The following is a 72,089-nucleotide window of genomic DNA, read 5'->3' on the forward strand; positions in this document are numbered from 1 at the left end:
CCATCCATCCATCCATCCATCCATCCATCCATCCATCCATCCATCCATCCATCCATCCATCCATCCATCCATCCATCCATCCATCCATCCATCCATCCATCCATCCATCCATCCATCCATCCATCCATCCATCCATCCATCCATCCATCCATCCATCCATCCATCCATCCATCCATCCATCCATCCATCCATCCATCCATCCATCCATCCATCCATCCAGGACTGTGAGAGAGAGGGAGCTCTGTCCTGTACAGCTCAGGACAGGAAACGGAGGCTGTGGTGAGAGAGGAGCAGGGAGACACATCTGTAGGCTGTGACTGGATGGAACCACAGACACCAGTCCACTTTCAACACGCAGGGCGACGACTGGAGAAGATAAATAATGGGCCCCACTGAAGACGGAGTCGTGACCTCTCAGTGACAGTGTCACAGTTTCCGTGACAGTGACAGTTGCTTTCAGTGTTGAGAATGCAAGATGGTTATCACGTCTTAAGATTTTGCTTAGTTTGTAAAAGTGTTCCATGTGTGTGCATTTATTTAGCCAATCATGCGATGCTATAGGCAGAGAGAAGACTTTCGGTGTTACATTTTTCATTCTAGCTTTTACATGTACCATCTTTAAGGCTAAACAATGAATTATTGTTTATCTTTTTAATATCTTTGATTAAACTCCAAAAGGCTAGTATGAGGCGATACAGGGTCCACATAACCAATGGACTTGGGGGATGACTGTACTTCATTTTGTACTTTAGTTTGTATATTGTATATTTTGTATAGTGTGTTTGGACTTTATTCTTTTTACTTTTTTACTGTATGAAGCACATTCGCAGGGGGCTCATACAGAACCAAGCATTTCACTGTAATGTACATGCAGGCACGTGCACACATAGAGGCCAAGGGGTGCCTGAGCACCTGCCTTTTTGAGCCTCATCAAAAAAGTGCCCTTTTTGAAAAAAACTTTATTTTTTATTTTTTTTCTTTCTTTTTTACCGTTATGCATATAATATAGACTGCCCTTCCAACTGAAAAATGTCAGGATAGAATTAAAATATTAGGTAAAGAGAGAGAGATGCCCCATATTCCATTGCAGTTTGCACGGCCGCCTCAGCGTGCCTCTCCGCGGACCTATATATTTTATGCATAGCATGGGTGGTGATGATGATGATGATAGAAACCGCTGTGGCGCATACAGTTGAATGCTGGTATTACACTCATTGAGGGACACGAAGAAGTCAAGTCCGATGGGATTTGGGAATCTCAAATACAAATCGGGATTGGAATAAAAAATGCATTTATATTAAACAATACAGAATATACAGCACTTCTTGGGGTCTGTAGGGTAAGCACTTATTCCCTCCCCCCTGAACATTTATGGAGATATATGGGCCTTTTAAGTCAGTGATAAAAGTGTCTTTCAAGGATAAGTGAGCTCCTGCACTGATAATTTTTTTTTGATCAAATTTTTTATTATTATTCACATGAAACAAGACAACACATTAACCACAATCACAATACACAGAACTTCACAGAAAAATAACAAAAACAATAATAGTACAGAAATAGCAATTCATAAATTATAAAGACAAAAAGAAAAGAAAATATAGTTCAACCTTTTTAAATTTCAAATTTCAAAATTTGCACTGATTATTATAGTTCAATATTCAATATTTGATCACCAAAACCCCCCAAAAAGCATAAAAAGGTGGCCCTTAAAAATCGCGCTCGCTGAAGGGATGGAAAAGGATCGACAGGCACGAATCATAACCGCGGGGGCAGTTTGACGCACTTGGGTCTAGAACTTTGTTTGGATCGATGGTTCGGGCATCTTGTGCATTGCGCCGATGTCCCTTCATAGTCATCCATTGATATCTTTTTTATAATCTAGTTAGAGAAACAGAAAGAAATTCATTGCAGTCTCTAAGGGATGATTCCTCGAGTGTTCTTTAGAGCCTTTGTGTCATTCTGTAACAGCCTGCGGTGAGACTATGCCTCTCCTCTCCACACTTGTCCCAAAGGCTTAGGGTTAGTTGGGTTAGTTAGTAGGGTTGTGTCTATGCATGGCAGTATTGACAAGATATGTTAGCAAGATGAGACGATGCTTATCAATAACCAAATAAAGGGCCATTTAACACTGATGTTCAAATAACAGTGGCTCAGGAGGTTAACGTCTAGTAGTCGGAAGGTTCCCGGTTCGATTGAAGCTCCTCCTGGGAAGCGTATATCAAAGTGTCCTTGAGCAAGACACTTTTTGCTCCCGATGAGCAGGTCGCCTCCGCTGTCGGTGTGTGAATGTATGAGTGTATGGGTGAATGTGAGGCAAAAGAATTGTAAAGCGCTTTGGATAAAAGCTGCTATATAAATGCACCATTTACCATTTACCAAATAAGAAGGTAGCCTAGGAGTGTCTCGGCGCTCTCGTAAGGCCTAGCCTCAGATTCAGCGTCTTCCCCCAGAACACTGAACACTGAAGAGAACAAAACGGAAGTCTGGGTACACTTTACGAAAGTCGATGCTGACAACCCACGTTGCCACAAGTGCAATAAAACATTTGCAAGTATGGGTGGCAATACAAGCAATTTGTCAAAACATCTGTTGTCAAAACATAACATTAGTCTCCAGAAATGCACCGTTTTCGACTGCTTTGCTCGCAGTGTTCCATCTCCATGCACGTCCACTGCAGGTAAGCCAAGATAATACGGAGTTAGCTAGGCTAATAACGAATTATTAAGAATAGGCTAATAAATTAAATATAATTGTTTAGCTACAAATATATTTGAAAGATGACAGCCCACCCCACGCCTCCTCCCTCTCCCTCCACCACCAGCCTCCCAGCCAAGCCAAGTCCCTTCACCCTAGCAGCTAGGAGGGGGGCGTACTAGCGTAGGTCAGTGGCCAATCAGAGCGCAAAACGGGAACCCGGAAACACGAACACGTTGGTAAAAGCATAGACGCGACAGGGACAGTCCACCAAAAAAAGGGGAGGGGGCTGCACTGGGGGGGGGGTCCCACATTGTCCCTCACAAACATACCCTTTGTCCCACATTTGGTTTATTGGGATCTGGTCACCCTAACGCACACACACACACACACACAAATACTACAAAAAGGTCACTTTAAAAACCTAACTGTATATGTATGTTTGTATGCTTAGCATTGTATTTTATTCGTATTACTTTTTATCATGTCAACTCTATTATCTATTCCATTTTGTTATTCTATTTTATTTGTATTTTTGCCCAATCGAGGCGGGCATGGCCACCTTCATTTCACTACATGTCTCTCGTGTGTATGTGACAAAGAAAAACTCTTGAATCTTGAATCCTGAATCCTATACCTGACGTCATTTAAAGAGAGCCTCACCAGTGGTGGTAATATACTGTTATATGATATATGATGAGTGACGGCCAGGGCATAGATACAGGGGTCTCATCGGGGAGAAGAGGGAGTGTCTGCTCTGATGGCTTGGGACATGTCTTAACACGCGTCCTCATTACGGACATCATTAAGGCATTATAAAGTGGATTAAAAGTTAATGGCATGTGACTTTAAATAAATTGAAAAGGCATGTTCACACGCTCCTGGTCACTCTGGTGTACGAGGGCTAAGAGGAAGGTGGTCACCACCACACATTCTGCCGGTGGGAAACGGTCCGCGACGACTTGCAGCTATAGGGCTCAGCCCGGGGGGGGTCCATCTTTTAGGGCTCAGCCCGGGGGGGGGGGTCCATCTTTTAGGGCTCAGCCGGGGGGGGTGTCCATCTTTTAGGGCTCAGCCCGGGGGGGGGTCCATCTTTTAGGGCTCAGCCCGGGGGGTGTCCATCTTTTAGGGCTCAGCCGGGGGGTCTCCATCTTTTAGGGCTCAGCCCGGGGGGTGTCCATCTTTTAGGGCTCAGCCCGGGGGGGTCCATCTTTTAGGGCTCAGCCGGGGGGGGGGTGTCCATCTTTTATGGCTCAGCCCGGGGGGGGGGGTCCATCTTTTAGGGCTCAGCCCGGGGGGTGTCCATCTTTTAGGGCTCAGCCCGGGGGGGGGGTCCATCTTTTAGGGCTCAGCCCGGGGGGTCTCCATCTTTTAGGGCTCAGCCGGGGGGTCTCCATCTTTTAGGGCTCAGCCGGGGGGGGGGTGTCCATCTTTTAGGGCTCAGCCCGGGGGGGGGTCCATCTTTTAGGGCTCAGCCCGGGGGGTGTCCATCTTTTAGGGCTCAGCCCGGGGGGGGGTCCATCTTTTAGGGCTCAGCCCGGGGGGGGTCCATCTTTTAGGGCTCAGCCCGGGGGGGTCCATCTTTTAGGGCTCAGCCCGGGGTCTGCATCTTTTAGGGCTCAGCCCGGGGGGGGTCCATCTTTTAAGGCTCAGCCCGGGGGGGTCCATCTTTTAGGGCTCAGCCGGGGGGTGTCCATCATAGTCCATTAACCTCGGTCGGTTTGGTCGACTTTGTTACTCGGTTAGTCTGTTTTTATGCTTTTTTGATACAAAGCACTAGGGATGTCCGATATTATCGGCTGATATTGCCATTAAAATTTGATATCGGAAAATATTTTTCAAAACAAAAAAAAAAAATATATATATATATATATATATATATATATTTCTTTTTACATTTATTTAACCTTTATTTAACCAGGCAAGCAAGTAAGAACAAATTCTGATTTTATTTATTGTCAAAAGTATGCATAATGTTGTGTTCATTCCACAACAAGAGATATATAATGTTAATTACGTGAAATTATTCTGTTTCTTGGGGGAAACACTGCATATATCGGTATCGGTTGGTATCGGTTGATATCGTTTTTCTTTTTTTTTAATCTTTATTTCGAACATGCAATGAATACAAACAAACAATAACAAAAGCAAGGTATCGGAAATTAAGAGTTGGACAATATCGGTATATCGGTATCGGTAAAAAAGCCAATATCGAGCATCCCTACAAAGCACCTCTATGACAGGCAGCAGTATCACTAACTCACCAACAGTCACTGTCGGTCACTCACACTTAGCCACTCTGCCCCTAGTGGCGGCTCACCGGCATGGCACTTTTGAAAGGACCGGTTCGATCTATACACACGAGGATGCTTCGCATCAATGACACCCTGTGTCCTCGTTTCCGTTCTGAATGAGTTATTTCCTTAAAAGAAAGAGGTCCTTTCCGTGTTTATCATGGCACGTGCACGTGGGGAAAACTCCCATTTTCACAGATCTGTCGACTAACCGATCGGTGGAAAGATCCTATGATTATTAAGTTGACTAAGACTGTCTTTAGTGGAGGAGCGGCCCTACACTCCACTCACAGAGACAACTGCTCTCTCCACGGGAGACCTCTGTCATTCTCTGTAGATTGGGTGTCCCAGGGTGATTAACTATTAATGTGGAGCTCGGGTAACGCACCTGATATCAGGTGGGCAGGAGAGAGAGAGAGAGAGAGAGGGAGAGAGGGAGGGAGATATAAAGAGAGAGAGAGGGAGGGAGATAGAGAGAGAGAGAGAGGGAGATGGGGGGAGAGAGAGAGAGAGAAGGGGGCTGCTTGAGAGGAGAAAAATAGAAGTGAGAGAGAGTGAAATGGAGAGAGAGGGTGTTCAAGAGGGTGGGGGGAGGAGCGGGTAATGAGGGAGGGAGGGAGGGACAGGAACATTGAGGGGAGAGAGAGAGAGAGTGACACTGACCATTGGAACATGTTGGATAAAAGCGTCAGCCATCACAAAATGTAAAAATGTCAAATGTAAAAGTTGCACGGCACACATTCCTGCTCAACACCCACACCCACACGCACACACACACGCACACACGCACACACACACACACACACGCACATACACACACAGGCCGTTGGATTGGACGTCGCATTTCATATCAAAGTCCAGCGACCAATGCTGCTGTGGGATATAATGATGACTCGTATACATGACTACGGGGATGGGAGAGATGGAGCACTGAACAAAATGAGGGAGAGAGAGAAAGAAGGAGAGAGAGGGGGGGAGAGAGAAGGAAATAGAATGAGAAAGAGGTAGAGAGAGAGAGAGAGAGAGAGAGAGAGAGAGAGAGAGAGAGAGAGAGAGAGAGAGAGAGAGAGAGAGAGAGAGAGAGAGAGAGAGAGAGAGAGAGAGAGAGGCAGATGCATGCAAGAACAATTGGGGCTGTGTTGCAGAAAGAAATGTCCATTTGTGTTTAACCACACCCATCATGGCGCTACCCTCCCACCTCATCCAAATTACTTTGCATTGTGTGTGTGTGTGTGTTTGTGTGTGTGTGTGTGTGTGTGTGTGTTTGTTGTGTAAACAGGCTTACCCCTTTGTGTGATTGTAAAGTCCTTAGTGTCAGCATTGTCAGAGAGACCTCGCTCATAATCTCTCCCCCTCCTCTCCTCTGTCTTCCTTCAAAGCATTTCTCCTCTCTGGGTGGTAGAGGAGGGTGGACATCTCTATTCTCTCTGGGTGGTGAACATCTCTATTCTCATCGATTTCACGAAGGCCTTCGACAGAGTTGAACATACAATATTGATGAGAACAATGGAAGAATTCAAAATACCAGTTTCTGACCGAAGAATAATTGCCAACTTATACTGTCCTGTCCCAGAGGCAGAAGGCTAATGTTAGAATAGGAAAGGAGAAATCAAGAGACTTCCCGGTGGAGAAGGGTGTAAGACAAGGATGCATCTTGTCCCCTGTACTCTTTAATATGTACAGTGAATCACTGATGAAAAAAGGTCTGAGAGGAGGGAAAGGAGTAAAACTTGGCGAAGAGAACATCACCAATATACGATACGCGGATGACACTGCTATAGTCTGTAACTGTCAAGAAGATCTACAGGACATGATGAATAAGCTGAATGTCGAATGCAAAAACTATGGAATGTCACTAAACACAAAGAAAACTAAAGTAATGATCATTGAAAAAACACCAGGAACTGTTTGTAAAATACAGGTGGATGGAGAAAAACTTGAACAAGTGAAGGAGTACATGTACCTTGGAAGCTGGATCAGTGAAGGTGGAAGAGCTAACATGGACATTAAGAGAAGAACCGGAATTGCAAAGGGCGCATTCTGGAACCATAAAGAATTATTGAGAAGAAACATAAGTTGGAAAACGAAGACCAGGATTTTGGAAACGTATGTTATGTCAGTCTTTTCATACGGAGCAGAAGCATGGACGCTGAATGAAGAGGCAAAGAGGATGATAGACTCTTTTGAAATGTGGACACTGAGGAAGATGCTGAAGATAACATGGAAGGATAAGATCAAGAATGAGGAGGTACTGAGAAGAGCGGATATGCAAGGAGGACAGCTGCTGGAGAGGTTGAAAAAGAGAAAGATGGAGTTGTGCGGGCATGTTCTGAGAGGATCCAGCGGGGAGATGTTCAAGAAGGTGGTGATGGGGAAGGTGGATGGAAAGAGAGGAAGTGGAAGACCAAGAAGAGGCTGGGTAGACGATGTCTGTGATTGGAGTGGAGTGAGAGGCGGAGTCACGGAGTTGGAGAGAAGAAGTGGGGACAGAATGGGTTGGAGAGTGATAGGCAACCTTCGGAACGAAGAAGCCACCTAATGATGATGGTAGAGGAGGGTGGACATCTCTATTCTCTCTGGGTGGTAGAGGAGGGTGAACATCTCTATTCTCTCTGGGTGGTAGAGGAGGGTGGACATCTCTATTATCTCTGGGTGGTAGAGGAGGGTGAACGTCTCTATTCTCTCTGGGTGGTAGAGGAGGGTGAACGTCTCTATTCTCTCTGGGTGGTAGAGGAGGGTGGACATCTCTATTCTCTCTGGGTGGTAGAGGAGGGTGATATTCCTTGACCTAACCTTTGTTCTCCATGTGCCCAGGACCTCCGCTCCAGTACACCTCCTACCTGGACATCCCGTGCTGCACAAGGAGTGCTCCTGCTCTCACCCACGACACAGCCCTGTGTCTACCTGCCTCATGCTGCACAAGGAGTGCACCTGTCCTAACCTCAAGAACATTCTCCCGTACTGCACAAGGAGTGCACCTGTACTAACCCCAAGAACATTCCTGTACCTGTCTGTCGCACATTCCAAATTGTCAAACTGTCTGCTTGGGGAAACTATATTAAAACACCCCTAAAACGCTCCATTCTCTCTCCTCCTGTGTTCTGCTATTGGGCTCCGCCAAATCCCATCCTCACATGTGCAAGGGCGTAAGTTTGGTTTCAACATTTGGGGGGACAATTTAAGTGAGGGGTCTCAAGGTCCTCCCCCTGAAAATGTTGAGCATCAAACATTTCATTTCCTGCAGTCTGCTGTACATTTATCCACCAATTTGTGCCTTTTCTGCATCGATTTATGGTGGAAATGTCCACTTTTATACAGTATAAATATAAATATATATATATTTTTACCTCCTTTGGGGAGGGGGTTGTCTTTCATATTAGCTACAGTATACTTTTTGAGGGTGACAAATGTACCTCTTCTCATATTGCAATACTGCAACCCCCTCTAAAGCTATGCGTGTGTGTGTGTGTGTGTGTGTGTGTGTGTGTGTGTGTGTGTGTGTGTGTGTGTGTGTGTGTGTGTGTGTGTGTGTGTGTGTGTGTGTGTGTGTGTGTGTGTGTGTGTGTGTGTGTGTGTGTGTGTGTGTGTGTGTGTGTGTGTGTGTGTGTGTGTGTGTGTGTGTGTGTGTGTGTGCGTGCGTGCGTGCGTGCGTGCGTGCGTGCGTGCGTGCGTGCGTGCGTGCGTGCGTGCGTGCGTGTGATACAGGCTGACTCACAACAGAATGCTGTAATTTACCCCCACAATTAAATCAACTAATTACTATGGCGATTAGACATAGTATGCGGTCACAAGTTGTCATGGTCGCAAACAACATGGTGATTGTAATCAGATTTGAGGAAAGCTCTAGTACACTCCCCTCCTCTCCATGTTGAACCTACCAGCTCAGCTATATGTAGCCAAGGAGCCCATTGAACAAGTGGAGACGGTAAAGTTACTGGTTTGGTCCTTGATAACCATCTGTCATGGTCAGGGCACATTGATGGAATCATCCAAAAAATGGGTGTAGGTATTCATATCACAAGACAATGTGCACCTTATGTACCATCTCATATCCTGGAACAAGTCTAGCTAGAGATCATTCATTGTATCGCACCTGGATTACTGTCCAGTGGTTTCTCAGAACAGGGCTGCAAAAGGCTTGTTCTAGGTCGCTCTACTAAACGAGCATTCACTATTCCTATTGTGGCTTGATGTGGTGAAGAGGCTAACCTCAAGCACACTGCCAACACATAAACCTCAGTTCTTGCAAGATCAAATAGTGTTTTGTAATACTGTTTATAACACCAGAAAGGCTGACAATGGTGATATTATGCGAGCCAAACCAAGAACTAACTTCCTGGAAAGAACAGTGCTTTATAGAGCCAGTATACTTTGGAATCATTTACCTCTTGATATCCGTACGTGTTTGATGACTTGTTTGAGGTTGTTTGATTTTCTTTTGTTTGTTTAGTTTTGTTGATTGAACGCTTATAGAGATGTTTGCTTTTGGTTCATGTTTGTATAGGATGACAATGACTCGTTGGGTTAAACTGGATTTGTTTTTATATTTTTACTGTATCTATAATTGTATGTTCTTCTGTTCATTTTACTTATTTATAAAAAAGAAAAGTGTTAAATATATTTGATTTATTTACTGTATTAATGTATTATTTGTTGTAATGTTGATTGTGTGTGGACCCCGGGAAGATTAGCAAACTGCTACGGCATAAGCTAATGGGGAACCTTTAAATAAAAACAAAAACTATTCCCCACACAAACATGGGCCCACATTTCTCTTAGCAGATGATTTGGTAGGTAATTAAGATTCATCTTTCACATGAATAACAGCTTGCTGTATTGCTCTCTAAAATTCCTTATTGTGTCTGTGGTCAATTGTTGTTTACATTTATTTGTATTTTTAAGGCTATTATTGGTAAGCTCCTTACTTACTACATCATCAGCATTTTGGAACCTATGGAACCCGTTCTAGTGACTGGCTGGTCCTTAAGGTCCCCTGAGTTTGCTCTGAACAGGGTAACATCTGAATATAGCTATATGATGCCCCTCTAGCTCCTGGAATGACCTCCAACAAAAAGCTTGAGATTCTCCTCTCTGTTGCAGAGTTTAAAACCTTGATCTCCAACCTTTGTCAACCAAGTTGTACATGTTTTAATTTATTTGTTATCCTTGCTTTTTGCCTCGCCTTGTTGTCTTATTGTTAGGATTTTATATGCTGTGTGATTTTGTGTGATTACATGCTTTCTTTGACTGTAAATGGGGGAAACCTCAGTTGCCCTTCGAGTTTAAATAAAGGTTTGAAATAAAATTGTATTGAAAGTATAGCATGTGCACATGTAACGGAGGTCCGTGAGTATATCCACAGTCACGATGGACTTCATGTGTTGTGATATGACTGTGGCACGTAGCGGTAAGCCTTAAGCCTGCTTTTCTTTATCATAAATCGATCAATAGAAACCGTATTAGACCCCCAATTATCATATCATGGGGTATCATTGGAAAGCCACACTCATTGGCTACAACCCTGTGCAAAGATTTTTGAGATCGCCAAATGATTGACGGAGCTAGAGCCCCGGGAGTCGGGGGTGGTAATGTGTACTTTTGCGTACTTTGGGGCACGCCTCACATATCGGCATTTAACTTGAGAACCGCTGAACGGATTTTGTTTTGATTGATTGAAAACTTTATTAACAGATTGCAGAATGGGTACAGTACAGTACAGCTCAATACATACAATTGTTAAGGGGATGCAGACTAGAGAAAGACTTTTGTCTTGTTTACATCAGGCAATCGACAGGCAACAAATAGGGCTTTAATTCTATCTATATAATGTATTAAAAGAAATGAGCCACTAGAGGTCGGCAAAGAATCGTCCAGATGTGGGCCCTTGGATGTTAAGAGGTTAATGTTTTTAAATATTTTTTTTGTAGCCAAGAGTAAAGACCATAACCCTATCAAAAACAGTAGTCAAAGTGTATATTTTCATTTTACCGATGTTTTATACGATTTATCGGAAATACGAATTTATCGGAAAATGCTAATTATCGTAAAAACCGCAAGGAAATGACTAAATCCAGATTCAACCCTGCCATTGGAAAGAGGAGCATTTTCCCTATCCATAGATGTATGATTTGGCCATAATAAGGTCAAGGTCAAGTTCAAGGTCAAATATGAATTTATAATTAAAATCGATTATCATTAATTACTGTATCTACAAATCCTTCTGTTTAATCATCTTCCCTTTATTCATTTGCTTAGATTTTTTGTACACATGATCTCAATAAGGTGGTGAATGAGCTCAGTGAGCATTTTCTCGTACCCCGCAGATTTAACATGATCAAAGATGCAAAAATCATAGATCATAATTTATATTCTCCTTTTCTTCATTACAATTTACTCAGCCTAGTAACAGACACAATATTTCTGACACTGGAAATACATACCCCCAGGTCAAATCAAATCAAATCAAATCAAATTTATTTATAGGGCCCGACAACACACGTTAATGTCCCCATGGGCCGTACAGGTCTTCTTTAAACAAGTCAAGAAGAAAACATAACAATAAGTCAAGAACAGAACAAGAACACCATAAGGTCCAAACATTTTTAGATGAATGCAAATAAAAGAAAGAATGCAAGCACTCCCAGACATACCCCACGCGAAGGTAAGGAAAAACTCACTAAAACCTAACAATAGGGAAAAAAGCTCCACAGGCAGTGTGGAGGAGAGAAACCTTAGAAGGGCCATTCAAGGGGGGATCTCCCTTCTTAGATGTTGGTGATAATAGTGTTGCAGACGGACAGTTGGTAAGCATGCACTCATGTGTGTGGTGAAACACAGATGAGTGCATGCAATAGCAGCTGTACATTTTGAAAGATTAAAGATAGAGCTAATAGCGATAGCAACTGAACATTTTGAAAGATTAAAGATAGAGTTGATAGCGGATCTATTTGAGGCACAGGGGCGGCGCAAAGAGGGTCACATCCTCCCCGTCTTAGTCACGGGACATTCAACACTCCGGTCGTTGCTCAGGGACAGCCGGAGACAGGGAGATAGGGGGTGGCGCAGGGAGGGTCGCGAACTCCCCGACATCATCGCGGGACATCCGGCACTCCGGTCACCACTACGAGACCTCCGGAGACAGGGGGGCACGCAGAGGGGGTCGCAATCTCCCGGCCTTCGTCACGGGACGTCCAACACTCCGGTCAACACTCCAGGACAGCAAGTCATAGGGAGACAGGGAGACGGGACAGGCGTTAGACAGCTCATGAGATTGTAGTAGGCGGACATAGCAATAGATACAAGTGGTAGGCATATATGTGAATGGAGTAGATATATGAAGTAAGCGTATTATGTGAATAGAATAGAAGTACTTAACCCAGCAATGAAACCGCGTTGACTGTTAATCTGTTAATCTGTTAACAGTCTGTTAATACTGTTAATCAGTTGACAGGACCACGGACAGACGGCGGTGAATAACTGATCCAAGGCCTCGGAGGTGCATGTAGAGCAGTCACCACAATCTTGGCCAAGACCCCGAGGCATCCATCACCTTAGTCAGCGCCAGGAGACGGGCACTCAGAGAGAAGGGGGAGGGAGGGGGGGGGGAGGGGGGGGGAAGAGGGGGGGGGGGAAGAGTTAGAGAGTTCCCATGTTTGTGGTGCTGCAAAGGAGCAGACATGTAGTACCCTGTAGTGCCATGTAGTACCCTGTAGTGCCATGTAGTACCCTATAGTACCCCGTAGTGCCATGTAGTACCCCGTAGTACCCTGTAGTACCCTGTAGTGCCATGTAGTACCCTGTAGTGTCCTATGGTACCATGTAGTACCCTGTAGTGCCATGTAGTGCCTTGTAGAGCCATGTAGAGCCATGTAGTACCCTGTAGTGCCATGCAGTACCATGTAGTACTCTGTGGTACCATGTAGTACCATGTAGGTCCCTAGATGTTCCTAGATACCAAGAACATGCTAATTGACCTTGCAGAAGTGGAGCAATCTTCCATTTACTTAGGCATGTACCTTTAGGGGAAATATTCCTACAGCTTAACAGGTTAAAATAAAAGGCATCCAGACCCATTACTTAGAAGTAAATTCACCTCTTGGTATAGTGGTCTGCGATGTCGCCCGCGGTGTGGGAGACCGAGGTTCGACTCAGGGCATGTCAAATGAGACCGGTTTCACACACACACACACACACACACACACACACACACACACACACACACACACACACACACACACACACACACACACACACACACACACACACACACACACACACACACACACACACACACACACACACACACACACACACACACACACACACACACACACACACACACACACACACACACACACACACACACACACACACACACACAGAGGACTCATTGTTACTCAGTTAACAGTTAGCCCAGCTGTGGAAATTGATTATGTGGCAGATTATGAAGAAGTGTGCAAAGTATTTTGCCCAATAGGGTTTTAATTTAACAAAATACTGGATTCCAGCAGCAATAGACAGACAATAGATCGAATACACACACACACACACACACACACACACACACACACACACACACACACACACACACACACACACACACACACACGCACGCACGCACGCACGCACGCACGCACACACACACACACACACACACACACACACACACACACGTCACACACACACACACACACACACACACACAGAGAGAGAGAGAGCGGGGGAATGAGTGTATGTGTGAGGCTGAGAGAGAGAGAGAGAGAGAGAGAGAGAGAGAGAGAGAGAGAGAGAGAGAGAGAGAGAGAGAGAGAGAGAGAGAGAGAGAGAGAGGGATAGTGGATGGGGTGAGGTGAGGTGAGGGAGGGGGGGCAGGCAAATTCCTTGAGACAATGGGCTTTACAATCCAGTATTTGTACATAGGCAGCCCAGGCCTATAGGGCCAAACAAACCTGTCAATGACGATTCTATAGTTTATTTTTTGGTACAGCCATCAAAATGATTAGTAATAACAATTAGTCATTACAAAAATTAAGCCTGTTCATCTATTTGATTCAACGACTTTGTGCTTGGTGTAGGCCTATTAATTTAAAACCTACAGGATTGGGCGTCACAATAAGAGATGTAAACTGTGTACATTTGGGAGAGAGTTGTGTCAATGTGTGTAGGAAGGAATACCTGTGTCAGGTAAGTAACGTACTATGTTGGGTCTCTATCCTTCTGCACAGACACTCCCTCTCCTCTGCACCTCCGCCGGCAGCCCCCTGCTAGTCCCGCCCCTGAGCAAGACGCTTGGAGTCTGATGGTCTCTCCACTCGTCTTTGACCAACGGGGGTCCAACTTGCTCGCTGCTACAAGTTGGCTTTTCTTTTTTCGTTCTTTTTTTTTTTTTTTTTTTAACAAGTCTTCTGCACTTTTCGGGATTTATTATTTCCACCCGTCCCGCCTATATACCGTTTTATTGGGGCGAGTCCGCGGACTACTAGTTTTTTTCATCCCCGGTCAAAATCCAACAAGGTAAGCCGATCAAGCGCAGGTAGCGCGCTATGGACGAGTTGCGCTCACAACAGGTGCGCTCTATAGTGGCGCCTTTAGAATAGCCTACCTACTACTACTGTTGGTAATGTACATGTCTTGTCTAAAGTGTATCCTACTCATTCATACATTTTAGTTGCCTGTTGTTGAACTTGGGGCTAATTGAGTCATACTGTAGATCAACAATAAAGACGGGCTCGATTGTGAGACAGTGGAAACCTTCGCACCTGCGACACAGTTTGAAGGCTAAAGCCAGGGGTTCGGGTGGGCTTTTGTCCCTCTGATGAGCGCACCTTGTTGTATTGTCCTCTTCACTCCTCTATTCCACAGTACTGCTTATACAACTGCGCGATTTGGTCACCTGATGTTTGGGAAGATCTCTTATCCGTGACATAATGACAGATGAGACGGCGTTATGATATACATTCATACTATATAGCCTATATATCCGTAGACCCGACCTGATGAATTGAAAATGGGGGACCCTGATGTAAACAAGACGAAAGTCTTTCTCTGGTCTGCATCCCCTTAACAATTGTGTGTATTGAGCCGTACTGTATTGTACCCATTCTGCAATCTGTTAATACAATGTTCAATCAATCAGACCGTATAGGATTCTTGCAATACAGTCAATTACCGCGGGTTCACCTTTTGCTAGTTGATTACAATCAACCTGTTGTTTGCGACCAAGACGTCTTTGATAGAAAATTATGAATGGCCTTGTTGTTCGCCTTATGTAGCTGGTATATTTATATATTTTGGCATGACAAGGGTCACCTGGAAATGTAGTCATGGCACAGATTACGTAGCTCCATTATTTGAGGAAGACCCCTACTGTATGCAGTCTAGACGTATTATAAACATTTCCCTTGACAAAATGATCGAGTGAATATTATTGCAACCATATAGCTAAGGTATTGTAATGGCAAGGCCAACAAAGTAATTTTTTAAGTACAAATGCCGAACATTTGTTTTCTGGCGTCTGGTATTTGCCCAAAACCTCATACTATGCAGTTGAGCATTGTATACTGTGGTTATTGTTCATACGGTACCAGCTATCCCGTACAAGACGCCTGCTGCATATTGATCGATTTTGATTTTGTATATACTTATATAGGGCCCACTTCCCTTTGTCTCGGTTGAGTTGAGAGCCACCTGTCCATGCATTCATAATTGATGATGTAGATTGACTGTAAGGCCATTACTCAACTATTGCTCAGTCAGCCCTAAATGCTACAAGGCCTATAAGCCTAAAGCCACTGCTGCTGCCATTCATACCAGTCATTGTCCCAACAGGGATCCCCAGATATCACGACCACTCTGAACCAATAAGGGCCTTGAAAGTTCAATTGCCTGCTCATTTTTAGAATCGGTTCTCCTAATGCAACCCTCCTGCGAGTCGGACCGTCAGAGACGCCTGCCTCGACCCAGAGCTTCCCTTTGGATAGTGCTTTCTGACGAGCCGCTTCGCCTCGCTATATAACCTGAGAGGAGCTGAAGCACCGGCAACAACAGAGAAAATATCCTGTCTGACTTGTTTTTGGGAGAGAATTCGGCACAACACAAGGCGGTCAATGTAGACAATGAGAGGTTGAAATTGAATGAAAGTTGGGGAGATGATACTAATGATTGGGTGGGGGGGGGGGGGGAGGTTGGCAAAATTAAAGGAGGAGAGCGGATTATGGGTTGAATTACCTCACCAGCACCTGTATTATCAGTGTGGTTGAGTGGCTTTCTCAGGCTTGAGGCCTATGTGTGTGTGTGTGTGTGTAGCCAGACAGTAACTGTCTATTGCCTAGATAGTAGATACTCATAGCACTGAAGGGGCCCGTGGATAGCTGTAGGCATCGGGCACGCACTGCAACCTAGTGTCAAAACAAACCTTATTTGTATTAAGCAAATGTATTCACACTTATCCTACTTAGTCAAGGTAACGGGTGAAGAGGGAACAGACCAGCAGAACCATCTGTGCCACATAATTCACAAGTCTCTTCCAGACGAGGTCTACCCCACGTCCCTCAGTAGACATGCTCTCATCATCTGCGCCGCAAACCAGTTGAGGCTGCCACCCTCACCGCCGCGGCTTGAGCGGTCCGTTATTCATTCACATTCAGTCAGTTAGCTTGACGCTTTTATCCAAAGCCGCACTTGCGAATTGTGAACAAGTCAGCAGGAGGGGTACACCTCTGGCGGCTAAGGGGTATTGTTCGTTAAACGGTGTCAAACGTGAGTGCTACACTCTTGAGTGCATAGTAGTATAGACTTATTAGCACGGTAGGCAGTAGTGTAGGGATAGTAACATATTACTTATAGTATATAGTCATAGTCTTAGACATAGTAGTAAAGTACACGGTAGTAAAAAAAATATATATCTTTTTTATTTCAGATATTGATTGATTGATTCTAGTGGGCCTGCCTTTCATCCACAATGACTCCCACAATAGGGCTGTCATCAATTAAAAGCATTATTTGTCGGCTACTATTCATTCTACTCTTTGGACTAATCAACAAGCCTATGATTTCATTTAGGCTAATCGACAAATCGCTATAACGCAGTCATACAGAAGGGTGTCTTTTGAATCTGGTTCTTACTAGAGATGTGCTGATGCTTTTTTCAGGACATAATAACCTTCAAGGAAATGTTGACTTAAGACCAAAGTGATGGGACTAAATGGACCCTGGAGTCTCTGGACCGCAGTGTCACAGCTGACGAGCAGTTTAGGAGTGTGAGATCAAGAGAGAGAGGGAGAGAGAGAGAGAGAGGGCGTAACAGGTTTTTCTGTAAACCGCCGATTGAAGCGATGCGAGATAAGAGTGAGAGGAGGAGAGTCCATGTTGCTATTATAAACATCCTCTCGGGTGTTTTTCTCAGGGGAAAGTCGAGTGGCTTTTTCCCCTGCACTGTTTTCCCCAAAACGTAAAGAAATCTCTCAAGGAGAGGAATAACAATGGGCTTCACTTATCTGCGAGATGGATCAGGCTATAAGAGTGGTGTGGTAACACAGACGGAGTATGTTTAGAATATGTGGTATGTACACACAGCACGTTATTCAATATTTCTAGATGATTATCACTGTAGATGGCATCGCATTTTTACCTCCATTGAAGCACGCCGATGGCGGACAGTCGACTCTACGAGACTTGAGTTCGATTGGTCCTTGGCAGCCAGGTTGGATGTGAAATCACCTTTCACAATTCTTTTTTTGATAATCGATTAATCTGTCGATTATTACTTAACAGGCTTTTCTATACATCAAATTACTTCAACAACAGGCCATGGCGGGGCATCGTAACCTATACATAGACCCAGCTGATATATTTAGTTGCCTATTAGTTGATTTAGTTGTCTGCAGCCCTACCCTTCACATCGCATTTCGGAGGGAAGAGTTAAAAATGTAGCTTGGCCGAATGGCGGTAGCTACAGTACAGTCCCCTACCTGCTGGTGGCCGTTAGGCAAACTGGCAAACCTGTGGGAACCACGTTGCCGCCACGTTGCTGAGCTGACATGACATCAGTGCTTAGACGTCTCTCTTCTCAGTAGGGTACACTGAGCTAATGACCCCCCCCCCCCATTGTGGAGACAGCACAGCTCTGCTCCAGTCTCATTGCAAAACACAGAGAATGTTAGCCCAGATGATTAGGTAAAGACAATTGCAGCATAATTGCCATCATATGCCTGCATTGATGAAGTCCAATTGTCACGTGGAAGCTTTGAGTGATTTCGGTTGGACTCTTTCATTTTTTTCCAATTCGGTTTAATAATCCACAATGACAAAGGATGTAATACGCGCCAGAGAATCTGATCACGGAGAGTTTAGGCACTCTAGATGTGATACTACTACGTAGTACCTCTTTTGTTAGGTGCAAAGGGGTTGGAGCCTACAAATAATTGTTCTCTTTAGTCTTGGTTTCTGTTATGACCTTTGTATTTTTGTTGTAAGCGTCACCTTACCTTCCCTTGATTCATTGTGAGATAAACGGAGGCTGTGACCACAGCTCTCTGTCGTCACCTGCTCTCTGAACAATAAATAGGCTTAACCTATATGTTTTAACTTTAAGATGTTCATTTGAATCATTTCCTAGCGTCCAATTACATGGCATGAGCACGTTATTTATTTAATAAGGATGTGTTTTTTTTTTTTTTTTAACCTTTATTTACCCAGGGTAGGTTCGCTGAGCACAGATGCTCTTTTTCAGGAACGCCCTGCTTCACATTCACACAGTTCCATTCACACCTGGGAGCTGCCCGGTACAACCACAGTTGACACCATTGGCCACTGAGCAACTCCAATGGAGCAGTTGGGGGTTAAATGCCTTGCTCAAGGACACTTCAGCGGTTGGTGTTCCTGCCGGTCCCGGGGATCGAACCGGCAACCTTCTGGTCACAAACCTGCTTCTCTAACCTTTAGGCCACCGCTGCCCCACAATCTTAGTGGCACTTTTAACAAATCCACCCTCCTCTAGGAAAACATGATGTAGGCTACTGTATGTATCGGAGGCAGTAGGTGTGATATTAATTTCAACAGCCTTCCTCTGGAAAAAGCCTGACCTCTGGAAAAGCAGCCTTTGACCCCTAAGCCTGCCCTCTGAGAAAGCAGCCTTTGACCCCTAAGCCTGCCCTCTGAAAAAGCAGCCTTCGACCCCTAAACCTGCCATTTGAAAGAGCAGCGTTCAACTTCTAAGCCTAGCCTGCCCTCTGAAAAAGCAGCCTTCGACCCCTAAACCTGCCCTCTGAAAAAGCAGCCTTCGACTCCTAAACCTGCCCTCTGAAAAAGCAACCTTCGACCGCTAAACCTGCCCTCTGAAAAAGCAGCCTTTGACTCCTAAACCTGCCCTCTGAAAAAGCAACCTTCGACCGCTAAACCTGCCCTCTGAAAAAGCAACCTTCGACCGCTAAACCTGCCCTCGGAAAAAGCAGCGTTCAACCTCTATATCTGCCCTCTGAAAAAGCAGCCTTCAACCCCTAAACCTGCCCTCTGAAAAAGCAGCGTTCACATACTTTTTAGACGTCTTTTTTTCCACTTTGTCTCTTCACCCAAATCACTCCCATTGCTTGTCCTCTTAGTTCTCTTTGGCCAGATCGCTTCCTTCGCCCTCCCAGTGAGCTGGGTAACCAGATGCCGCGGTCCGTAACTTAAGTCGTCATGACGCATCCCGGCCCTCGGGTAGACAGTGGCTGGTCTCCATGGTTACAGTCAACAGTCTGGACAGAGCAGTGGTTGTAACGATATCCTCAGAACAATGCTAAACAAAATGGCTGCCACCACCGTGACTTCCAGCTCCCCGCCAGGCCCCCAGCTGTCTATTGAGCGAAACTCCATATAGCAAGCAAACAGATGGCAGATACGCATATATATAGTCTAGTTCAGATGCTATCAAGAGATGTCAACAGAAGTCGCATGGGCCAAGCCATTTGATATAGATTCTGTAGTCACGGTAATGCCATTAAGAGATGATGGTCCTCTTGAGATAGGCTTGCATTCTCATTGCAACAGAAGTTTATTGGGGATGAACTTGGAGGGAAATGTGAAGTAGTAGTAAAAGTTCAATGGGTTCTGGGTTCAGCTTTAGACCTATGAATATAGTCTGGTCGCACTAGTTATGAATATAGTCTGGTCGCACTAGTTATGAATATAGCTGTCTGGTCACACTATTTATGAATATAGCTGTCTGGTCACACTATTTATGAATATAGCTGTCTGGTCGCACTAGTTATGAATATAGCTGTCTGGTCGCACTAGTTATAAATATCTGTCTGATCTAACTAGTTTGCACTGTAAAACAGTGTGTTCTAATACACTGTAATAAAGAGTGTGTTGTATTAAGCCTCAATCGCTGCCATGGTAGCCTAGTCGATGCCCCATAGCTCTCATTTATCGGCTGCATTGAAACTTTGCGTGAGGGGAAACATTAAACTTTGGTTATTCACTGATAAATACTACTGAAACCTCAAAGCCCCAAAACTGGGACTGCTCGATTTATTAATATATATTTTTTAAAACCACCAAATACGTACACCAAAAGTGCCTGTTTGTGCCAGTTAAACAAAAAACTTGCTTGAAATCTCTCTCTGAAAACCTGTGAGGTGTGAGTTTGTTGCTGGAAGCTGTGGAGCATGGATAGTAACAGCGAAAAGTTAGCTTAGCGTTGTCCCAAAAGATAAAAACAGTGGTTTGTGTTTGTGCATTTCAAAAATTGTGTTAACAACATGTTGCCCACTTTGCGTAGCATAATTATGCTATTGATACGGACATGCCGTTCCATGAGTGGAGAGATCTGCTGCAGACAGTGGAGGTAATGTACAATACGCATCAAGCATTGGTTATATTGCTGTGCATTGTTATGTCCGCGGAGCGAGACATAATAAAATCGGTAGCAACCGTGTGTTTCCACATAATATCTTGTGAAAATAACTACCAACAAGTAATGGCTAGTAACGACAGGGAAACACTAGGTAACACTGACTGAAAAAAACTACCAACAAGTAACGGCTAGTAACGACAGGGAAACACTATAGGTAACACTGACTGAAAAAAACTACCAACAAGTAACGGCTAGTAATGACAAGGAACCACTAGATAACACTGACTGACAGTACAAAAAGGGGTGATGACTGACTGAAGACAACTGGTGACACACCGGGAGGTCGAACTGCATGTGGAAGACATGCAAGGACATCTGTGCCAGAAAGACACAGGGAGAGAGACACTAGGGAGACGGGGTTCGTTGAGGAGCTGGATGTATGTTCAGTTGCTATTGCATGCACTCATCTGTGTTTCACTACACACATGAGTGCATGCTTACCAACTGTTAGTCTGCAACACTACTATCACCGACATCTAAGAAGGGAGATCCCCCCTTGAATGGCCCTTCTAAGGTTTCTCCCCTCCACACTGCCTTTGGAGCATTTTTCCCTATTGTTAGGTTTTAGTGCGTTTTTCCTTACCTTCGCGTGGGGTATGTCTGGGAGTGCTTGCATTCTTTCATTTATTTGCATTTATTTTAAATTTGTTGGACCTTATGGTGTTCTTGTTCTGTTCTTGACTTATTGTTATGTTTCTTCTTGACTTGTTTAAAGAAGACGTGTACGGCCCATGGGGACATTAACGTGTGTTGTCGGGCCTTACAAATACATTTGATTTGGTTTATGTACACAGTCGTGACAGGGAGAGCACCGGTTAGTCATTATAGATTAGGCAAAGTTGGCCACCTCCTGGGTTCCTCTAAATAGATGACTAGTGTTGATGATTAACAACGAAAGAGACATAGGGGGAAGAGGGAGAGAGAGAGAGAGTTTGAAGAGTGGGCATATAGGGTACTAGCTATGAAATAATTGTGTTATAATGGCTCTTTGTTTGTTTTTTTGCATAGAGAGAGCGGCAGAAGGGTCACAATGACGCTTGTTGCTGCCCACGCCATGTCAGTGACGACTGTGCACAAGGATGGGTGGGAGGTGGGGCGAGGGAGGGCGAAGTGAGGAAGGGGGCAAAGGTGACTTTGGAGAAGGTCTGTCCAACGCACTTTGTGAACCACAACCCTGTGGATGTTCTAGTGACGCACAGGGTTTATGGCGGAGGGGAATGTGCTAATGGGGTTCCTCGACAGCTCGACGGTACCAGATCTTCTTGACATTAGAATTGTTAGTATCTAGAATCTCCCCCGTCATATGGTGGCAGAGGAGAGTTGGGCCAGCAAGTAAAGAATGTCAAATATCGAATAAAGGAAGGACGGAAAGAATGCAACTCGAGCCTCTCCCACTGTGACCCAGCTCCTTCTCGCACCTCCGGTAGGCCCCGCTGCACTCATTGTAGTGGACTGAGCCTTCTTATCTCGTTTTATTGGAGGATTTGTTTGCCTATGTCTGTGAGGCGCCTCCCTGAAGATTCCCAGGTATTTAGTTTGGAACCAAGTGAGTAAACGGAAAGCAATCGGCTCAATAATGCACCCAGCCCGCCTCGGCTTTCTATTGTATTGTGTTCGTAATCTTGTTAAATCATTCTTGTATAAATATACATATGATGAGAGCGAGGATATGGTTCTACTATATTTACCTGTGGAACAACTGTGGTTAAGCTGCACTGGCTACAGTGGTGGTTTTTAGATGGAGAGCACCTGATGGATCAGCAGTGTCACTAACTCATTCCGTTACTGATACAATAGAATGCAATATTTTGCCTGCCGATGTTAAATCAATACACTGATGCCAAGTATCAATACAAAATAAAAAACCCATTTTACTGCAATAAAGATGATTGGAATGAGGTGAACAGTGAAGTATCCTGTTCGATAAAAGAGATGATGCTGTATTTCTATTGCTAGAAATGTTATTGCTTTCTATGTTAACAGTTTTTCGTTGGGGACATGCTCTGCAGTTGAAATAAGGTAAAAAAAACCCGCAATATATCGTGATATTACCATACTGTGACTCTAGTATCATGATATTATAGTATCGCAGGCCACCAGTCAGTCACGGTTAGCCGCTCTGCGGCTCGCAGACGCTTTGCTTCCCATCAGTGACACCTCGGTGCTCTCGTCACGTCCGCAGTATCATTGACGCGCTGCGTCTCGTCTCAGTGTCGCGCTAACGTGGTCTGTGTTTCTGTCCCTCCAGCCATGCATCTACCCCCCTTGCTGCTCCCGCTGCTCGGCCTCCTCTCCTGGGGCCCCGGCACGTTGCAGGCCGCCAAGGTGATCGTGGTGCCGCCCATCATGTTCGAGTCCCACCTGTACATCTTCAAGACGCTGGCCACGGCGCTGCACGCAGAGGGCCACGAGACCCACTTCCTGGTCTCGGAGGGGCGCGAGGTGCCCCCCTCGCCCCACTACCACTTCCAGCGCTACCCGGGCATCTTCAACAGCACCACGGCGGACGACTTCCTCCAGTCCAAGGTCAGCAACATCTTCTCGGGCCGCCTGACGTTCCTGGAGCTCTTTGACATCCTCGACCACTACTCGCAGAACTGCGACGCCGTGGTGGGCAGCGTGGAGGTCATGACCCGGCTGAAGGAGGCCAAGTTCGACCTCCTGCTGGTGGACCCCAACGAGATGTGCGGCTTCGTGATCGCCCACATCCTGGGCGTGCAGTACGCCGTGTTCAGCACGGGCCTGTGGTACCCGGCCGAGGTGGGCGCCCCGGCGCCACTCTCCTACGTGCCGGAGTTCAACTCCCTGTTGACGGACCGCATGACGCTCTCCCAGAGGATTACCAACACGGCGGTGTACCTGGTGCAGCGCTTCGGCGTCCATTACATAGCGCTGCCGAAGTACGACCGCATCATGAGGAAGTACGGCGTGAAGCCCCAGGTGGCCATGGCCGACCTGGTGCAGGGCAGCCGCCTGTGGATGCTGTGCACTGACATGGCCCTGGAGTTCCCCCGGCCCACCCTGCCTCATGTGGTCTACATAGGGGGCATTCTCACCAAGCCCCCCAACCCCTTGCCACAGGTCAGTGCTCAGGAGACTGTGCGTGTATGTTAGCCTTTTGTGTGTCCGATCTTGTGTATAAGTATTTACATTTACATTTAGTCATTTAGCTGATTTAGCTTTTATCCAACGCAACTTACAGGTTCTGTACAACAGGTCAGCAGGAAGGGTCCAACTTGGGTGCACTGCTAGTAGTATAGACATATTGGCATAGTGGATAGTAATATAGGCAAGGAATGTCTTATATGTCATCAAAACACACATGTAAAAGATCATCAAAATTAAGAAACGGTCACAGACTGAAACGGGGAGATTTATAATCATGTTTTTAAACTGTCCATAGATTTGTGGGGTATTGATTTTCTTTTAGCAAGAGTTGACGATCATTCCAAGAAGCCAGGGCATTAAAGGGGAACTATCTTATAAATGGCCTTTTTCAGTGTTTAGCATTGTTTCCTAGCTATGTGGACTTATATTAATATGATCTATGTATCTAATTCTCATATTGGTGCATTCTTCCAATTCTCCTCTCACAATATTCACCCTCACTGAACTGAGTCATCTGAAAATGTGATGTCAGAGAGACTCCACTGCATGATAATGTGGCAGATGCCACCAGGCCACACAGTGGTTTAGGAGCCCAGCCTCAAAACGGCTCGAGATCTTGAGGTAGAAAAATGCTGTTTTTGAGGACTTGATTAGAAATACAAAACAATGAATTAAAAAAATATATAATTACAGAGGTGTTCCATAAACTCACAGGAATTGTGTAAAAGTGCCCAAATAGTGAAAGAAATAGTAAAATAGTTCCCTTTAAAACAAAAGGCTGACTTTCCAAGCTCACTCTGCACTCTGTGGACCTTAACTCATTGGGGGCCAACAGCGCCCTCTGCTGTTGGCCCTTCAGCACCAGTGCTTTATCCAATGTAGGATAGGACTTACTTGCGAGTGCTTAAAATATATCAAATATAATAGCAATAGATCTAAATAACACGTTCATCGTCAGTGGGTTGCTTCCAGTCAACATGCATGAAACAGAATTTTTTTTCATACATACATTTCCGTTTTATACCGTGATGAATATGAATATATTTCTAGAGCGTTCTGTCTCATCTCAATAAACTCCAGCAAATCGAGCTTCAATGTATTTCGTTAGAAATCGTGCCATTTGTCGCTTGATTTATGAATCTTTTTCAAATAAATGCTAGATTATCGATATTATGTGTCATCATGCACGAACAGAAGCGGGGTCTGAAAAATCGCTTCTCCGTACTTTGGTCGGCACGAACCTCACACACACGGTGCGTGCGCTCCGATGGCGGTGGAAGAAACATCGGATTAACTCAAGATTCGTAACATAAAGTCCTTACCTCACATCTGATGTAGTGCAAAAAGATTAATCCAATTCCTGATCGCCATTCCAAATATTGATCACGTTTATTGATCCAACGTTATATGTCCAAAAGACATGCTGCTCCGAGTGTCGCCAGTCCATCTGTTATAACGATACTGCATGCCCGAGAAGTAAAACCTCGACCGGACTTCTTAGATTGATGCACAGCCCCAGCCAGAGGGATTCCAATGATGTGCAATACCATCCGGGAGACATTAGGCAGCGGTATTTGCCCTTTGCGAGCTCAGACCCATTCCCAATGATAACGTCAGGTTGGATGGATGAAAAATGTATGGATATAGCAAATAAAATAAATATCGATTAAAACCTGAGATATCTTGGGTCTTGGCGCTCAGAGCATGGCGAGTTAACCCGAGAAATCTCGGGGTTGGCCTCCAAAGGGTGAACACTCCAACTTTTTGGGAAATTTGCTTATTTGCAAACTTATTTGCTTGTGTAACTCTACCCTGGAGTTACACAAGCAGATACATACCCTTTTCTTCTCTGTGCATGGCTTAGGGAACAGCCGCACCAGTGATTTCATCACCTCAAAAGCCCCGTTTTCAAAAAGCAACAGGGCTTTTGAGGTGATGAAATCACTGCGCCCAGGCAGCAGTGGTTCGGCAAAAGAAATTCCGAGTATATATCTGCTTAGAAAATGAAAATGTCTAATTCTTTTTTTCATTTCTCTATGTGGTAAATACACAGGTCACAACATGTTTACAGGAACGTTTTGGAGTTGTATTTGGAGTGTATTTCTGTTTCTGACTGTTGGGAACTAGGCTACACTGGCACACCTACTTCCAGTGAATGACGCTAAGCTAGGCTAACGGTGTGGCTGTTCCCTAAGGCTAATGCATGCACAGAGAAGAGAAGGGTATCTGCTTGTCTAACACCAGGGTAGATGGCAAATGAGCAAATTTCCCCAAAAGTTGGCGTGTTCCTTTAAGCATCAGTCAGTCATTTGAGCAGGTCAGACAGGGTCCATAGTTCCAATCTAGCAACATTGTGATACAAGGTGGTCATGTCGCAGCAATGGCCTTAAAGATAAACAGGTATTATTTCGCCTCTCTTGTCGGAGATGACAAACCACTTTATCATCTGATAACAATGGTGAGTATCATATCACCAGTAATACATCCGAGTGCAGAACGATGGAGGTCTTTCAGAGTGGAAAGAGCCGTTTTTGATGATGTGTCCTTAGTTGACCTCAGGCTTAAAGGCAGCTTCCAACACGTTACACTATACGGGTATTGTTTTCAGATCAAGTCCGTAACTATGCTAGATGAAACCTAACAAAGAGGGAAGACCGATCCGCTAGATCCACACTTGTCCACACACTGTATGTCCTTGCAGCACGTCAGTAGGGCAGTAAGTACTTAACGAGCACAGAAAGAATAAGTGTGTTGGTACCTTTTTTAATACAGGCTTTTACTTAGGAGGAAGTAAATCCCAGACACAGTCCTCACTATGATGGACAACAACCAAGCTTGGCTGTCATTATGCAAATGTTTGGCTTTGTATGTGGGAAGGGAAGCCTTATTGATTTCAGGAAAAGCCTATCTTTTTGTTTTTAGAGTCACTGTCAACTGTCCCCCATTGACAAATGTCAATAAATTATTCAAAAGCTCACATGAATGAATTCATTCCAGGGCACGCTGGTGGTTAGCCCCTCTCACCCTGTTGGGGAGAATAGGGTTTTTCATGGAGGGAATCAAACCACCGCTTGTCTCATTCACACAATGTACTCTCTGCAGTAAACATGTCTGCTGCAGCTCATTGTCAGTCCACATACATGTTGACGGACTCATTCAATCACTTCCTTCTCTTTCTCCATCTCTTCTCTCCCCCCTTCCCCTCCTCTCCTCTCCTCTCCTCTCCTCTCCTCTCCTCTCCTCTCCTCTCCTCTCCTCTCCTCTCCTCTCCTCTCCTCTCCTCTCCTCTCCCCTCTCCTCCTCTCCTCTCCTCTCCTCTCCTCTCCTCTCCTCTCCTCTCCTCTCTCCTCTCCCCTCTCCTCTCCTCTCCTCTCCTCTCATCTTCTCTTCTCTCTCTCCCCCCTTCTCCTCCTCTCCTCTCCTCGCTCCACTTCGTCTGCCTTCTTTATACTTTTATTTGTGTATTTTACACAGTTCTCCATCTTCTCTGGCTGGTTCACTGGTGTCTCTCTACCCTCACTCTGTGTCTGTTGTTGTCTCCACTACAAAGCAGGCCTTTATGGATGGTGCTGGTCTTTGCCTTGCCCTGTTCGGGTTGGGATCGAAGGGAGGCACAGATATATTGAGGGGGGGGGGGGGGGGGGGGGGGTTAAGTCCGTTCGGACGGACAGAGACGAGAGCGCAGGCCGGCGGTATCTGCTGCGGGGGGTTGTCGGAATGCCACTCCAGCCAATGGGGAGCATTGTGCGGCGTATGGGGCGGCGGGGGTCATAATGGAAGTGGAGGGAGAAGGGATGCCATTGTTCTGAGTTCAGCTCTCTAGGGACACTGAGGCTGCTTCATGGGGACACTGAGGCTGCGTTGTAGGGACAGTAGGGACACAGGGCCCCCAGTGTGTGTCCCTGAGACTGCCCCTTGCCAAGCCCAGGCCCGAGCCGCCGCAGCTGGACCATTCTCTGCCCTCCCCCTCCCTGTCCTCCTCCTCCTCCATCACTTCAGTGCAGCCCATCCTTGGCCTCGTCCCCTTCCGTCCGTCCTACGCAAAATGAGATTTGGAGACTTGCGCCCATTCTGCACCACAGGGTCCCGTCTGTGTCATAACCCGCTGGAAGTGTCCTCTCGGCTTCCCCCGAGTGAAGAAGCCTCTCGCCGATGGGCTCGAAGGCACGCCCGGGCCGACATACTCCACATTCCTCCCCGAGAGGAGGAGGCCTCACTTTCCACGGTGACGTGTGACGTGAGCCTATTAGGGATGGGTACCTTTCACATTTGAACCGATACCGGTACCGGTACCTGTGAATCGATACCGGTACCCAACGGTACCTTTTTTCTGTACTTTAGTCTCAAGAAATTTAATTTACCTACCTCAGTCGTAAAAAAAAAATCCAAACTTCAAATAACTACAATTTCGACAGTTTTTGGCTTGCCATTGCTCCGACTGCTTTGTTGTTGAATCAAGTCAAATCCTAGGTAAGCATATATTGTGCGTGTGAACGTTGACATGAAAAGAAAAAAGTAAAAAAAAAGAAAAAAGTAAAAAAAAAAATTAATAAAAAATATTTTATTTTATTTTTATTTTATTTTTTTTCCGGTTTCTCACTTGATTCGATACTCGGTAGTACCGACGTGTTTCGGTTCGGTACCTCAAACGTACCGAATTCGGTACCCATCCCTAGAGCCTATATACCTTCTTTATCAGTTCAACTTCAGTGTCGCTGAGGCAAAGTTACATGCTGCTGCAGAATACACAAAGGCATAATGATACATAAAGGTGAGAAACGCAATACAAACACGGACGGTGTGACGATAACGTCTGAAGCAAATGAAAATGAATGGAAAAAACGAAAGACATCGTGAACAATTAGCAGTGGATTAGCTACGCAGGATCATTAGTGTAAAGTGCTGACAGTTGGTTTGCATGTTTGAGCTAATGTCCTCCTCCCTGTCTGTTTGCTTTAGCGTCACATGAACCACACCGGTAGCCTGGCAACCACTGTTGAATTGAGAGAGTAAAAATGGTTTCGGTTTCTAGCCCTGCTGGATGAGATGTCTCCACTTTGAGGGTTGTTTCATAATGAATTATATCCTCGGGGGGGAACATGGGTCAAATGTGTGTGCTTTAATAATATTGTAAAACATTATATCTGAACCTTATATGAACCTTATATGTGATTTGAATGGTTTCCTGAACTGGCATATTGAGAGCAATTTCACTGCTGATACATGAAACCATTCATTTGGTGGCACACGCCCCACGCATGCATGTGTATTTCTCATGCGCGCCGGTTAGCTTTCATCCGGCGCTACTGTACAAAGGTGTAGCGCTTTGAAGGCGTTCATTGTGGATGTATGTCGATGTGTAAACTCTCATGTTTGAAGGCATTAGGCATACGGTTCACTTGAGGACACACTGGGTCTCATTCACCAATGGACTTACGACAAAAAGGGGTTTCTCTCTTAGGGCCATTTGAGACCTTTTCGGGCATGACATGAATATAGACAATATATTATAATATAATATTAATTATATATGTTTTATTGGGACGGTTGGTGAATCCCAAAATCGGCCCGAAAAGGTCTCAAATGGCCCTAAGAGAAAGCCCTTTTTTGTCATAAGTCCTTGGTGAATGAGACCCACTGCTTTCTTTGTTGCACATAATCTCACACATTATCCCACGGCTCTCCACTGTTATCCAGAGTTAATGAGTTTGAAATTATGTTTTATTGCTTTACCAGCAATAAAATTACCAGTGATATCATCTGTTATCATCAGTGATAGCAAAAGTCATACCTCTGTTCAAAACTGGAGATAAACACAACTTCACAAATTATAGGCCTGTTTCTCTACTTCCTCAGTTTTCAAAAATATTAGAAAAACTCTTCAACAACAGATTAGATAAATTCATTGATAAACATAATTTACTCACCGATAGCCAGTATGGATTCAGATCAAACCGGTCAACATCACTAGCATTAATAGAACTCATTGAAAAAAATCACAAATTCCATAGATAAAAAAAAACATGTAGCTGGAGTATTCATTGATCTGAAAAAAGCATTTGATACTATCAATCATGGTATATTAATCAGGAAATTGGAACGATATGGGATCAGGGGGGTAGTATTGGATTGGGTGAGAAGCTATCTAAATAAAAGGCAACAATTTGTGATGATGAAAGATTATAAATCTGAATGTTTGGACATTGCTTGTGGTGTCTCTCTGCGCCGCCCCCTGTCTCCCTGTCTCCGGCTGTCTCGGAGTGATGACCGGAGTGTTGAACGTCCCGTGATCAAGACCGGGAGGACGCGACCCTCTTTGCGCCGCCCCTGTGCCTCAAATAGATCCGCTATCAGCTCTATCTTTAATCTTTCAAAATGTTCAGTTGCTATCGCTATCAGCTCCATCTTAAATTTTTCAAAATGTTCAGTTGCTATCGCATGCACTCATCTGTGTTTCACTACACACATGAGTGCATGCTTACCAACTGTTCGCCTGTTTTTACTGCAACACTACTATCACCGACATCTAAGAAGGGAGATCCCCCCTTGAATGGCCCTTCTAAGGTTTCTCTCTTCCACATTGCCTGTGGTGCATTTTTTCCTATTGCAAGGTTTTAGTGAGTTTTTCCTTACCTTCACGTGGGGTATGTCTGGGAGTGTTGCATTTATTTATTTTGCATTTATTTAAAATGTTTTGGACCTTATGGTGTTCTTGTTTTCTTCTTGACTTGTTTAAAGAAGACGTGTAGGCTACGGCCCATGGGGACATTAACGTGTGTTGTCGGGCCTTACAAATACATTTGATTTGATTTGTGTCCCCCAGGGGTCAGTGTTGGGTCCAAAATGTTTCATCTTGTACATAAGCGATATTATGTAAAGTATCTAATATATTTAAACCCAGGGTCTGTGCCTGGACTGGATTGGCTAACTTGTAGGCTGACCCAGGGTCTGTGCCTGGACTGGATTGGCTAACTTGTAGGCTGACCCAGGGTCTGTGCCTGGACTGGATTGGCTAACTTGTAGGCTGACCCAGGGTCTGTGCCTGGACTGGATTGGCTAACTTGTAGGCTGACCCAGGGTCTGTGCCTGGACTGGATTGGCTAACTTGTAGGCTGACCCAGGGTCTGTGCCTGGACTGGATTGGCTAACTTGTAGGCTGACCCAGGGTCTGTGCCTGAGGGCATCCTCTGCTCCATGTCAGAGAGGGAGGCAGGAAGCATTTCCATTCGATTTAGTCCCCAAACACTCCACCAGCGCAATCTGTACATGTGTCGTACCCCCATCTCCCATTGGGCGACCTAGTCTCCAATATAATGGCCTAAGGCTTAGGCAGAAACAGGAACTTTTAGTGCTTGGAAAAGTACTTGCAATGTCTGTGGGAACCCATGATGTGTCCCATGATTCATGACGTTGACGTCAAACAATAGCTACGATAACGCTGACAAACAGTAACTACTATAGATATATTGCCCTGTTGAGAATAGTCCAAAGGTTCAAACAAACATGCATCAAACACGCAACATACATGCCAAAGACATGTGTGCTCAACACAGTCTCATTCACAGTTGAAAGGCGCTCGATTGCATATATTTAAATGCATTATGTGTAAATTATGAATACAATCTTTTATTAATTTATGCAAATATTTATTTAAAGTCTCATTGTGGTTGCCCTCATTTACAATGATGTTGAGATCATTCAAAGACAAAGTCAAAATAAGATGGAGATAATTGGTAATGACATACTAATAATATATATATACTGTATATCTTTTTTAATGTATGCTCTCTCTGTGCCTGTACGTCACAGCCTGCTAAACACCTCTGTCTCTGTATGTCACAGCCTGCTAAACACCTCTGTCTCTACACCTGTACGTCACAGCCTGCTAAACACCTTCGTCTCTACACCTGTACGTCACAGCCTGCTAAACACCTCTGTCTCTACACCTGTACGTCACAGCCTGCTAAACACCTCTGTCTCTACACCTGTACGTCACAGCCTGCTAAACACCTCTGTCTCTACACCTGTACGTCACAGCCTGCTAAACACCTCCGTCTCTACACCTGTACGTCACAGCCTGCTAAACACCTCTGTCTCTACACCTGTACGTCACAGCCTGCTAAACACCTCCGTCTCTACACCTGTACGTCACAGCCTGCTAAACACCTCTGTCTCTACGCCTGTACGTCACAGCCTGCTAAACACCTCCGTCTCTACACCTGTACGTCACAGCCTGCTAAACACCTCCGTCTCTACACCTGTACGTCACAGCCTGCTAAACACCTCTGTCTCTACGCCTGTACGTCACAGCCTGCTAAACACCTCCGTCTCTACGCCTGTACATCACAGCCTGCTAAACACCTCCGTCTCTACGCCTGTACGTCACAGCCTGCTAAACACCTCCGTCTCTACGCCTGTACGTCACAGCCTGCTAAACACCTCCGTCTCTACGCCTGTACATCACAACTTGCATCTTTTGCAGGTCGGGGACCCATGACAATTTAGGAGTCCGTTAGATCCTTTTGGATAGCCAAAGTGTCCCCATACCTTTTGACTTCAGATGTTTTTTCTGAGGAAACAAATGGACCTACGTGATCCTCCTCAACCGCTGCCATCTTCAGAGCCGCAGCCGCTAACGTAACGTTAATCAGAGTTGTTTGCGTGCTGCGTCCTCGTACCAAGCAGCATGCAAACAACAGCTGACTTTTTTTCATTAGTAGGCTGACGTTAGTCGCGTAACATTGCATTATATCGGTGGAGAAATCTTCAAATAAATCTTGCGATCTAAATTATTATATATTTTTTGGTGATTATTTATAAAAGAAACAAATAACATGGGGGGGGGGGGGGGACAATAATATGAGTAAAGGTAGCACCAGTTAGTTTATTTCCTGTTTGGGCAGGGATGATAATAACACTAGAATGCCTTTCATACAGGAGTTTCAGCCAAATGTGCTTCACAGCAGTGATGTGGACACAAAATAGACATAGGCATACATTTAACATAAAATTGGCATAATTGTAGACAGGCATAGCATGAGCAGAACGTTGATATCAAAACCAACTGTGATATTTGATGGTGGAACGTTGTCCAACTCTCTCCGAGTTATTGTTCAAATGGTCAAACTGACAAGAGGAAAGGGAGACAAAATGTCTATCTGAACGTGCTTTTGGTCTGCAGATAACCTTCTAAAAGCATCTGTTTTAAATATAACAATGGATATCACTTTTGTAAAAGCTCTACAGTGCTGCTGTATGTTATCACATCCACCATTAGCAACCATTAGTGTTTAACACATCCTGCGCCATTCACGTTGTATGACGTGTTTCAAGTTCATGCAAATTCTGCCAATCCACGGCGTACAACGTTATTGAGATCATATTTAATTTTTTCGCCATGTTATTCATAATTCCCTCATGGAGCCTGGTATGATGCAGTGGGAGCATGCACAACTCTGCAACGCTTCAATACTGCCACCTGGTGGATGATCGGCGAGTTGCCAAACCGGAAGTGGATCTCTTGTGACCCAAACAAACGGCATTTGATAATCTATATATGCGTTTATGCCTATATCTCACGTTCTAGGAATTACTGCAGAAAACGATAAAAACATATTTATATTCTAGATGGTATTTTCGTATGAATATATGAATGAAAAAGTAAAACGTTCCTACATCCTGAACGATAGATAATCGATGTTGAATGGGCCATAGTAATGTCAATTTAGCAATACAATTTAAAAAGTTATAGCCCTGCAAAGAAGGTAAACATATCCAAAGGCTTAGACTGGTGGCAGTGATCAAACATTGATGGATATAAGCGTGGCAAGGTGTTAATCATAACCACAAAAGTGTTTTTATTACGATGTAATAATCAGGTAAACAATCTAGGATGAGTGACGGCATTACTCTTAATCACAGCTATAAACATTTAGGGCTATAAAACGCCACCAACTGCCAGGTAATATTCCTTGGGAATGTGTATCAGTAGGGTTGGGTCCTGTTCACATTTAAACCGCTAGCTTTGTTCTGTACTTTTTTACTATTTATGTAATAACAACAAATTAATTTCTTCTCAATTTGGACTTACTTCTCAACATTGTTATTTATTTAGAAAATGTTGTTATTTATTTGAATTATTTTCTGTTCAATGGCCCACACTTTTTTCAGTCAAGCCCCCCTTGGGTAATAGGAAACATTAAGTGGTAAACTAGGAGGGATTCTATCAATATTTATTTAAATCCACTACATAAGAAGGGCGAATGACTGTATGTAACGCAAGTAACAATAACCTAACCTAACCTGTTAAACCTAATCTGTTGGATCAGATTTATTTTTTAACCCACTCTCAAGGTACCAGAATTTGGCACCGATTGCTCTAAGGTGAATAGATACTCTGTAGTAGCGAGGTAATGCGACGGTACCCTTAAAGGTACAGAGTTCGTTAATCAACCCTCATTATCAGTAATTTATCATTCATTGTGGAAGCACAAGCAATATCTTTTTCCTTCCAGGCTGGGGGTTCCTTAAAACTGCCTGTGGCCATAATGGTTCTTTGTTTCTTCTCAACCGCTTGGCAACATGACCGAAGCCACCTGTAATTAAAAAACAACAAAACAACTCATAGTTCTGTGAGGGGAAATATAATACATTTAAGAGGGGGACTAATATGAATGCTTGTGGGAAACGTAGGCCATATATTGAATACATTTTCCGTATTACAAGGGCAGTGTGCAGGAATCTCCTCTCTTGATATGAAGCTCCTCTCTTGACACACCTGCAAAAGAAATATTGGACGTGCAAGTTCTAGAAAGAAACATAGCCCTGAAAATGTTTTAATATCAAAATGTTTTAATATCATTATTCAGAACACACTCCACAGGTAATACCATTACCTACTAGAAGTATCTTTTAGTTTTAAACACTCTCTTTCTGTGTATGTTTGTGTGTGTGTGTCTTCCAGGAGTTCGAGGCGTGGGTGAACGACACAGCAGAGCATGGATTCGTGGTGGTGTCGTTCGGGGCCGGGGTCAAGTTCCTGTCCCACGACATGGCTCACAAGCTGGCCGGAGCGCTGGCCAGGCTCCCCCAGCGTGTGGTGTGGAGGTACGCTATCACTTACACCGCACACAGCCCTGCAGGCTTTCATGAAAGATAATGTTCCCCTTTGCAAGGTTTTGGTCTTCTGTTTTTGTGAATCATGGCGACGCTCGGATCGGCTTCAAACAAACCAAACCAAAGTACTTTAGTTGTTGAACGAAGTGTCTCGGCGGGCCATCATTAGAGGAGTCACGTTATGAAATACCCAACTGGGGTTTGTAGGTGAGAGATGACATCATTAATGTGTGAGTCAGCCTGCATCACACACACGCCAGCCGCCCTGCCGTCTGAAGGACATTTGAGTTGTTTAGGAAAGAGTCACTGTGTCCATAACAATAATAATCATCAGTGCTAGTAATGTTCTGTCAGTGTAGAGTGATACTATATTAGAAGTCAGAGTCGCAACGAGGGGGTGGTTCAGAGGGGGAGCTGGGGCCCCCTCGTCCGGGAGGCAAAATAAGTGTGCAGTAATTTCCTGCAACTTAAAAACATAATTTCAATATTCAAAAAAATCTAACACAAGGGTAAGTTCCAAATAAATTATTTATTTAAGTACAGTGTATAAGGTTGCAAAATAGTTCAACATTGAACACGAAAACACACGCACGCACGCACGCACGCACGCACGCACGCACGCACGCACACACACACACACACACACACACACACACACACACACACACACACACACACACACACACACACGGACTGAGGACAGAGCAATCACGTATTATTAGACAATGATGCATCTGTTTCTAAGCTGCCCCCAAGCTTTCACTGCAAAAAAACAACAGAAATGTAAAATAATTATAATATGGCGCATTGTCATAGCGACGCCGGCGCCCCTATACCATTGTTTGTTTAGGGAAAGCCTTGGTAGTCAGACTCACTGGTGTAAAATCAGCTGCCCTGATATGAATATGTAAGCGGGTCAAAATCACCTATATACCTGAAACCCACGCAGTAAACCTGGGTTTTCAACGATGGCTCCTTGGCCTTGTCCCCCTGACTGGGATCCCACCTCAAAGGAATCTACCGATCCTATCTACAGGTTTATTGACATTGGCTTAAAAACACGGGAGGCCTCGTGTTAACGGCAGCGTTCCTTGACCAATGACCCCACAAGGGCACAATGTGCAACAGCCCCTTCCATTGATACTGTGGGTCGGCGCCTGCGTGAGCGTGTCACACATGCGCGTTCAGGAGATGATCAGAGGTCGTCTGGGTTCATAGCTGTCTCCTGACATCACAGTAAGCCTTATTGTTCTAGTGTCCGGTGCCAGTGATCTCCGAGCAACGCTAACCTTGACTGCATTGTACCTCTAATTAGACCCGACTTACTGTATGTCAGGATTAGGCCCTTTTGTCTTTATTTTTTAAAGAAAATCTTTTTACTTCATCCTTAACACTAGCTGTCAAAGGGATACGTTCTATCTGCCTCTCTCTCTCTCTCTCTCTCTCTCTCTCTCTCTCTCTCTCTCTCTCTCTCTCTCTCTCTCTCTCTCTCTCTCTCTCTCTCGTGCATGTGTACACACACACACACACACACACACACGCATGCACGCGCACGCACGCACGCACGCACGCACGCACGCACGCACGCACGCACGCACGCACGCACGCACGCACGCACACACACACACACACACACACACACACACACACACACACACACACACACACACACACACACACACACACACACACACACACACACACACACACACACACACACACACACACACACACACACACACACACACACACACACACACACACACACACACACACACACACACACACACCTCAGTATGTGTTGTTGGGTGTTACTGTGAGATAGACTGTTCCGGCTGTGTCATTACTTTGGCCCTCAGGCAGATCTAATGTGTCTCTAACAGGGGAACAGAAGCTCTGCTGCACGCACACGTGTGTGTGGTCACATGCATGTGTGTATCTCTGTGTGTGTGTGTGTGTGTGTGTGTGTGTGTGTGTGTGTGTGTGTGTGTGTGTGTGTGTGTGTGTGTGTGTGTGTGTGTGTGTATGTGATCATTTATGAATGAATGACAGGAATAGAGTTGCTCCCCAGAATTGGGTTTGTGTTCAAGCACACGGTGAGCAGGGAACTATTTCCAGAGGAGCCATTGATCTGTGTTGTTTACATGACATCACGGTTGGCGGCGGGGTAGTGAATGAATATGCGTGGTATCGGTGGTGCAGTAAGTACAATAAGATGTGTTGTAGCTCAGATTCAGATTATTTTATTGTCACAGCTTTTTTTCTGTTTTTTTATTGATCTTTTTCCCCCTCCTTTTTCCTCCGATTTTCTCCCATCCCAATGTTAGTCGTTATGCCAATTCCCAATCCCCTTCCTGGTCGCTGCGCACTTACCCCCCACAGTCTGTCTGGGAGAGTGGAGGCTATCACGTGCTTCCTCCGACACACGTCTAGCCAATCAACCGCTTCTTTTCACCTGGCAGCGCGGATCCTCACTGAGAGGGCGTAGCGTGTGGAAGGATCACACTATCCCACTTAGATCCTATCCGCGCATAGCAGGCGCCCCGACCGAACTGTAGGAGTCGCTGTTTTTACAACGACTTGGACCCACCCGCCAGTTTCTCCCACCCTCTAATACTGCCAATTGTATTAGTGTGAACGGCCAGCCAAGCTGGTGACAACCCCGGAGCTGTGAGCTGGATTCGAACAGGCAAATCCAGCGTCTCCGGGGTTGGTGACGAACGCAATCTCCGTTACGCCACCTGACCGCCCTTGTCACAGCTTTTCTAAATGTACACGCATTCAGAAAAGCGTGAGAAGGGCGGCCGGGTAGTGCAGTGGACTAAGCCTCTGTCTACCACCACAGAGACAGTGGGATCGAATCCAGCTGTGTTGCTTCCGGGTTGGCCGACCGTCAGTATGGACACAATTGGCAGTGTCAGCGGGTGGGAAACCCGGCGAGGGTGGGTCCTGGTCGTTGTAAACAGTGACTCCTACAGTTCGGTCGGGGCGCCTGCACAGCAAGGGAAGGATCTAAGAGAGGTAGTGTGACCTTCCACACGTTACACTCTCCCAGTGAGAGTCCGCGCTGCCAGGTGAAAAGAAGCGGTGGGCTGGGTACACATGTGTCGGAGGAAGCATGTGATAGTCTCCGCCCTCCCGGACCGACGGTAGAGTGCGCAACGACCAGGAAGGGGATTGGGAATTGGCATAACGACTAACATTGGGATGGGAGAAAATCGAAAAAAAAGGAGGAAAAAGATTAAAAAAAATAAATAAAAAAACGTGAGATGCTTGTTTTTTCCGGCTCCTCGACCGTAGTAGATTTGTAAACGTAGTACACAACGTATATTCTATCTATACAAACTCTTAAATATACTCTGGAACAGTCTGCCAACACGGCTCAGGGAGTATCAAAGTTACATCTCATTTAAAACTAACTTAAAATCATGGTTGAGAGATGGTCAAGTGTGCGACCATTTTAACTGAGGGGTTGTATTTTAATGTATTTATTTGTATGTATTTTAGGGTATTGTAACCTATACTGATTCCTACTGTGTTTTAATTATTGTACTTTTTTTTTTAACTGAGGGGTTGTATTTTAATGTATTTATTTGTATGTATTTTAGTGTATTGTAACCTATACTGATTCCTACTGTGTTTTAATTATTGTACTATGTTTTAATTATTGTTGTGCTCATATCACCTGCCCCCGAGACTAGAGTTGAAAATTAGCCAACTTGGCTAAACTGGCATATTTACAGTCAAATGTTCCTTAATATGCACTGTCTCTGTATTTTAAACCAATAAATACAAATACAAAATATAAACTAAATAAACTATAAATAAACTAAAACTATAAACTAAACTAGAGACAAAACATAATACGCAACATATATTGTTTCCTGTCTCAAAACACATCTGTTCATTCTGGCATATTCACTTTCATTTTAAGTTTATTATAACTGCTCCCCTATGTAACTATGTAACTCTGTAATACTGTGTTTTTACTGTGTGTAATTGTATTTGTTTTTAAACCCTGTACGGCGACCTTGGGTGCTCAGAAAGGCGCCTTTAAATAAAATGCATTATTATTATTATTATTATTATTATTATTATTATTATTATTATTATTATTATTATTATTATTATTATTATTATTATTATTATTATTTTATTATTATTATTATTATTATTATTATTATTATTATTATTATTATTATTATTATTATTATTATTATTATTATTATTATTATTATTATTATTGTTATTGTTATTATTATTATTATTATTATTATTATTATTATTATTATTATTATTATTATTATTATTATTATTATTATTATTATTATTATTATTATTATTATTATTATTATTATTATTATTATTATTATTATTATTATCATCATCATCATCATCATCATCATCATCATCATCATCATCATCATCATCATCATCATCATTATTATTATTATTATTATTATTATTATTATTATTATCATTATTATTATTTATTATTATTATTATTATTATTATTATTATTATTATTATTATTATTATTATTATTATTATTATTATTATTATTATTATTATTATTATTATTATTATTATTATTATTATTATTATTATATCTATACAAACGTACACAGTACAAGGTATATGTTAGCAGCAGTGTAAGTGTGCTTGTGTGGTGTGTAAACATGTAAAGGTACCGAAATTTGGTACCGATTGATGAATGAATCTGTCCTCTGTAGTACCCATGTAATTCGGTCGGCACCCTTAAAAGTACAGAGTTCGGTACTCAACCCTAATCAGGGCGGCTCTCGAGCTCTCCTACACACGGGTGCAGATGGGGCATCTTTTCCCCAGGTTAAGAATGTTGATACAAAAATTATCTTTTACTCCTATGCCTAAAAGTACAGTAGGACCAAATGTGTGGGCCGTTAGCACCGACTTCCTTTTCTGTAATGCTTGATAAACACAGAGCCCAGTAGGGATGGGTATAGGGTGACCAGATGCAAAAAGTCCAAAAGCAGGACAACAGTAAGATTTTGGTGGGACAAAGTGGGACAAAGTGGGACAGATAGATAATGTAACATTTTTTATTAGAATAACATGGTCTTCACCGAGACCAATGTTTTTTTTTGCTTCAAAAAGAGGGACATCCTCTCAATATGTGGGACGTTCGGTCAAATGGTGGGACAGTACAACCAAAAGGGGGACACCTGGTCACCCTAGATGGGTACCGGTATCGATTCACAGGTACCGGTACCGGTATCGGTTCAAATGTGAACGGTACCCAACCCTACTGGGCCCAGGGAGCTAATGGACGCATGTGGGTCTGTCCCTCACTCGTGTTTGCAGTGCAGATGTCATCACCGCTTGCCTGTGAGGTACCGCTGTGCGTCGTTCATTAATGGAGATTAAGTGTGTGTGTCTGTTTCTGTGTAGTGTGTGTGTGTGTGTGTGTGTGTGTGTGTGTGTGTGTGTGTGTGTGTGTGTGTGTGTGTGTGTGTGTGTGTGTGCGTAGTGTGTGTGTCCATCCAGTAGGTGTGACGAAAACAGCTATTATTGGATGAAGCGGGTGTTTAATGAGCACTGGTGAGACTAGTGTAACGAAGGTGGTGGCGTTGGGAGAGACGCATTATTTAAGGTGTGGGGGGGGGGGGGGGGGGTTGGAAATACTTGGCCGATGGGAGGCTTATACAGTCTAAAACATACTGCCGTCAGTCCGACTGTACCACACGACGTACTACCCTCAAACAACATGGCATCCAAGAAAAAAAACCTTACTGCACACATACGGTACAATAACACGTAGTAGAAAAGAGTGTCTGACTCCACCAAAACCTGCACAGACTACTGTAGTGTATGACGTATGTCATGCCAGTTAGGGTGCCTTGTGTGTACTGTTTACTTTACTCATAGTATATATTCAGATTTCAAAATGTGTATTGCCTATATTTATTATAGAGTGACATATAATATAACTGATAGGGCATACAGCCGGACCCCAGGAAGAATAGCTTTTGTCAAGTGCAAAAGCTAATGGGGATCCTAAATAAACATAAACAGACCCTCATCTGCACCATTGTTTTTACGCTGTTTATTTTTCTCATATTCAGATCTAATTTAATTTCTTCTAATCTAATCTACTATTACCCAGTCCATACCTGTACCTCCCCTCCCCCCTCTGCTGCTATGACGCCTGAATTTCCCTAAGGGAATCGATAAAGGACTATCTTATCTCAAGATGTCCTGTTGATATTATAACCACACTCCCCATTTAGTGAAAACCTATTGTCTAAGAAACAAAATGGTCATGAATGGAATTCATTATGGACCCGGGACGACCCAGCTGGAATGTTATCACTGAGCTGTTGTGCCCTGTGTCCTGCAGGGCCTGCCAGGTCTCCTGACCAGGGCCCCCGGGAGGTCACCAGGAGGTCACCAGGTCCCAGATAAAATCAAAAGGTGTTTCTGCACTAGTCATAAAACTCTGGAACTGCCTTCCCCCCGAGTATCACCTTTAGTAACTCATTGTGTAAGAAGCTCCTCAAAACCAACCTTTTTACTCGTGGCGCGGTGTTGTCTTCATTACGGTGTCAGTCTTCAGTGTGTATTTAACTTATTTAACTTTATTTATCATTTAACTCTGTGATGTAACTGATTTGAAAGGTAATGGATAAAGGTTTACTTCTTCTGTGTAGTACTCACTTTATACCTACCTACCTACTTACTGCTTTCACTGTCTACAACTGCCCTACACTGTAATCATAACTACCTACCTCATACTAGTGTATGGTAGCATCATAGTGCTGTGTGTGTATATATATATATATTATATATATATCGACTAAGGATTTGGATGGTCGACTAGGATTGGCCAAAATTTGCCGTTAGTCGACTATTGGTAAAAAATAAATAAAAAAAATAATATAATTAATTTTTTATTTTAATAATTTTTTCTTTTTTCTTTTGTATCATTCCATTTGGGCTGTGGGGGTGCTTAATGTCTGAAGGAGTCGACTGAAGGCCTCTTGTCCTCTGCAAAAGCATGCAATTGGTCCACTGATGGATACATCTTGATATTTGTCTAGTGTGTTCATTAGATGGGTGAAATCCTCTTTCAGTGCCTCTGTGCCTGTTTTATTAGGCAGTTAGCCTCTGGTATGCGTGCCATTAGCGTTAGCCACGCTTCTAGGCCTATTTTCTTTTGGAAAGAAAGATAAAAAAATATATATATATATTTAAATTTTTATTTTATTTATTTTTTTATTATATTCGACTAAGAGGTTGGCCAGTCGACTACGGCTCCTTTCGACCGATTAGTCGACTAATCGATTAATAGGGGTCAGCCCTAATATTATATATATAATTATATTTACTGCATATATCCATATCTGTCTGAATATACCTGCATACAATCCTTCTGTATACCGACTTATATAACTGCATATAACACATATAACTCTGTATGATATCATGTACAATAATGCTTTATATACCAAATATATATTTATCTATTCTTACCGTATATATATATCTATCCACATCTGTCTGTACATACCTGCATATCCTCTTTACATCTTTAGATACTATATCTATATAATCTATATATGTAAATATCCCTTACCTACTCCTACTAGTTATACTGCTGACGAGTATGACTACTACCATACTGTCTTTATACCTGTATCACTGTGACACAATATTACAACTCTGTACATGCATCTGATTAGCACTATACTCAGTAGTACTAATTCATATATTTTATACCCAGTTTAACCACCCGTACATTGCATTTACATTACTGTTGCACTTTACTGTTACATTTGCACTCTGGTTGAATGCCAAACTTATTTTCATTACACTGTACTTGTGCTGTATGATGATGACAATGAATGTTTATCGAATCAAATCAGCTTCTCCAGTCTGAGGAGACAGAAAGTGAGGTGGAATAGAGAGAGAGAGAGAGAGAGAGAGAGAGAGAGAGAGAGAGAGAGAGAGAGAGAGAGGAGAGAGAGAGAGAGAGGAGAGAGAGAGAGAGAGAGGAGAGAGAGAGAGAGAGAGAGAGAGAGAGGAGAGAGAGAGAGAGAGAGAGAGAGAGGGAGAGAGAGAGAGAGAGGAGAGAGAGAGAGAGAGAGAGAGAGAGAGAGAGAGAGAGAGAGAGAGAGAGAGAGAGAGAGAAGGAGAGGGAGAGGGCTAAATTAATTGTGTCATTGAATAGGCCGGGTGAATGTTGGCTTTGATTTGTAGGACCGGCTAGTGAATTGTTGCTTTGTTGAGGAGGATGGAAGATAAGAGAGTTGGGGTTAAATGGGGAGGGGGAGGGGGGAAGAGGGGGAAGAGGGGGAAGAGGGGGGAGAGAGGGAGATGTAATGTATGGATGCAAATGTATTGTGTGCCGCTTGTGGTGGAACATGCTTCCTCACCACATATTGCTTTCAAAAGGCTGGAAGTAAAAGGCTGTTCTAGAACGCTGAATGTTCAAGGCCTCGGTTCCATACTTCTTTTTTTTCTCAGACGGAACGATGAATAATGCATTTGATTTATCATAGTCTGTGCTTCGGCCTTTTTTTCATCTTTCATTCCTACTCTTTATCACTTTTTTTCCCCTCCCAATCCATCCTCATCCTCATACCCGCATAGATGTTTCCTGGTTGGTTTAATTGTGAAAAGCCCCCTAATGTTAAACCCCCTGCTTGTAGAATTCTATAATAATACATCGTATGTAAGTAACACTGTCAGATTAGTTGTGATACCGCTGTGTTATTAACGTAGTCAACGAGACCATTACTGAAACGACCACGTGACCGTTGGCAGCAACTGATTCTGAATCGGCAGGAGAGGGTTAACGATCCTTGCTAACTGTGATCATGGGGTTGTTTTTGTCGGTGAAGCGGGTTCTATGTGGAAAGACTTCCTTTACACAGTAAAGCAGTTAAATCATTATGGATCCGACCCTTTGGCTCACAATATAAATACAATATAGAGGCGACTAGAGCTGTCTTGAATATAGAGGCGACTAGAGTTGTCTTGATTATAGAGGAGACTAGAGCTGTCCTGATTATAGAGGAGACTAGAGCTGTCTTGAATATAGAGGCGACTAGGGTTGTCCTGATTATAGAGGAGACTAGAGCTGTCCTGATTATAGAGGAGACTAGGGTTGTCTTGATTATAGAGGCAACTAGGGTTGTCCTGATTATAGAGGTGACTAGGGTTGTCCTGATTATAGAGGAGACTAGAGCTGTCCTGATTATAGAGGAGACTAGGGTTGTCTTGATTATAGAGACTAGAGCTGTCCTGATTATAGAGACTAGAGCTGTCCTGATTATAGCGGCAACTAGGGTTGTCTTGATTATAGAGACTAGAGCTGTCCTGATTATAGAGACTAGAGCTGTCCTGATTATAGAGGTGACTAGGGTTGTCCTGATTATAGAGGTGACTAGAGCTGTCCTGATTATAGAGACTAGAGCTGTCCTGATTATAGAGGAGACTAGAGCTGTCCTGATTATAGAGGAGACTAGGGTTGTCCTGATTATAGAGGTGACTAGGGTTGTCCTGATTATAGAGGTGACTAGGGTAGTCCTGATTATAGAGGTGACTAGGGTTGTCCTGATTATAGAGGCGACTAGAGCTGTCCTGATTATAGAGACTAGGGTTGTCCTGATTATAGAGGTGACTAGGGTTGTCCTGATTATAGAGACTAGAGCTGTCCTGATTATAGAGGAGACTAGAGCTGTCCTGATTATAGAGGAGACTAGGGTTGTCCTGATTATAGAGACTAGAGCTGTCCTGATTATAGAGACTAGGGTTGTCCTGATTATAGAGGCGACTAGAGCTGTCCTGATTATAGAGGAGACTAGGGTTGTCCTGATTATAGAGGTGACTAGGGTTGTCCTGATTATAGAGGAGACTAGAGCTGTCCTGATTATAGAGGAGACTAGAGCTATAGCAAGATATGGCAATTGACAACAATGCATAAAGTTTACAGACAATCCATGCTGATTGATCTGCCATAAGCAAGTGAAAGTTTACAGACAATCCATGCTGATTGATCTGCCATAAGCAAGTGAAGATTACAGTCTGTTCTAACAAACCAAACTGCCATGTATTAAAGTTTACAGACAATCCATGCTGATTGATCTGCCATAAGCATAAGATTACAGTCTGTTCTAACAAACCAAACTGCCATGTATTAAAGTTTACAGACAATCCATGCTGATTGATCTGCCATAAGCATAGTGTTTCTACTAACAGCCAGGACACAGTTAACCTGGTTCTACTACAGCCAGGACACAGTTAACCTGGTTCTACAACAGCCAGGACACAGTTAACCTGGTTCTACTACAGCCAGGACACAGTTAACCTGGTTCTACAATGCTACAGCCAGGACACAGTTAACCTGGTTCACATTAGGATCTAGCATCCTAATAGGCTCTCTATTCAGTAATTAAAAAGTGCTACTACAGCCAGGACACAGTTAACCTGGTTCTACAATGCTACAGCCAGGACACAGTTAACCTGGTTCTACAATGCTACAGCCAGGACACAGTTAACCTGGTTCTACTACAGCCAGGACACAGTTAACCTGGTTCTACTACAATGCTACAGCAATGCTACAGCCAGGACACAGTTAACCTGGTTCTACAATGCTACTACAGCCAGGACACAGTTAACCTGGTTCTACTACTACAGCCAGGACACAGTTAACCTGGTTCTACTACAATGCTACAGCACTAACCGACGGACATAAAAAAAAAAAAAAAAAAAAAAAAAAATACAGGCATGAGCGAGCATTGCAAATAATAAGAATAGTTTAAAATGATTCAGTTTAAAAATAGTCATCAGTAAGAAGTAAAAAGTGCAATAACCGACACATGAATTTGATAGGCAGTGTAAAAGAGTAGGCAGGGTAAGAATAAATACAAGTTGTGTCAGGATATCCCTGATGTTTCCTCTTGCCACTAGGTGGTAGCAGATATCTATCAGTGAAATGCCTGAGCAAAGAGATTTTTTTTTTAAGCTGTCTTTTAAAGATGTCTAGCGAGTTGGCTTCCCTGATGTTTTGGGGTAGTTTGTTCCATAGTTTTGGGGCATAGTTGATAAAGGCTGCATTACCGATCCTCTTTTGACTGCTTCTGGGAGCCTCTAGTAGTCCAGCAGCTGATGATCGCAGTGTTCTTGCTGGTGTGTAATTTATTAGAGTGTTGGCGATGTAGCTAGGTCCCTGTCCATTTAGAGCTTTGTATGTAAGGAGAAGGACTTTAAAGTCAATTCTAAATGTTACAGGAAGCCAGTGTAAAGCGGCTAAGACTGGACTAATGTGCTCTCTCCTTTTGGTTCTAGTTAGCAGTCGGGCTGCAGAGTTTTGGATTAGCTGAAGCCTCTCTGTGGGTTGTCCTGATTATAGAGACTAGAGCTGTCCTGATTATAGAGACTAGAGCTGTCCTGATTATAGAGGAGACTAGGGTTGTCCTGCTTATAGAGGAGACTATGGTTGTCCTGATTATAGAGGTGACTAGGGTTGTCCTGATTATAGAGGAGACTAAAGTTGTCCTGATTATAGAGGAGACTAGGGTTGTCCTGATTATAGAGGAGACTAGAGCTGTCCTGATTATAGAGGAGACTAGAGCTGTCCTGATTATAGAGGAGACTAGGGTTGTCCTGATTATAGAGGGGACTAGGGTTGTCCTGATTATAGAGACTAGAGCTGTCCTGATTATAGAGGAGACTAGAGTTGTCCTGATTATAGAGGCGACTAGAGCTGTCCTGATTATAGAGGAGACTAGAGCTGTCCTGATTATAGAGATTAGGGTTGTCCTGATTATAGAGGAGACTAGAGCTGTCTTGATTATAGAGGAGACTAGAGTTGTCCTGATTATAGAGGCGACTAGAGTTGTCCTCTTTAGAGAGGCTACTACTGCTGTCCTGATTATAGAGGTACTAGGGTTGTCCTGATTATTCAGGTACTAGAGCTGTCTTGATTAGGTTAGCTTAGCTGAAACCCCTACATTTATAGTAAACGGCTGCTATTGTCAAGTGAAGTCAACCTCCTTGTTGAATGAGACTGTAAACATGTTTGACCGTGATTGGTGACTGATTCTGCCAGTTATAAAAAAAGAAAGAAAATCTAATTACGGCCAATAAAAACTATGTGGTTCCTGCGAGAGCTACTCTGTCTGACGTCTTCTTACTTGAACACAGCCTGCCACAGGACGGACCTCGAATCCACATGTATTGTGGTTGAAATCCTACACGTTATGTGCTTGAAACCTAACCTTAAGGTACAGTACGCTCTTCTCGCACGACTGCTCTGCTTGCAATTGTGGCCGCTCCTCCTGGAGCGGGAGAACATTATGTAAAAGTGGGAGTCGTGTTCCTTAATGCGGTCGTGATCATGTACAGGATGAGCTGCTTTTTTTTTTAAAGGCATTGTTACGCGACGGATTCTCTCCCCCCAAGTCGTCGGTAATGATGATGATGACTCTGCTCCCCGAGCATCAAGGGGTTAATAACTACCTTCTTTACTAACAGTTTCCCCTGTGATCCACGTTGTGCTTTCATTTGGGACAGTTTGCTAGTAAAGATGTTTAGGTTTGCTGCAGAACATTTATATTTTATCGAATTTCTGGTAGACTGATACCAGTGACAAATACAGAGAGAGGAAATTATGACATGTGCTGAGCGGGCCTGTATTCTAGCACCAATGGTCATCATGATCACAACTTAACCAGAGTGTGAGATCTGGTGGAATCAGATCTTCTACGGTGATTTTAATGTTGATATCATGAACTCTGCTTCTCTCTCTCTATGTTTGTGTCTCCATAGATTCTCCGGTGTTCCGCCCAGTAACCTTGGCAACAACACCAAGCTGGTTGATTGGATGCCACAGAATGACCTGTTAGGTAAGTAAAGAGACTTGAACCAGCCTTGTGTGTGTTCTGTATGTTTGCCAGTTGGCAAACCTGTTTGCTAACCGTTATGCTGGCTTATTGATGGCTCAAACACAATACAACGTACACAATACATGAAGCGTCGGTGGGTAATTGTTAGACGCGAAGCGCGTTTATGACCGGCAATCGTTCACTCTCTCATTCATTCAGTCGCTCACTCACGCCTAGCCGCTCTGCCCCTAGTGGCGGCTCACATCTATGGCACTTTGGTAAGAAAGGTTCACTAGGGGTGTAAATATTTGACCCCACTTCGATTCGATTACGATCCTTCAGGCAACGATTCAATGCATCATGAAATCTCTTAATTTGACCATGATGCGATGCGATTCTATTCGATTTTGATACATTTCCGATCAGTTAATTCCCCCAAAAGATTTGAATACACAAATGTGGCTGGGGGAACTGATTGACTCAGCATGAATGGACTATAGGTCAATAATAGACACTAATGCTCGGCAACCTTAGCCGGAAAAAAAATTATTCTAACCGATTGGAAATCACCTACACCCCCGTGTTTCCAGAAATGGCTCAATGAAATGATCACAATCATACAGATGGAGAGGATCCGCTATTACAGATCCAAAGAGCACAACAGGTTTTCGGACATATGGAGCCCATTCATTGACTATCTGAAGGACAAATAACTGCATTCTGCAGAGACTCACCCCTGTATATCTCATGTTTGACCTGCACCTTGTAACACCTGGCTATACAACACACTTTAATGCTTTGAGTTAAGTCACACTGTTATTTTATTTTCTTGTCTGGCAGTCTTTTTAGTTTTTTTAGTTTTGTTATGTCTGTTTATTTTTGTTCTGTCTCCTCCTTTTTGTTTGTCTGTTCTTGTCTATAGTAAACTAAAAATAAAAATAAAGTATTTAAAAAAAATAATAGGGGTTTGACCACGATGCGATTCGACCTTAGGATCGACGCATTGTTACACCCCTACAGTTCACTCTATGTGGGAACGATGACACGGTGTGTCCTCGTTCTATATTTATGCTGGCGGACCATCATAACAAACCTGGAGGTTTTGCACACCACCATCTGATCCTGAGTCAGATAAGAATCTCTCTTAACGGATACAGTTCAGATTCGGGGCTGGCTCTCTGTGTAAAGATGCTAACGCAGATCCTGTGAAATGGAGTTAGAATTAAGTAGGCTATGCTTTCAGCTGCCGTTTTGTTTGTGTGTGTGTGTGTGTGTGTGTGTGTGTGTGTGTGTGTGTGTGTGTGTGTGTGTGTGTGTGTGTGTGTGTGTGTGTGTGTGTGTGTGTGTGTGTGTGTGTGTGTGGATCAGGTAAAGATATCGCTATCTGCTGTCTTCTCTGTTTTGCTGACAGTGAGGAGCCGCCCATGGTGCGACTCTTGGCCTAGAACAGGGGTTCTCAAACTTTTTTATACCACAACCCCATTTTATTTAGGATTTTTTTTGGCGACCCCACACTTAACACTTTCAGTGCCCAGCAGGGGGCGCACATTTAGTGCTTGAATGCCCACCATCCACTTCAATGTTAGCATTAATATCGCCTAATCTATGTTTTAAATTATGGCTATGTGTCTAATCTGCCCGTCGCTTATCAATGACTCATTTTCCAGTCAACATTGTCGAAGCGGATTGTTTTTTTATCGGTTCATTTCCGTTTTATAGCATTTTGAAAAGCCCTCGTTTTCAAGAGTCCACAATGACTGGGATCATCTCCGGTTACATGCGTGAGAAGTAAAATGTGTATTCCGGAGTTTTTTTTTCTTATCCATTTTCATTGAGTCCATTTTCATTACCATCTGGGAGACGATAGGGGGCGCTTTTTTCACATCTGAGCCCAACGGTAGACTCGGTTGATGAAATATGAATTCAGATCGCTAATAAAAAGATGGGCATTCAGGGGTCGGGCTGATAACACGAGTTATGTCGTGATGGGCATTCAAAGTGTTAATGTATCGCGTAATTTCAACATGGAAATAAGGAATATCAAAATAAAAGCACACATTGTTTAGAAAATGAAATTACAGCACTATGTTATCAATGAAATTAATGCATATTATCAACAAAAGCAATGGAATTGTTTCTGTATACACATTTATAAAATGAGGCATATTTAGCCAAAATATGTTGCCAGAACATGAAAAGAAAATGCGCTCACGTGCGCTTTAGCAGAGATCCGCTTCTACTCTGAAAATCCGTGCCCTCACAGTTGTTGATGCAAAGGGGACAAGCTTTATCAGCGCGGCATTTACACAACACTGGGTACTCGTTCCGGACTGATATCCAGAACTTTGCGAGGGCTTGTCCAGTGAACTTGACTTTCAGTAGCTCATCACACGAAATATCATTGAGCGCCTCCTGCATTCTGTTCCTACAAAAAGCCATCAAGCTGAGTAAATACCCCCAAATCGCAGCTGATTATCCTGGAGTGCCACTAACGGAGTTTCCAGCTCATTATCAGCACATTTCTCTGCCAATGTGTTGTTTTTGTCTGCAAGGGATATCCGCGCTTCTTCTCCGAGTTAACAAAGGCGAATATTCTGCCTCGAGATAGCCACCTCACTTCAGTGTCGTATAGCAGCTGGTTATGCGCAGAGGCAGAGCCCATTTCATCGCGGCCAACCAGCAACGCTTCTGACAACAAACCTATCCATTGCGACTCCAGGTTACACACAAAAGACCAGACCCCCCTCCCGCGATTATAAATGCGCAGGGTGTAGTGAGATGTGTATTGGAATACGTGTGTCGGCCTACATTGATGAAGCTGCCGGGTGGAAAACTCAATCTGAGTTATTTTTTTTGCCAATGCGCTGCACTGTCACCTACCCGCGACCCCACTTTGGGTCGCGACCCGTAGTTTGAGAACCGCTGGCCTAGAATATATCACTCATTGTATCATTAACAGTGAATGATTCACAGACACAAACACAAGCAGCACAGCTAGGTGTCACCGACAAGGCTAATGTGATATTTAAGAGGGGCTGTTCTGGCGCTCTCACCTCCAGCTAGTTAAGATTTCAAAGTATCAAAAGGATTTTTAAGACCCATTCTCTCTGCGTGGCCTGTGTGTCAATGTGTTGCCGTTAATGATTGTCGGCGAATTCGATACAAGAGCGATGAGTCACACACGCAGTGCTTTTGACATTATAGAGTCGAGAAAGGAGAGGTATGAGATGTGAGAAATGCTTCAGCTTTGACCGGGAAATAATTTGACACTTTGATGGCTGCATTCTGTCTTGTCGTGCAGATTCCATACATTTATTTCCGTCACCTCTTAGCGCTCACAGTCCCACTTTCATGGCTTAGGCAGGGGAATGAAGATGCTTTCCGAGCAGAGTGTCTGGGATTGCTTGGGGTCGATGTGGGGTCTCGGTAGTATCCAGAAATCTCTGCACCACAAGCCCATCAAAAAGTGCCCCAAAAAGAGATTGAATGCAGTCTTGTATAGCTCAATGGATAGAGCGTGACACTAGCAACCAGCTAGGGTTAGAGGTTTGATTTCCACTGTTGCCCATCCATACTATGTATGCATTCATGTATGCATTCAATATACTCTAGAAGCGTCACCCAAACAGTATATAAGTTAAATTGTACCTTGGGGAAATTCGTCCTCTGCATTTGACCCATCCTAACTATGTAGGAGTGGCACTGGGCAGCCACACACAGTCGGGGACAAGGGCAGGAAACCTAGCGACCTATGTTATGTTCTGAGCATGTGATCCTCAGGTTCATCAAAGAGAAGCCTATATTACTACTTACTATACTAATATGTCTCTACTATGCACTCAACACTGTAGCACCCAAGTTTCAACACTGTTTGATGAAGTGACAAAGATAAAAAACGTCAGCTAAATGACTAAATGTAAAATGATGAATCGCAGAGACACTGTAAATGTAAACGTGATGCACGGAGGCACATTCTGACCACGCACCGCTATGCCCTCTCCGCCAGGCCACCCCAACACCCGCGCCTTCCTGAGCCATGGCGGGCTGAACAGCATCTACGAGGCCATGTACCACGGGGTGCCGGTGGTCGGCGTGCCGCTGTTCGGAGACCACTACGACACCATGACCAGGGTGGCGGCCAAGGGCATGGGCGTCATGCTGCACTGGAAGACCATGACGGAGGACGACCTCCACACGGGCCTGATCAGCATCATCAAGGAAAGCAGGTGAGTGAGATTCACGAGCGGGCGTCGAGGGCAACTTAAAAACGCGTGCCTGGTTTATCTCCGTGCCACGACGGATCAACGTAGCCCCGGCTCTGCCGTAAAACAGGCGGCTACGGTTATGCACACTAACGCCACATATGCACACATATACTTACAACAGAATTTAAAAGATTAGATAAGCTTATAGCTGCTACAGTAGCCGAGCAGGTCTACTGTAGCAGCTATCAGCTTATCTAATCTTTTCAATTCTGTTGTAAGTATATGAATAAATAAATAAATAGCACTTAAGGCACAGCAGGAAACAGTCGCTTGGTTACAAAGTTAGTACAAGATGAGCCAACGAAGAGGAACATAAACATAATTTGAGGAATTCATATGAAGAAAACGTGGTTGGAGGTGGATGAGAAAAAGGAGAGAGAAAACAGAGAGGAGGTGGATGAGAAACAGGAGAGAACAGAGGAGGTGGATGAGAAAAGGGAGAGAGAATACAGAGAGGAGGTGGATGAGAAAAAGGAGAGAGAACACAGAGGAGGTGGATGAGAAGGAGAGAGAAAACACAGAGGAGGTGGATGAGAAGAAGGAGAGAGAATACAGAGAGGAGGTTGATGAGAAGAAGGAGAGAGAAAATGGAGAGGAGGTGGATGAGAAGAAGGAGAGAGAATACACAGAGGAGGTGGATGAGAAGGAGAGAGAAAACACAGAGGAGGTGGATGAGAAGAAGGAGAGAGAATACAGAGAGGAGGTTGATGAGAAGAAGGAGAGAGAAAATGGAGAGGAGGTGGATGAGAAGGAGAGAGAAAACACAGAGGAGGTGGATGAGAAACAGGAGAGAGAAAACGGAGAGGAGGTGGATGAGAAGAAGGAGAGAGAATACAGAGAGGAGGTGGATGAGAAGAAGGAGAGAGAGAACAGAGAGGAGGTGGATGAGAAGGAGAGAGAATACAGAGAGGAGGTTGATGAGAAGAAGGAGAGAGAAAACGCAGAGGAGGTGGATGAGAAGAAGGAGAGAGAATACAGAGAGGAGGTGGGTGAGAAGAAGGAGAGAGAAAATGGAGAGGAGGTGGATGAGAAAAAGGAGAGAACAGAGGAGGTGGATGAGAAAAGGGCGAGAGAATACAGAGAGGAGGTGGATGAGAAGGAGAGAGAAAACGCAGAGGTGGATGGGAAGAAGGAGAGAGAATACAGAGAGGAGGTGGATGAGAAGCAGGAGAGAGAGAACAGAGAGGAGGTGGGTGAGAAGCAGGAGAGAGAAAACAGAGAGGAGGTGGATGAGAAGAAGGAGAGAGAGAACAGAGAGGAGGTGGGTGAGAAGCAGGAGAGAGAAAACAGAGAGGAGGTGGATGAGAAGAAGGAGAGAGAGAACGCAGAGGAGGTGGATGAGAAGAAGGAGAGAGAATACAGAGAGGAGGTTGATGAGAAGAAGGAGAGAGAATACAGAGAGGAGGTGGGTGAGAAGAAGGAGAGAGAGAACAGAGAGGAGGTGGATGAGAAGAAGGAGAGAGAAAACAGAGAGGAGGTGGATGAGAAGAAGGAGAGAGAACAGAGAGGAGGTGGATGAGAAAAAGACAGATCAACCTGAAGGGACAGAATGGAGAAAGCTTATAGAACCAAAGGTAAGACATGTAATCTCTACAACATTCTTGGTGTGAAACTGCTATAACATAACCCCCAGATAGCTTAACCCTGTGGTTTTCATGCTTTTTTTCGAAAATGGATGCACATGCGGGTGCGGCAAACCCCCCCCCCCCATCACCTAAACCCACTTTCATCTCCAACATAATATACATTATGCGTTTAAGGGTGTATGTGTTGTATTGTAGATATTAGTGACCTCTGGTGGTTACTAGTGGCATTACTGTACACATACAGTACACCATCAATGCATGCATGCAGATCCACACGACCACTTAGAAACAAGTCATACAAATACGATGCCTTCCTCTTTTCACAATACCATACGTTCGTCTCGCGGTAAAACACACTGTCCAGACAAGTTGTATATGATGAACCCCCGGGTGGAGAGAGGGGTACAGTCACGCCTGAGCTCGTCTGTTAGAGGGGGAGGCAGGGACTCGGGACGTAGAGCAGTCGTCTGGTAATCCTCCCGGCAGCGTGTTGTCCTTGAACCCAAGGCCCTGGCTGCTCCCTGGATGCTGGTCACAGCCCCCTGCTCCTGCATGGTTAGGATGGGTCAAGTGAAGAGGAATCATTTCCCCTCGGGACATTCAAGAACAATGATTATTATTTTTGTATTATTATTATTATTATTATTATTATTATTATTATTATTATTATTATTATTATTATTATTATTATTATTATTATTATTATTATTATTATTATTATTATTATTATTATTATTATTATTATTATTATTATTATTATTATTATTACTACAGGGTATTAAATTAATAATTCTCAATTTAAAGCCTTAATAAAGGGTATTATAAAGTCTTACATTTTATTTGCACATGTTTAGTTTAGTTAATTGTTTTGCACAGTATAAAAACAAGATAAAAAAACAACACAATAACGACAACTGTAAAGTACAAAAGATATACAGTGCAGGAAGAGGCAGAAAAGCCCAGAAGACTTATACGAAACCTCCACCTATAATAATAATAATAATAATAATAATAATAATAATAATAATAATAATAATAATAATAATAATAATAATAATAATAATAATAATAATAATAAACATAATTATATTACATATAGCAAGTTGGAAAACAAGATCAATGTAAGGACCTTGTGGGAGTATGTGAGAGTAAGAAGTAAGTATGAGTAAATGGCTGCATTTATATTTGTTCCTCACATTTGACCCATTCACTCACACGTTCACACACCGATGGCGGAGGCAACCATGCAAGGTGCCAACCTGCACATCGGGAGCAATTAGGGGTTAAGTGTCTTGCTCAAGGACACTTTGACACGCTGCCCGGGAGGGTGCGGGAATCGAACCAGGAACCTCCCGGGTTACCAGACGACTTCTCTACCTCGTGAGCCACTGTCGCACCCTGTCCCGTAATCCCGGCTGTCGGGAGATGAAATAACATGAATATATGATGTCGTTGTTTTTCGTGGGGCTACCAGGAGCTTGGTGCGTCTGGGCGAGAGCTTGTATGGAACGCGTGAGAATTTACGTGCAGGCAGCCGCTAGTATGGTCATGCAATTGGTATTACATTTGACTCTTAAGTGGTATTAAAAAGGTCTTAAATTGAACCTGCAGATGCCCTGTATTTGTATTGTTATTATAATATCAAACTCACCGACTGACACACATACTGTACACGTGAATGCGTGTCCCTCACACATAGACTCACCCTTATTCTCCCATGTGTGTGTGTGTGTGTGTGTGTGCGCGTGTGTGTGTGTGTGTGTGTGTGTGTGTGTGTGTGTGTGTGTGTGTGTGTGTGTGTGTGTGTGTGTGTGTGTGTGTGTGTGTGTGTGTGTGTGTGTGTCTGTGTGTGTGTGTGTGTGTGTGTGTGTGTCTGTGTGTGTGTCTGTGTGTGTGTGTGCGCGCGTGTGTGTGTGGCCCTAGGTACCGGCAGAAAGCCCGTCTCCTCTCCACCATCCACAAGGACCAGCCGGGACACCCGGTGACCAGGGCCGTCTACTGGATCAGCTACGTCCTCCGTCACCAAGGCGCCAGCCACCTGCGCTCCTCCGTCTACGAGGTCTCCACCTACCAGTACTTCCTGGTGGACGTGGTCCTGGTCGTGGCGGCGGGCCTGGCCCTGATCGTCTTCGCCCTCTGCCGGATAGGAGGCTTTTTGAGGTCAAAGTTCGGGGGCCCCCCGAGGAGAGGGGCCGAGGTGGCCAGGGACGGCGGCGGCGGCGGCAACGACGACAGCAGCAACATGACCAACGGACACTGCCACAGCGACGGCGTGGCCAACGGGAAGCACAGTAAACGCAACGGCTCCCTGCGGAGCGAGAAGAAGGCGAATTAGGGAGAGTTGCCTCTCCGTTAGACTCTGATCTAGGTTCAGTTTTTTTATTTTTATTTTTTTGTCTTTACGAAGAAGGATTATTAGCTCGGGGGGGGGGGGGGGGGGGGGGGGGGGGACTGATTCTAGGTCTGCGTCTAGAGGCAGCCGCCTCCCAGAGCGGATGAAGAGGAAGGACAGAGTTAAAGGGACTGGGTGCTCAGAACTCGTGTGTGTGTTTGTAAGTGTGTGTGTTGAGGGGATTTAACAAGGTACGCCTCCTAACAGCAGCAGATACTACAGCGGTACAACGACGACGAACAACGTTTGTCAAAGGCGGAGGAAAAGAACAGAGGAAACCGGAAAAGACCGCGCTACGACATTCTGTTTCCATGTGTGCTTCCCTCTCTCTCTCTCTCTCTCTCTCTCTCTCTCTCTCTCTCGCTCTCTCTCTCCCTCCTTCTCTGGGACCATGAAAAGGGAGAAGTCCCCTCTCATCCCACCCCTCGTCCTCGAACAAAACATCAACAAACAAAACATCTTCTAAAAACATATTTAATTTAAACTCTTAACGTTTTTCTTTTTTTTAACGGCAAATGATGGCACTGCTCCCCAAGGCGTCCTGTAAACTGTAAATAGAAGACCAAATCTATTTATTACTGTACAAAGGCGTTTTTAACGACGGAACGTTTAACCTAGCTTTTAATTTATTTCATTTGAATCAAGCCGGCTGGTCGTAATACGGTATAAAGACACACACGCACACACACACACACACACACACACACACACACACACACACACACACACACACACACACACACACACACACACACACACACACACACACACACACACACACACACACACACACATCCCTCCTCACTGTACGGCTGTGTCCTTCGAGACTTGCCGTAGATGTAGCGATGCACAGTCCCGTGCCATTCAAAATAGGATTATCCGCCGCACCCATGGCGGTCCCCTGCTGGTAGTTACCCCCTTTCACACCGATGATGTAAAATATTACATCGGATCCCTCGTCAAATTCAAATGACCGTAACTCTTAAGACTGTTTGTGCAATCCGAGAAATTCCAACGGTTCCAGAAAATACGCTGGGTTGCGTTGACCACCTCGCTTCCACACCTTATCAATTAGTGTCTGCGTGCTGAAGCCCTGTTCTCACTGAACTGGTGTTACCTGGGGGACGTCCAGTGGTGTGTTACCTGGGGGACGTCCAGTGGTGTGTTACCTGGGGGACGTCCAGTGGTGTGTTACCTGGGGGGCGTCCAGTGGTGTGTTACCTGGGGGGGGCGTCCAGTGGTGTGTTACCTGGGGGGCGTCCAGTGGTGTGTTACCTGGGGGGGGGCGTCCAGTGGTGTGTTACCTGGGGGGGTGTCCAGTGGTGTGTTACCTGGGGGGCGTCCAGTGGTGTGTTACCTGGGGGGGGCGTCCAGTGGTGTGTTACCTGGGGGGGTGTCCAGTGGTGTGTTACCTGGGGGGGGCGTCCAGTGGTGTGTTACCTGGGGGGCGTCCAGTGGTGTGTTACCTGGGGGGGGCGTCCAGTGGTGTGTTACCTGGGGGGGTGTCCAGTGGTGTGTTACCTGGGGGGGGCGTCCAGTGGTGTGTTACCTGGGGGGCGTCCAGTGGTGTATCCTAATTGCGGAGGTCATCTTGTGATTTTGAAATCCACTATTAACCCTTTCACTGCCACACGACAGAAGGTTAACCCACACAACCGATGGTTGCAGTGGAAGGGTTAACCGTTTTTGGTAGTGCGGCAGTGAAAGGGTTAAATCAGTCTGCGATTTTCTAACGGGAAGATTATGGTGCAAGTCATTTACCCCCATATATTACTAGTCCAGTGTGAATGCAGTGAGTGATGGTGTAGTTTGACCCTCTTTTCACAGCGCCAGCCTCTACCTGCACTGTGCTGGATCAGGGCGTTCCCACAGCCGCCTCTCCTCCGCTCCATGTGGACCGGTACGGCTCGGTACGGCTCGGTACGGCTCCTCTGTTCGGCTGCTCGCTGTGAAAAGGGCTCTTAACGTAGACATCCGACGGCGGTGATGTTGAAAGCCAAGGATGCACTAGATAATCCTGGACCTGACGAGAACATTCTGGTCCTAATTTTTTACCAGAACACGGTTTTTATCGATTTTTAACTAGATTAATCTCGTTATTGATTGCACACCAATTTCCTTGTGAATCCACCCATCCCAAATATGGATCACGTCTCCCCAGTATACTTATTGAATTGTAAGTATTGATTGATTGCCATGTTTTTTTTTTATATGTGCCGGTCGATAGGGTGCATTAATCCAGCATGATTGTACTTGTTCGTTTTTTTAGATGATTTGATGGCGATAACCGTTCATGTTGATGGTGACTCTTGATGGTGACAAAGTTCATAGCTCGTGATTTTAGAGGTTAGTCTTCGTCCAGAAGCACTCGCCCATCTTTCTCCACTACACGGTATAGAGGTTGGCTTTGACGTAAACATTAGGCCGGCTTACAGTATGTTGTTGTACTAAATTTTTTATGTGAATGATTCAGACTGTATATGGCTGTTTTTAATGCAAAAGATTAATGTAGAATGAATAATTACTGGTGTACCTGTATTGCCTGTTTGTGCATCTGCGTGGTTGTGCTTGGGCACCTGTGTGTGTGTGTGGTAAATTGTTGTACGGATTTAGGCTTTGTGAACAGGAGCATCGGAAATAATGTGTTTTAGCCCTGTGGGAGTCCTCAGAATCAAACGGTGAATTATTGACTTTTCTTTCTCTGTCATCTTAATTGGTGTATGCGGATTCCAGATCAGTGCATATTTCCAAAAATTATCAGCGAAACTATGGGTTTTTATCTCGTTCTGTTCTTTCACGTAAGTCTGAAGGGACCTCCCGTAGCTTGGCAAAAACAACATTTGACTCAACCACCATCTGTTCTGAGATCAGTAGCGCGTTTAAGGAAGTCTGGGCAAAGCATGGAGCTAGCCGGCATAGCGATGCTTTTATACAGCGACAGAGGAAGGATGTGTGAGTGGGTCGAGGAGAGAAAGACAACGGGGTAATTCGGGACAAAAACGAGGTGTTGTTTCTTTTAGTTGAAGAATCCACCCCCATCATGAAAAAAAAACCCAGAAACATCTATTTCATCGCCGTCATGGCAGCGTAGTTCGCACATCTTTTCAGAGGCGGCTTGGGTTTTCAAATCGGCGACCACTTAAAAGTGCCGACATCCCGGTACAGAAACCGATGAGCGGGTTTCTAATAAGCCACACTTAACACGTTAAAGTCTGAGGATAAAAGGATGCGTTTGCTCAGCGAGGAAGACTGCAGAGCACCGAGAACACGGTAGTGATCAGAGTAGAGGGGGTGGGGGGAGACTTGTCACAAACCCAACAAAGCGTGGAAAAGCTTCAGAGAGCGAGAAAGTCTTCATGTTCCTCTGTTCTCTGTGAGCTGCAGGCCTGCCTGCCCAGCCCGGCCCTGCGACCAACGGAGTTTATATACTTGAATCTTTTATCATTATCATCATCATCAGCAGCAGCAGCGGCAACAACAGCTCAGCGGCTCTTTGGCGTAGCGGCTGGGGCCGCAGGTGGCGAACAAAGCTATGACCGGAGAACGGAGAGAAGGAAAGTCGAGACTTTTGTGAATAAATATCTTCTTTTTTTTATGATTTCAGTATTAATATTATCATAGTCCACCGGTAGTCTAGCTCATTTCTCTTCATCTCGTTGAGTTTGTCGTTCCTCACCCCCTCGCTGCTTGAAATCTCTCTTCTTTCATCACGTGTGTATTTTAACCTCATCTTGAATGCTTTTCTTCCCCCCTCTCCTCACCCATCTTCAATATTCACTCCACATACCAATCATCTCCCTCTTCCTCTTTCACTGTCCTCTCTCTCTAGCGTTTTCATAAATAACTCCAGGTACGGCTGCCACTGCGAAGTGCGCCTAACTTGAATGATTGTTATTTTATCTTTTTCATATTCTTCTTCATATTACTTGGATTTTAAAATCGGTGTCCTCAATTGTTCTGTCACGCGTGTCTATGTTGTAAATATAATAATGTAAAACAAACAAAAGTACTAATGAGAAATAAACACCACATTATTTTGTTTGCAGACTTTGCTTAAAACGTTATTTTTCAAAAATGCGCTGCACTGGAGGTGGTAATGTTGTTCATATGTTTTCATTTGGATTTGATGTGTACTACTATTCTTTTTTTTAGATTGGTTTGTCAACATTGTTTGAACTGAGCACCACTATACAATATAATGCTATAATCACACAGTTTTGAAGCTGTTTGGCTGAAGAGCAGTGGCTTTGTCTCTCCACCTCTTCTTTTTCTCAACCCGGTTGTGATGGCAGATAATGATAATCATATTAGATTAAGATATATATATACATGTTTCATAGTTTATTCCACCGCCTCCCCTGGTTGTCTCTTGCTCTCTCATTGGTTAATATAATCAACAATCTTGGGACTCGTCATACATTGCTTGTACTACAAGAGAGAAAAATAGATACAGCGATATATCGCAATATTTTGCATGCTGATATAAAATCAGGGCTAGAATAATGTAGTGTGCACTCAGAAGGTTGTTGATCTGTGCATATACAGATTCTCCAACAATCGACTGACCTCTTTTCTTGACCCTCCAATCACAACCATCGCTTTCATCGATTTAAGCTAAGTGAGGGCGGAGCTTGGGATTGAGCTACCATTGAGCTGCCGTGACGTCAGGTGGGTCATGTGAGGAGTCGATGCAACGCAGCCGGCTGTAATGCGGATGTCTTCTAGCTAGGGATGTTCGATATTGGCTTTTTTACCAATACCGATATACCGATATTGTCCAACTCTTAATTTTCGATACCGATATCAACCGATATCAACCGTTACTGATATATGCAGGGTCCCCCCCCCCCCCCGTCCCCCCCCCCCCCCAAAAAACGGAATAATTTCAGGTAATTAACATTACATATCTCTTGTTGTGGAATTAACAATTAACATTATGCATACTTTTGACAATAAATCAAATCTGAATTTGTTCTTACTTGCTTGCCTGGTTGAATAAAGGTTAAATAAATGTAAAAAAAAGAATAATAATAATAATAATTTAAACCGATACAGATAATTTTCGATATCACATTTGAATGCCAATATCGGACATCCCTACCTCTAGCCGCTACCCTCCTAAGTTGCAGGTGCGGTAGTGACCTCAGTGTTGGCCAAAGACGGGACGATAATGGCCAGAAGGCATCCGTGTTACAGCCGGTTGTGTTGCATTGACTCCTCCCATGACTCGCCTGATGTCACATTGGCTTCACCACAAACTGTCATCTCAAAGTATTCACAGTGTAACCGAGTGGATCTGAATCATATAGGATCCACAGGCGGCCGCACTAACCAGGGTCCAAACCGTTAGCAGTCGCTGGTTGACTGCGACCGACTCGTCTGTAGTTTACAATAGTGTTGAATGAATGACTTTTATTTATATAGCACCCTTCACAGCACGAATGCACAGGGTGCTTTACACTACAGCTTAATATAAAAACACAATCAAACAAAATCAGAAATAAATGACAACAACAACAGACAGTAGTTAAAAAAGACAATGAAACCAGATAGAAAAAGTAGAATAAAAGAAATTGGATAAAATCAAGAGTCACTAATTAAAACAAAACTATAGGAACAGTGAGGACAAGAAAAAGAAAAAGTGCCTATGTATGACCAAAGGCCTGTCTGAACAAATGTGTTTTTAGTTGTTTTTTTAAAAGAGTTTTCAGAGGGGGCAGTTCGCAGGTCCAGGGGGAGAGCGTTCCAGGGCCTTGGCGCCGTCACCTCGAAGGCTCGATCACCCCTTGTTTTCAGCCTGGACCTGGGGGGACCACCAGGAGGTGCTGATCGGCAGATCTGAGTGAGCGGGTGTTGGTGTAGGGATGGATGAGTTCAGTGATGTATAGATAGGGGCCTGACCGTGTTCCTGTGTGACGTGTCATGCCGACCGGACCAACATGGCTTAATGTCACCGCTCATTGGCCACAGAGTTGTCATTTAATGATACTGGTAATCACCTGGTATTTGATTACAATCGCCAACCCAAGATGTCTCTTCGTGGAATACTACGAATACAACGCTCTCTCTCTCCCTCTCTCCGTGTGGCGTTTCTCGTCACCTCATGGGTCCAGTAAACGATTCTGACATCATCCTGGACTGTGTGCGGGTCATTACAGGCGGTGGGGCAGGTAGAAGGGTGGACAGAGAGAGAGAGAGTCGCCCACTGGAAAGAAAAGCGGAGGAATGGATACAGGGACAAAAAAGGTCAAGAGGAAGGTGCTTCACAGCCTCTGATGTCTTCAGGCGTGTAGTAAAGGGTATTATGCACCTCTATGGTCGGTGTAGAATATATATCCACATGCATAATTACGACTGAAATGTAGGCTGCGGTATAGGATGGTGGGTCAGGTCCCCTGTGCTGATCACCCTCCTCTTCAATTACAGCTTCACCACTGGGGCCTGCTGTTACTTTAATGACCATTTACTATAAGTCAAGTGGCTTTTTGTTCAGATTCACATTCCTCTCATTCACTTCTAAATATAGGTTTGTCCTGTTGCTGTCACAAAATGTCGACGATCGTAGCCACATGCAGGTTGTTGGGAGTTTTTCGGGGGATCGTATTCGCACACCAGCCCGATATCTCTTAAAATATGTAAATAAAGTATGTATATATCAACCACAGGAAAAAGGTAAATAAGTAATATATTTTATGTTTTGTATCGTTGAAAGTCTCAAACAAGCAGCATGATTGGGAGTTTAATTAAGAATGCTTTGGGTGGGGGGGCAAGGGCAAGCAAGTTCACCACTAGACCAATTCACCCATGCAATTATTATTACATTATGTACCTTTTTCCTGTAGTCGATGAAGACCATGTTCCACACACACATCGGTCCTCTCTGGAGAGGGGACAAGGCTAGATGTCCTTTGTATTCATTGTTGTAGGGTAATAGGGTGATGCATAGCCTATATACTTGGCTGGTTGTAACCAAGCAGCGAGAGGCTTCGCTGGTATCGGATGATTCTATCAGATGTTGGAATAATCTAAGTGTGAACCTGGAACCCGGACCAGACGGATAGAGTTCTCTGATGCTGTGTGCTCTTGCTGAGTGAGGCCCCGGGTAACGAAACACCCGACCCGTTACCCCGCCTCCTCACGCACCGGCCCCCGTTAATTATTCACACGCCGCTCGCTCGCTCGCTCGCCGGCCTGCCGACATCACACACACACACACGCGCGCTCAGATGCACCCGCTGGTATGTTTAATTTACGGTCTTTCAGTTGTTGTTTTTTTTCGTTGTCGCTGCCGGCCGGACTGGCCGCTGTTCTCTTGAGTGAGAGAGAGGGTGGAGGTGGGGTGGGGCAAAACGGAGGGGAGGAGGGGGAGGTGGCAGCCCTCAGCTGATGATGGGGAATCTGATATCACGGTGGGCATCGTTCATGTCATCCTTCATTCATGCTAACTAACTATAGCCTTCCCTTCCTGTCTCCTTCCCCCTCGGACATTGAGTGGCTATTATCTGTCGTTTCTATACATCAAAGGGTAATGATGAGGGGCAATTACATACTTAGTGTCGAGGCTAAGTGGATTTATTGTATGGGGATGAGAGCCCCCTACACCCACACACACAACCACACTCCTGACTGGGAGGGTACTATTGGAGACCCATTGGAGAGTTTAACCAGGAAAGGTCACACATGTATATATGGTTTCAACTCACAATCTTTAGATGTAAAAAATCTGTTCAAATATCAAAATGTATCATGTATAACATCTAATCTATTTGTCTGGTTTTTCTATCCAGTCTTACCACACTAATAGTCATTTTAATTTGGTCAAACAAAAGACACAAAGGTTCACAGAAAAACATTCTCAAACTTGAATACCACCATGACGGGGTGGGAGGGGGGGGGGGGGGGGGGCAGGTGTTTGACAACAGGGTGTGTCCTGATTCTAAACAAACGCTGATAGGCGTACAGTCATAACGTGAGGGTAGGAGGAGATATGGATATTGGGTTTGCGTGTTTAGTTTATCTCTCTTGGCTTAGCTATTGTGTGCATGAGTGAGTGCCAGTCAAAATTGTGTGTTTAAGAGTGTGGCATAGTGTGTGTGTGAAACTGTTTACTTAGCATGTCTGAAGGACTGAACATAAAGTACGCAGCGGTCACCATTTCAAAGGGAGTTTATTTACTTTGTGACACAATAGCGAAACAAATGCACTAGCCAATATCAAAATATGATAATCAAATGATTAGGGCCTATTATAAAAATAATTTAAATAAATAACTATTTATCAATTAACAAGTCAGAGTCTGAGTCTGCACCTTCCGAGTCCAAATGCAGTCGATGCTCAAGTCCAAGACAAGTCTGAGTCATCAGTGCTCTCAGGAGTCGAGTACTACAACACTGGTAGAGATACATTGTAAGATCTTGTCTTTTCCTATGAAAGTGTCCGGTAGCATAATGTATTTCTCTGTAGGCTGGTTGAAGACACATGGAACGGACGAGTGACTCCTATACTATACTATATATCAACCCGGGCTGAACTCACCCGAGCTGGGTCTCCAGAAACTATACCCTCTAATGAGAAGATTGGGTCAATAGTACATTTTGACATTTGGCATTCAGGATTTTGTATTCCTTCCATTCCTACACACGCCAACGTTATGGGAAATGCACTTACCGCCTTCTCCAGAATCAGACAAGAAGATAGATATCAACTGCCTCTCTGTGCGTTCAGTATAGAAAGCTATCCGGCTGCAAACTAGCCTAGCTTAGCACAAATGAACGGAAGCGGATGTGGACCAGCTGCGTCTATACTTTCCATAGCCGCATTTCTGCATGACGCTCTCTGATTGGCCGACGTCAGTTTCTACACTGGTTAAGTTTAGGCACTCTTTCGAAGTTGGTTAAGGTTAGAGTTTGTCTTAGAGCATGGCGATAGAACGCCAGGTAGTTTGCAGGCTGTTCGACGCGGAAATGGGCAAAAACACAGCTCATCGCGCGATTGGGCAAACATGTCAGTGGCCAATCAGAGAGCGTCAGTCAGTGGCCAATCAGAGAGCGTCCTGCAGAAATGCGGCTACGGAAAGTATAGACGCGGACCAGCTAGCGGTGTTGGCCAAAAACACCTCTCCCAGAGTTTTAAGCTATAGGCTACCGAAATTGGTATCTATATTCTTGTCTGACTCTGGAGACGACGGTAAGCGTATTTCCCATAATGTTGTCGTGTTCCTTTAATATCAATTGTGAAAGGCAAAAGCATCTTGAAAGGTGTAGGAACCCCTGGACAGATTGAAATGAAATTGCTTGGGTCTATCTTGCTGTGAATGTGTAAAAAAGAAAACATATTTCAAGACAAAAGTAAGCGATTGGTGATCATCATTCATAACCTCTGAGGCCCATGTGAACTGGCAGAAATGAAATGTCACTTTAGATGCACTAAGGACTAAGGAGGTTGTCACTAGAGCATCAGCAACACAATGTGCTGTTTGCAAACGCTTTACCACCGACCGTAGCTCAGACCCAACTGTCATCGAACAGGCATTGCAGATAAAATGTGACTCACTCAGGATCCAGCGATATCATATCAAACTTACAGCTAACATAGTCGCAAACATATTTTAGGTTCAACTTTAGGTAAAAGAAAAAAAAGAGAACGTTAACAAGTGAACAAACCAGACATTTTCTTTTTGAAATGCTGAATATGTAAATAGTATGTACGTGTATTTGTGATACACACACATTGTAAATGTATCAATGTGTACAATTGTATAAATTGTGTATCAATACATATTCACAATATGTAAATATACACACGCGCGCTGACACACACTTCTATATAGTGGGTCATAAGTAATGATTGAGAGGGTTTATGTTTGTCTATATGTTACCGGTCCCAAGGCTATCGGGTACCGACCTTCACAAATCATGTTTGCGGCCGGTCAACATTCACTCCCTGAAAGCATCAGTAGTCAAGAGGAATGAAGACACAACCTGCTCAGTTCTACTCCAATTCTTCTCTCAGAGTTTTATTCATATCACATCACTTATTCAAGCATACAGTATAAATTATTTACATTTGTTAGTTTAACTCAGTGCCTCCGGTTATCATTGGCAATAGTTACCAAAATATGCACTTCATCATATACTTTCATTTACATTTCTCCTTTGTTTCGATATCAATGGTTGTCAAAAGATTCACTTAAATCATAAGCGACATATTCACATTTGTCCTTTAGTGGCTGGCGTCTCTGCCACCAGTATAACAGTATTAGTAGTATAGGTACTATTACATGGTACTATTGAAACAACAGGCCGTCACACGTCAGAAATCCCACTAGTTCAATGAACACCATAGATAAACATACTTTTACCGTTCAACTTACTTGTTGTAGTTTAAGACTGCTTTTAAACTTCATGGGGAATATTCCTTTACTTGAATTATAGGCTCTAATAAAAAAAAAATGTATCCTCTCTTTCTCCGATTTTTCTGTTTTTCTCCCCATCCAATTTAGTCGTTGTGCCAATCCCCCCCCCCCTACCTGTTTGTTGTGCGCATGTTCTCCAACTGGTCGGTACAAGGGAACCCTGAAGTCATCCGCACGCTTCCTCCGACACGTGTGGCGACAGCCAGTGACTCTTTTTTCACCTGGCAGCGAGGACTCTCATTGGTGAAGTGTAACGCGTGGGAGGTCACGCTGCCTTCATCAAGTCCTGCCTCTCGCTGAGCAAGCGCCCAGACCTGACCTGTAGGCGTCGCTGTCCACAACGCCAGATCCCCACCCGTGACTTCCATCCCCCTAACCCAGCCACGGGTTAGTATAGCGATCAGCCCAAGCCAGAGGCAATGCTGACTCTGGGAGTCGAGACCGTAGCCTCTTGCATTGGTGACGAGCGCAATCTCCGCTACGCCACCTGACCGCCGGCTCTAATCAAACTTTACAAAATGGCGTCTCATTAGCATTAAGCTCTGACTGGTACATTTGTGACATTTTGTTAGGGATTTGTATGCGACCCCAATTGCACGACACAGACAGGAATTCAGAGTTATCCAAAACAAGGGCATGATTTATTTATACACAAAAAAAGCGGCACTAACCCTTAAGGGAGAAAAACACCACGAAGTCCATGAACACAAAAATGCAGCGCTGTCCCTTTTAACGGGCGAACAAACAGTACACAGGAATATCTTCCGAGAACACGGGCATCCTCCCGACCAGAACGTTGCCGACGGGCAACGCAGCAAACAGGGGGTCCAAGGTGGAACGGAGTGAGAACACGGGCATCCTCCTGTGGAACAATAGAGAGCGATGACGAGCCTCACCCCAGGAACGAGGTCCATGAAGAGGGAGTAGGGCAGTAGCCGGCACGACGTCTCACCCCAGAGACGCGGCGGTAGATGGTAGCAAAGTAGAATGGCACGACATCTGAAGTGGGAACATAGGGATCCTCCCGTGGAAGTATAGAGAGCGAAGACGATGTCCCGCTCCAGGAAACGGTGGTGGATGGTAGCAACAAGACGACCTGGCAAGGAGTGGAAGGCAACCAGCAGTTCTCCCGAGGAGCTGATTACCAACCACTCACAGGTGCGCGAGGAGGAATGTTCGGCACGCCCCCTCGTTGGGCAGCATGCAGTCCTACCCAGCCCTCACACATTTCACGGATAGCAATTACCCTTATTTCATATTTTCGTCAAGTCACCTCATTTCACATTCTAGTCAAATAACCGTATTCCACATTCTAGTCAAATAACCTTATTCCACATTCTAGTCAAATAACCTTATTCCACATTCTAGTCAAGTGCTCAGGGCCCAGTGTTGAATAAACAAGTTACAATGTACCTTAATATTATAACGTCTCCTATAACCAAGCGGCAAGTGTGCGCCGTCAGTAACTGATAACGTGGAAAACACCATCTTCCCTCGTGGTCGAGGCATATCACAATGTGCGCCCACATAACATACTTCACATTCTTATTGACGTTATTAAACATTCAACTCATTTCACAATTCTCGTTACTCATATCACATAACGTTATAACTTCTAACGGTAGTGTTTCCGGTACTTTTCACAGTGTATACTGATCTGAAAGCATAGAGTAGTAGTCAAGAGGAATGAAGACACGACCTGCTCAGTTCTACTCCAATTCTTCTCTGGTGTGAGAGGGCGGAAACCGTCACCTTAGGGGGACCTGGTGCATCACCTGAACTAATAGGTTCCGCTCTTAACTTCCTGTATAACCAATTCTCCATCTCACAGTCTTGTGAGTCAACGTGAACTTAGTTAATTATATTAGCGTGTAGCTGGCAACATGAAGTTTACCACAATTCTTCTAATCATAATAATTAGATATAAACAATTGCAAAAATCACACAAGATTATGCACATATTCTTGTGAGTACTACATATACATATAAGTTTTTTTGTAAAACGCTACTCATTGCACCTTTAATACCGGCCTTGCTCCATTGGCCTCCAGTTGATGGTGTATTTTGGGGGGAATTCAGTCTGATCAGAGTCTAGCTGATCTCCTACATAATTTAGGGAAATCACCTGTGCGGCCGGTCCGGCCTGTGTGTGTGTTCTCTAAACTGTTTTGTTCAGCCTGCCAGCCTGCGCCACCAGACGCTTCTGTCTCGTCTTCGAGCAGCGGACGGTGTTGTGGGAAGATTTGGTTGTTCCTCGAATCAGGACAAAAGGATATAGAATATTAGACACAGGACAATGAGTTCAAACATCATGTATTGTTTTGTTTGTTTGTTTAACCTTTATTTACCCAGGGTAGGTTCGCTGAGCACAGATGCTCTTTTTCAGCTACGCCCTGCTTCACATTCACACAGTTCCATTCATACCTGGGAGCTGCCCAGTACAACCACAGTCTGACAACATTGGCCACTGAGCAACTCCACTGGAGCAGTTGGAAAAAGCATAATTACATGAATTATCGGGTGGTCCATGGATCACGACAAGCTTGTTGACAGCAATGCAGCATAGCAGAGTCGCCAAGGAGCTCTCCTTTCCTCTATTCTACAATGGTCTGATATACTCGTCCACCTAGGCCTAGGGTGTCTTCGCTGGCTGACCAATCAAGTGTGAGACACCTGTGTCCTTTCCCATATATGATCCAGCTCGGACCAGGTCCTCGAGGATGCATAGTTATGTAACAGGAAAAATGCACAGGCGCCCACCCCGCACTGACCAGCCACCTTGCTGGAGATAAAGGGGCCCCTTTAACCTTGGCCTAAAAGCCTCTCAATGTAAAAGGGAAACATAGTGTCCTCAAATGTTTATGATACTGATTGTACTGTAATCCTATTTTATCAATGACTTTTAACTTAATCAATGTTCCTAATTAACTAATATATTTATATATGATATAAGCCTAAAGTCTGACGTTAATTTCCGATGCTCCGTGGATGCTCACGCAGGCACAATCTTCTTCGGCACAGCGGGGACACGACGAGTGACGGACGTGCAAAACTGGTAGAAGACACTAATCGTAACGGGAACCAAACTACAGGGTTTATTCTGTTCTCTCTCTCCCACCCCTCTCTCTCGCCATTCATTCACCGCCCGCAACTTTGTATCCGTGTGAGAAGTGGAAAGTGGAATTGGTGACGTGTTTCATGTTCTGAAAAGTTAAAGATCGATACCACCGGCAGCCAGGCGATGCCTATGCTTGATAAACACTAATCTATGTCCCCAGTAGAAGGTCTCCAAGGTGTGTGTGTACTGTGTGTGTGTGTGAGAGAGAGAGAGAGAGAGAGAGAGAGAGAGATGAGAGAGAGAGAGAGAGAGAGAGAGAGAGAGAGAGAGAGAGAGAGAGAGAGAGAGACGAGATCATTCTGCAGATTGATCTTGTTTCCACTAGAGGGTAGTATTACACCATAGCTGTTTGCTCTCTCTCTCTCTCTCTCTCTCTCTCTCTCTCTCTCTCTCTCTCTCTCTCTCTCTCTCTCTCTCTCTCTCCTATTCAATTCAATTCACTTCAATTCAATTCTATTCTCCTTCGCTCTCTTTTCTCTCTCCCCCGATGTGCCCCGCCCAATGGCAGATTGACCTGTTGGTGATAGTATCAGATTTAAGTAGAGGAGAGGTCTGTGACCGTCTGTCTGATCAGATGCAAAGGTCTTGCAATGAGTAGCCTATTGTGTGTCTGTGTGTGTGTGATTGCAAGCACCTGCATGTGTGTCTATTATCCTTCTGACCCAGTATGTCTGAAACCTGAGAGAAAAGAAGAGAGCTCCTCTTTAAAGGCCCAATCAGTGATCCTAATGTATAAAAGGAAAAAAATGGATAGCCCCACCGCCAAAAATGTGTTTTCTTTCTCTAGTTGATTACTAAACAGGTAATTATGAGTTTTTAATTGTGTTCACTGTATGTTGTGGGTGTACAAGTGTTTAAAACAGATCCATATTCCGATTTACAACCGGATAAGAAAGGCTCACATGGTATATATTTTCCATCTACAGAGCAAACCCTTCTAGAATGTATGTGAATAGACGCCACATCGACACAGCAAAACAAAACAAAACAAAAAAAGATACACAGACTACAGCTTTAAATATTTTCCCATCAAGCGGCTTTGGAGCTCAGCCGCGGCCGACAAGTGTGGTTTGGCCTGTTGGTCGAGTGAAGCCTGGTGGTGAGGTGTGGTGTGGTGTGGTGAGGTGTGGTGTGGTGAGGTGTGGTGAGGTGAGGTGTGGTGAGGTGTGGTGTGGTGTGGTGAGGTGAGGTGTGGTGAGGTGAGGTGTGGTGAGGTGAGGTGAGGTGAGGTGAGGTGAGGTGTGGTGAGGTGAGGTGAGGTGTGGTGAGGTGAGGTGTGGTGTGGTGAGGTGTGGTGAGGTGAGGTGAGGTGAGGTGTGGTGAGGTGAGGTGTGGTGAGGTGTGGTGAGGTGAGGTGTGGTGTGGTGAGGTGTGGTGAGGTGAGGTGTGGTGTGGTGAGGTGAGGTGAGGTGAGGTGTGGTGAGGTGAGGTGTGGTGTGGTGAGGTGAGGTGTGGTGTGGTGAGGTGTGGTGAGGTGTGGTGAGGTGAGGTGGTGTGAGGTGAGGTGTGGTGAGGTGAGGTGTGGTGAGGTGTGGTGAGGTGAGGTGAGGTGAGGTGAGGTGAGGTGTGGTGAGGTGTGGTGAGGTGAGGTGTGGTGAGGTGAGGTGTGGTGAGGTGAGGTGTGGTGAGGTGTGGTGAGGTGAGGTGGTGTGAGGTGAGGTGTGGTGAGGTGAGGTGTGGTGAGGTGTGGTGAGGTGAGGTGTGGTGAGGTGTGGTGAGGTGTGGTGAGGTGAGGTGAGGTGTGGTGTGGTGAGGTGAGGTGTGGTGAGGTGAGGTGTGGTGTGGTGTGGTGAGGTGTGGTGAGGTGTGGTGAGGTGAGGTGAGGTGTGGTGTGGTGAGGTGTGGTGAGGTGAGGTGAGGTGTGGTGTGGTGAGGTGAGGTGTGGTGTGGTGAGGTGAGGTGTGGTGAGGTGAGGTGTGGTGAGGTGTGGTGAGGTGTGGTGTGGTGAGGTGTGGTGAGGTGTGGTGAGGTGTGGTGTGGTGAGGTGAGGTGTGGTGTGGTGTGGTGAGGTGAGGTGTGGTGAGGTGAGGTGAGGTGTGGTGAGGTGAGGTGAGGTGTGGTGTGGTGTGGTGAGGTGAGGTGTGGTGAGGTGAGGTGTGGTGAGGTGAGGTGTGGTGAGGTGTGGTGAGGTGTGGTGTGGTGAGGTGAGGTGTGGTGTGGTGTGGTGTGGTGAGGTGAGGTGTGGTGAGGTGAGGTGAGGTGTGGTGAGGTGAGGTGTGGTGAGGTGAGGTGTGGTGAGGTGAGGTGTGGTGAGGTGTGGTGAGGTGTGGTGTGGTGAGGTGAGGTGTGGTGAGGTGAGGTGAGGTGTGGTGAGGTGAGGTGTGGTGAGGTGAGGT

The 72,089-nt window shown here is 44.5% G+C and overlaps 1 protein-coding gene across 2 annotated transcripts; it reads left to right on the forward strand.

Moving 5' to 3' along the window:
• Nucleotides 1–14,369: 14,369 nt before the first annotated feature.
• On the forward strand, nt 14,370–56,233 carry ugt8 (UDP glycosyltransferase 8). 2 transcript variants are annotated; one of them, XM_084317996.1, is made up of 6 exons: nt 14,370–14,504; nt 23,135–23,967; nt 34,958–35,100; nt 47,923–47,999; nt 51,985–52,204; nt 55,753–56,233. In XM_084317996.1, the coding sequence occupies exons 2-6, from the start codon at nt 23,137–23,139 to the stop codon at nt 56,162–56,164; spliced, it is 1,683 nt and encodes a 560-aa protein (XP_084174122.1). In that variant the 5' UTR covers nt 14,370–14,504; nt 23,135–23,136; the 3' UTR covers nt 56,165–56,233. The 2 variants fall into 2 exon arrangements, with proteins under 2 accessions (XP_084174122.1, XP_084174121.1); XM_084317995.1 differs by lacking the exon at nt 14,370–14,504 and adding an exon at nt 17,452–17,550.
• Nucleotides 56,234–72,089: the final 15,856 nt, after the last annotated feature.

This window comes from Notolepis coatsorum (assembly GCF_963971535.1).
Source record: "Notolepis coatsorum genome assembly, chromosome: 7".
Taxonomy (NCBI): Eukaryota; Metazoa; Chordata; class Actinopteri; order Aulopiformes; family Paralepididae; genus Notolepis; species Notolepis coatsorum.

Bases quoted from the DNA above. Each gene is read 5' to 3' on its own strand.
- ugt8 (XM_084317995.1), top strand. The intron at 23,968-34,957 runs GTCAGTGCTCAG...TGTGTCTTCCAG, and splicing joins CCCCCAACCCCTTGCCACAG to GAGTTCGAGGCGTGGGTGAA. The intron at 48,000-51,984 runs GTAAGTAAAGAG...CCTCTCCGCCAG, and splicing joins GCCACAGAATGACCTGTTAG to GCCACCCCAACACCCGCGCC.